Raw genomic sequence first — 71,617 nt, forward strand, 5'->3', positions numbered from 1 at the left:
AAGGGAACGCCGGTCTCATTTACACACCGACCCCCCTGGTTCCATCTGTGGGGGGCTAATGCCCCCCTCCACACTCCCCATTAGGTGGGGGGGGACTGATCTCCCCCTCCCCACTCCCCACTAGGTGGGGGGGGGGCTGATCTTCCCCTCCCCCCTCCCCCGCGAGCGGGTGGGGTGACATCAGCACCCCTCCACCCCCCCCACTCGCCGCTGGCGGCTGCTCAGAGTTAATTATTTATTTATACTAAGCCGTTGTGTCAACAGCCAACGGGCGCTGGACGGCCCTCCCCCACCCACGTGACCCCCCCACCCACGCGCGCGACCACCCACGCGCGTGGGTGCGGGCAACCGTAGTAGGGTAGTTTAATATGCACGCGCTGGGTAAGCAATTAATTAATTAATCTCTGCGCGCTCGCTTGCGGTGAAAGTCAAACGTCCCTCTGTTTAATTATTTATTTACGGGTGCCTATGCTGATTAAAGCCACCCACACACACGCACAGCGTGGTACGCCGATCGCTGTCCCACCGCTCTTCACAAAGATCCCCCATATAGCCTTAACAGACTGTAGGGGCAAGTGCTGTTAGCGAGCAGCACCTATGAAGGCCGTAACCGCTCTTCACACATGCACACACACGCACACCGTCGTACGCCGATCGCTGTCCCACCGCTCTTCACACACACACGCACACACACACACGCACACACATGCGTCACAAAGTCAGTAGTCTGCGCTAAGATTTATTTCCCGTGTATGTCCCCCTCCAGCCAGCGGCAGCCCTTCCTCCTCTCTCACCTACCCGTCTCAGAGTGCGTCCACCGCCTGAGCCCGAGCCGACCGAACTGACCTCCTTTGTCCGTGTCCGCCGCTCACCTCTGCGGCCGCTGCCGCCGCTGCCCAACGGGGCCGAGGGAGATGTTCCCTCTCTCTCCTTGGGGGACTTTGTCTCGTCGATCGCTCTCAGCTCCACCCTGCGGGCGTCCCGAGCGCGGACCCTGAGGACGGCTAACTTGTCTCCCGCCACCGCCGCCGCTCCAGAAGGACTCTGCCACAAATTCTCCCTCCTGCACCACCCTTATATATGTCCCAAGCCCCTTAACTCCGCCCCCTACCCCCCCCCCCCGGGTCATATGACGTCATCCTGTGCATCTAATCGAATCCCCCCCACCCCCTCCCCCGGGTCATGTGACATCATCCTGCGCATCCAATCGAATCCTCTTTGCGGCCGTTAGGAGCGCTCTGGCCGTTGGGGATGGGGGGAGGGGGTGGTCACGTCATCCACCACCCTCCCCATTGTCTCTCTCTCTGTGTGTCTACTTATTATCGGCCTGTTGCTTTAACCCTCCCAGCCCGCTGTTTACTCTGACGCTGGGTGCTGGATGAAGTTCCCACCACCCCCCACGTGTTGTGTATGCTTCATCGCGGCCGGCCTGTAAAGCTCTAAGCTCTATGCCCCCCTTCTTTGTGGGGGGAGGGCGCCACATAATCCTGTCTGGGGGGGCTCGGAAAATTTCCTGGTCCGGGGAAGCCGTGGAACGTCCCCGCTAGTGGGGTCCTCGGATGAAAACCCATCGTACCACGTGATCCCTGCTAGTGGGGTCTTCGGGTGAAAACCCATCGTACCACGTGATCCCTACTAGTGGAGTCCTCGGGTGAAAACCCATCATACCACGTGATCCCTGCTAGTGGGGTCCTCGGGTGAAAGCCCATCGTACCACGTGATCCCTGCTAGCGGAGTCCTCGGGTGAAAACCCATCGTACCACGTGATCCCTGCTAGTGGGGTCTTCGGGTGAAAACCCATCGTACCAAGTGATCCCTCCTCGAGACCCTAGGGGGGTGCATGCGAGTGTTTAGTGGGGGGGGGAGGCCGAGCTGCCCCGCTCCGGTGGCACCACACATCACGTCTTCCAATGCCAAACGAATCTTGTTCAGGGGCCTATAGCTTGGCCCCTGATCTAAGAGAGAATTAGACTGCTACGCGCTGAACTAGATCACGCGGACGAGACACTCTGGAAATCGCACTTAACAATGACGGGGGGGAAATAAAATGTCTACGTCTGATTGGGAACGTGTAGATAACGTGTCAGCTGAATGTAAAGATAACCTGATTTCCAAGTTCAACCTCCTTTCCAAGAAGAAGTCAGATCAACACGTTAAAAAGTTTGACGTTGACGAGGTTGTTATTAATCTTGAGTATTAGCCCTATTTGCAACGGTCTGAAGCTGGCTTTGGCTAACGGTTAAACTTTGTAGTCACCACAAACACAAACCAGCGGATGATATCGTTGCCCAGGTCCATGTCGCTCTTAAGGGTTTGGGGACACGTGGCTGCAGACGCGACAAGATCTGAGATCGCTGCAACCCTCAAGAGCGCTAAGATGCCAGCCAGCAACGTCAGTAAGGATGAGCGTTTTGAATCAGAAAGGGTTTTATTCGCCATGTAAGTTCACACCGACACGGAATTTACTTTGGCAGGATGGTGCATACATTCAACATATAGGAATCTAAAATCTTAAATAAGTTTTAAACAAGTCTTACTATAATAAGGGTTAAAGTCTAACACCAAGGGGCTGAAGTATATAAAATTAAATAAATATCGAATATAAAATAGCTTTAAGATATAATTTAAAAATAAAAAATACAAATAGGGTAACATAGTTAATATCGGTAAGGTGTCGTTCTGTAGATCAAATGTTAAAAACAGTGTTAGCCCTTGGCCTTGTTTAACAGGCCAGCAGCAGATGGGAAGAAACTGTTTTTATGGCGTGAGGTTTTGGTCCTGATGGACCGAATCCTTCTGCCGGAGGGGAGTAGCTGAAACAGAGAGTGTCCAGGGTGGGAGAAATCGGCCATAATCTTCCTCGCTCGCCTCATGGACCTTGTCGTGTGCAGGTCCTCGAGGGTTGGTAGATTGCAGGCAATTACCTTCTCAGCAGTGTGGATGATACGCTGCAGTCTGCTCTTGTCCTTGGCAGTGGCAGCAGCATACCAGACGGTTATGGAGGAGGTGAGGATGGATTCAATGATCGCTGTATAGAATTGCACCATCATTGTCTTTGGCAGGTTGAATTTCTTCAGCTGCCGTAGAAAGTACATCCTCTGTTGAGCTTTCTTGGTGAGGGAGCTGATGTTCAATTCCCACTTAAGGTCCCGGGAGAGAATAGTGCCCAGGAAGCGGAAGGACTCTACAATTTTGACTGGGGAGTTTAACAGGGTGATGGGGGTGAGTGGTGCTGTATTCTTCCTGAAGTCCACAACCATCTCAACTGTCTTTAGAGCATTTAGCTCTAAGTTGTTCTGGCTACACCAGGTCACCAGATTGTCAGCTTCCCACCTATAGTCAGACTCATCCCCACCAGAGATCAGCCCAATGAGGGTGGTGTCATCCGCAAACTTCAATAGTTTGACGGACAAATGATTGGAGGTGCAGCTGTTGGTATACAGGGAGAAGAGCAGAGGGGAAAGGACGCAGCCCTGAGGAGTTCCGGTGCTGATGGACCTGGAGTCAGAGACTTGTGTTCCCAGCTTAACGCACTGCTTCCTGTCAGACAGGAAGTCTGTGATCCATTTACAGGTGGTGTATGGCACGTTCAGCTGGAAGAGCTTGTCCTGAAGCAGGGCAGGGATGATGGTGTTGAAGGCAGAGCTGAAGTCCACAAACAGGATCCTGGCGTAGGATGCTGGGGCGTCCAGATGCTGTAGGGTGAAGTGGAGGGCCATGTTAACTGTATCGTCCACAGACCTGTTGGCTCTGTAGGCAAACTGAAGGGGGTCCAGGAGAGGGTCTGTGATGGCTTTGAGGTGTGCCAGGACCAGGCGCTCAAAAGACTTCATTACCACAGATGTAAGGGCGACCGGTCTGTAATCATTTAGTCCTGTTGGCCTTAGCTTTTTGGGCACAGGGATGATGGTGGAGGACTTGAGACAGGCTGGTACATGGCATGTCTCCAGGGAGGTGTTAAAGATGTTGGTGAACACCGGAGACAGCTGGTCAGCGCAGTGCCTGAGGGTGGCTGGAGAGACAGAGTCTGGCCCGGCTGCTTTGCGTGGATTCTGCCTCTTGAAAAGTCTATTAACTTCTCCCTCTTGAAGGGAGATAGTCGTCTCTGTAGTATTGGTGGGGGATGGGGCCTCTTGGGTCATAAGGGGTGGTTCAGGACAGTCCAATTGTCTTTCAAATCTACAGTAGAACTCGTTCAGGTCGTTGGCTAGGCGGGAGTCGTTAGTGGTGTGGGGGGCTCTGGGTTTGTAGTTGGTGATCTGCCTGAGCCCTCTCCAGACAGAAGCAGCGTCTTTTGTAGAGAACTGGTGTTTTAGTCTCTCTGAGTACAGTCGTTTAGCCTCTCTCACCGCTTTGCTAAACCTGTTCTTCGACTCCTTGAATCTGTCTCTATCTCCACTCCTAAATGCTTCCTCCTTCTCTAACCTCAACCTTCTGAGCTTTGCTGAGAACCAGGGCTTATTGTTGTTAAAGTTCACCCTGGTACGTGTTGGGATACAGCAGTCCTCACAGAAGCTGATGTAGGACGTCACAGCCTCTGTGAGTTCATCCAGACTATTAGTAGCAGTCGTGAACATATCCCAGTCAGTACAATCTAAGCACGCCCGCAAATCTTCCACAGCCTCACTGGTCCACTGTTTAGATGTCCTCACAGCAGGTTTACAGAGTTTTAGTTTCTGCCTGTATGCAGGAATCAGGTGGACCATGGCATGGTCAGAGTGTCCTAGTGCTGCTCGGGGGACGGCGTGGTAGGCTCTACTGACTGTAGTGTAGCAGTGATCCAGAGTGTTCCCTTCTCTGGTTGGGCATTTAATGAATTGTATGTATTTGGGGAGTTCGTGGCTGAGATTACCTTTGTTAAAGTCGCCAAGTAAGATAACCAACGAATCTGGATTTGCTCGCTCCACACTCAGAATCTGATCGGCGAGCATGCGTTGGGCCTCTTTAACCTGAGGACAAGGCGGCAAATAAACTCCGACCAAAATGAGCGACGCGAACTCGCGAGGCGAGTAAAACGGTTTACAGGTTATAAAAATTGATTCAAGGAGTGGAGAACAATGTTGCAGAATCACTGTGACATCTACACACCAGCCACTGTTAATGTAAAAACAAATACCACTGCCTTTCGTCTTGCCGGAGAGTGCTATGTCACGATCCGATCTTACAAGATGGAATCCTGCTAGTTGTAGCGAAGTGTCCGGAATCAAATCACACAGCCATGTTTCCGTGAAGCACAATGTAGAAGCTGAAAGAAAGTCTTTGTTTTTTACCATCAGTAGCTGAAGTTCATCCATTTTGTTGTACAGTGAACGTACATTGGAGAGGAAAAAGCTCGGCAGCACTGTTCGGATTCCGCGTAGCCGTACTAGAGCCCCCGACCGTTTACCCCTTGGGCGGCGTTTCGTTGCTTGAGCAAAGCCTAGCGCGGCATTGACTAGAATGCCTACTAATTCTGCCGCTGGAAGCAGAAAAGTAGGAATTAAATCCACAGGAGTTGTTTCCCTGATATTTAAAAGTTCGTCTCTTGTTAGAGAACTCCGAAAATCTTGGCAAAACACTGAATTGACATACAAAACAAGACAAAACAGGGCGCACCGACCGGCTGAGGCTACCATCATCAGCGCCATCTTCGCACCAGCACGGGTGTGCTGAACAGCACGCCCCTCTCACCAGCACGGGTGTGATGAATAGTAGGCCTCTCTCACCAGCACGGGTGTGTTGAACAGCAGGCCCCTCTCACCAGCACGGGTGTGTTGAACAGCAGGCCCCTCTCACCAGCACGGGTGTGTTGAACAGCAGGCCCCTCTCACCAGCACGGGTGTGTTGAACAGCAGGCCCCTCTCACCAGCACGGGTGTGTTGACCAGCAGGCCCCTCTCACCAGCACGGGTGTGCTGAACAGTAGGCCCCTCTCACCAGCACGGGTGTGTTGAACAGCAGGCCCCTCTCACCAGCACGGGTGTGCTAAACAGTAGGCCCCTCAACACGGGTGTGCTGAACAGCAGGCCTCTCTCACCAGCACGGGTGTGCTGAACAGCAGGCCTCTCTCACCAACACGGGTGTGCTGAACAGTAGGCCCCTCAACAGCAGGCCCCTCTCACCAGCACGGGTGTGCTGAACAGCAGGCCCCTCAACACGGGTGTGCTGAACAGCAGGCCTCTCTCACCAGCACGGGTGTGCTGAACAGTAGGCCCCTCAACAGTAGGCCTCTCTCACCAGCACGGGTGTGCTGAACAGCAGGCCTCTCTCACCAACACGGGTGTGCTGAAAAGCAGGCCCCTCAACACGGGTGTGCTGAACAGCAGGCCTCTCTCACCAGCACGGTTGTGCTGAACAGCAGGCCCCTCTCACCAACACGGATGTGATGAACAGCAGGCCTCTCTCACCAGCACGGGTGTGCTGAACAGCAGGCCCCTCAACACGGGTGTGTTGAACAGCAGGCCCCTCTCACCAGCACGGGTGTGCTGAAAAGCAGGCCCCTCAACAGCAGGCCTCTCTCACCAGCACGGGTGTGCTGAACAGCAGGCCTCTCAACAGCAAGCCTCTCTCACCAGCAAGGGTGTGCTGAACAGCAGGCCCCTCAACACGGGTGTACTGAACAGCAGGCCTCTCTCACCAGCACGGGTGTGATGAACAGCAGGCCTCTCTCACCAGCACGAGTGTGTTGAACAGCAAGCCCCTCTCAAGACAAAACTGGACAAAACAGGGCGCACCAACCGGCCGAGGCTGCCATCATCGGCGCCATCTTGGCAGTAAATAAATACATGTATAATCTCAATTGAAAAAGAGAGATGATATCGTGATCCTCTCAGCCGATAAGGGCAATGCCACGGTCATCATGGACAAAATCACATAGAACAATAACAATTCAGGAGCTACTTAATGATGGTAGCTACACAAAAAATTTAAAGAGATCCCACCAACAGCCTCGTTACAAAAACGAACAGCATCATCACTGATTCAGCTTCATTAATTGAACAGACCAAAACGGTTTTTCTTAAAACCTTCTGCTGCTAGACCACCCAGATTATATGGCTTACCAAAAATCCATAAAGAAGGTACACCACTCCATCCCATCGTCTCCACCATTGGCTCACCCACCTACGAACTGGCCCGATATCTGAGACCTTCAGCCATTCACTGGTAAGACCACCTCTTCTGTACTTAACTCAGCTCACCTGGTATCGTCAATGAAAGACATCTCACTGTTCCCAGGTGACTTACTCGTCAGTTTCGATGTAGTTTCTTTGTTCACCAAAGTTCCTGTGCCCGATACCCATTGCAATCATTGAGGATTTGGTCCAACGAGGATTGAATGCCGATGTACCGGTCCTGGCGAGACACTGCCTCACCAATACTCACCCGGAATGGAACATTCGACAAACAAGTTGAAGGCACCCCTATGGGTTCTCCCTTATTACCGGTTGTGGCCAATGTTTTCATGGAAAATTTTTGAGACGGACGCCATCCAGGCATCCACTCTACGTCCGTCCTTGTGGAAGAGCTATGTGGATGACACGTTTGTCATCTGGCCACATGGCCAACCGGCTCAAAATAAAATTCCTCAACCACATCAATTCCATAAACCCAGCCATCAAATTCACCACGGAGGTAGAAACGGATGGCATGCTACCTTTCTTGTATGTCTCAATCAAAGAGAGACCAGATGGCTCAATGAGCCATTCTGTCTACAGGAGAGTAACCCAGACTGACGGCTACCTAAAACCCGAATCCCAGCACCATCCATCCCGGAAGAATTTCCTCGTCAAAACGCTACACCACAGAGCTCAGTGCATCTCCGGCCACGAACGCCTGACCAGTGAACTCAAAACACGTACACCAAGCCCTCAAGGCGAATGGATTGTCTGACTACACAATCCGCAAAGTAGTGGTACCCCAAACTTTCGCAGTTCTTAAAAATTCTCTTTTCACACCATCAATATGTAAACTCCCCCCCCCCCCCCGCGCCAACCGGCATGTGCACCCGCATGTACACCATTCATCATGCTAAGTCGGCCAATCAAATGCTATTTTTTTACGCTAATTCCTTTGTCAAGGCACCTTGTTTCCTCGCACACAGCTTAAAGGTCGCGGTCTGAGCGTGGCTGTGTTTCACTCCAGCTCTGTCCTCGAGACAGCCCGGTCCCTTCACCTGATGAAGGCCGCTTGTGTTGTGGCCGAAACGTCGTGATTTTTGTTGTTTTATTTTTTTAACCTACGTGACTTTACCGAATAGAACCAAAGAGTACGTGAGGAAGGAGCCATCTGAGGATCCAATAAAAACCATCACCCTGCCATACATAGCAGGGGTAACCAAAAGGATTTCCAAAATCATGAACAAACACAAGATCCAGGTACGATTTAACACAGTACATAAAATTCGCGATCTGATCCCATCTGTGAAAGACAAGATTCCTGACATGCAATATCCCGGCGTCTACAAACTAAGCTGTGTCTGCAGTTACATTGGGGAAACTAAGCGACGTGTCTCAGACCGTGTTCGTGAGCAGAAGGCAGATTTGGTAACACGGTAGGACCAACGCTTCTACCGTGGCTGATGATTATTTTAATACTACGGCTGGCTCACACGAAGTTGATTTCTCTAAGACGATGGCCATCAACAAAGATTCGTTCATGAAGCCATCCATATACACAGCAGACACAATTTCAACCTGTGTATAGTGTAGTGTATGGTGTAGTGTATAGTGTATAGTGTAGTGCAGTGGTTCTTAACCTGGGTTCGATCGAACCCCAGGGGTTCGGTGAGTCGATCTCAGGGGTTCGGCAGAGCCCCCGCCACGGAGGTCCGGACACACTTGAATTATTGTGTAAATTTGTGATGACACACACGGCCCGCTTGGCCATCACTGGCTGCAGATGATCATGCTACACTGCTTGGCCAATCAGCGCTGCGGGGAATTTAGTGCGTACTCAGTAGTCAACGTGTGACTGTTGTTGTCGTACGTCGTGTGATTTCTTTAATATTTTATCCATACTGTCGGGCAAAAGAAGAAAGTGGTCGGACGAATATGTACAACATGGATTCTCATGTATCACGGAACGTGATGGGAGTGAGCGTCCTATCTGCATGATTTGCAACGCCAAGTTGAGCAACTCTAGTCTTGCACCGGCAAAACTAAAGGAACACTTCTTGAAGCTGCATGGAGACGGGGAATACAAGAACACAACACTTGCTGAATTCAGGGTGAAGAGAGCCAGATTCGATGAAAGGGCCACTCTGCCTGCTCTTGGATTTGTACCTGTTAACAAACCGATCCTGACAGCATCGTACGAAGTTGCTTACCTGATCGCAAAGCAGGGCAAGCCACACACCATTGGTGAAACACTTGTGAAACCAGCTGCATTAAAGATGGCGAATCTGATACTCGGAACAGCGGCCGAAGGTAAATTATCACAAATTCCCCTTTCAAATGACACCGTCAGTGACAGAATAGAAGACATGAGTAAAGACATCTTGGCTCAAGTAGTCGCGGATCTGATTTCAAGCCCGGCAAAATTCAGCCTTCAACTCGACGAAACCACAGACGCTCCTGATCTAAGCCAGCTTGCTGTTTTTGTACGCTATGTGAAAGACGACATGATAAAAGAAGTTTTTATTTTGTAAGCCTCTTACAACAACAACGAAGGCAGCCGATGTGAAGAAGCTTGTGGATGACTTCTTCAGAGACAACAATCTTTCATGGGATATGGTTTCTGCAGTTTGTACGGACGGAGCTCCAGTCATGCTGGGAAGAAAGTCTGGTTTTGGTGCGCTAGTAAAGGCCGATGCACCACACATCATTGTGACGCATTGTATTCTGCACAGGCATGCGTTGGCAACAAAAACCTTACCTCCAAAAATGGCAGAAGTATTAAAAACTGTGGTGGAATGTGTGAACTATGTGCGAAAAAGTGCTCTGAGGCACCGCATCTTCAGTGAGCTGTGTAAAGAAATGGGCTCTGAATTTGAGGTACTTCTGCTCCATTCTAATATTCGGTGGTTATCCCGGGGACAGGTGCTGAATCGTGTTTTTGCCATGCGTGTGGAATTAGCCCTGTTTTTGCAAGAGCACCAACACTGCCATGCAGATTGCTTCAAAAATCCTGAGTTCATTCTCATTTTAGCGTACATGGCTGATATATTCGCAGCTCTCAATCATCTCAATCAGCAGATGCAGGGTGGTGGAGTCAATATCATGGAAGCGGAAGAACACCTGAAGGCTTTTCAAAAAAAGCTACCGTTATGGAAACGACGAACAGAGAACAATAACTTCGCAAACTTCCCGCTTCTGGACGACTGTGCAAGTAAGATCGAAGATGTGTCTGGAATCGGAGATATTTCTGTATCCACGGAACTAAAGCAAACAATTGCTACGCACTTAGATGAGCTTGCAAAGTCTCTCGACGGATATTTCCCTACAAGAGAGTCATATCCAGCATGGGTGAGACAGCTGTTCACGTTTGCTGTTGAAACAGATGTCAATGATGAATTCCTCGACGAAATCATTGAAATTCAGCAGAGCCAGGTTCAACAGCAACTCTTCAGAACAACAACGCTCTCAAAGTTTTGGTGTCGACAAATGCACAAGTATCCAGTTATTGCTAAGAAAGCCCTGGATTTTTTTATACCATTTGTTACAACATATCTTTGTGAGCAATCCTTTTCGAGGATGCTGGACATAAAAACGAAGAAAAGGAACAGACTTTGCTGTGAAAATGACATGAGAGTGGCACTTGCCAAGGTGAAGCCACGCATATCTGAACTGATCTCTCAAAGGCAACAGCAGAAGTCACATTGATTTCCAGGTATGTAATTTGTTGTGAGTTTATGCATTGTGTTGGTTTTATTCTTTGAACAAGGTAATGCTCATGCACGGCTCATTTTGTGTACCAGTAAAAAACATATCTATGTCTTGAATTTGAAAAAAAATCACATTTTATTTTTCACTAAAGAGGGGTTCGGTGAATGCGCATATGAAACTGGTGGGGTTCGGTACCTCCAACAAGGTTAAGAACCACTGGTGTAGTGTATAGTGTAGTGTATCGTGTAGTGTATAGTAGTGTATAGTGTAGTGTGTAGTGTACAGTGTATTGTATAGTGTAGTGTATAGTGTAGTGTATAGTGTAATGTATAGTGTAGTGTATAGTGTAGTGTACAGTATAGTGTAGTATATATAGTGTAGTGCATAGTGTAATGCATAGTGTAGTGTGTAGTGTAGTGTAGTACACTAGCACATCACACTGGTGGGTTAGCGAGCCAAGCAACAACATTTGCACTCTGGACACCGTGACATTTCGCCAGCAATCACAACAACCAGCTTCGTCAGGCGACAGCCACATTTGTGCATTTATTCATTCACACAATCTAACCCGGCTGATATCGGCTCGCCGAAAACCAACAGCGTCAAACTACGAAAGTGCCGCGGCATCGTGGGAGCGGCCGATGAAACTGGCCGGGTTCAGGGAGAAATAAAAAAACCGGGACGCTGACGTGGCGCACGAAGGCTCACGGCGTTGTACGCGCCATCGTGACGCCGCTTGTCGCCCCGGTAAAACAATAATATAAACACGCGGAACTCCCTCTCGGTGCCGGACGTCGTGACGGACCGTGCCGATTTCGCCGCTCGTTGACCCCCGGCCACGCGAAGGCGAATTTAAATTCTCCCCCCACCCCCCCACCCCCCTCTCACCTGGCTCCCTGGCACCACGCCCAGTCGCCTCCCGTCCAGCGGCACACCAACGCCGGGGGAAAGCGCTGGGAGGTGAGAGACCGTCGCGAAGACTAAAATAAAATAACAAAAAACTGCGTCCGGTAACAGAGAGCTCGTAAAACAAAATTCCCACCCCCAAAAAAAAGTGAAAAACCAAACTCGGGGCACCGATTGTAACCGGCACGAGGCAAATATCCCCCAATGCTGAAAAACATCGCTCAGTTGGGATCATCTTCTTTGGTTCTTTCGGTAAAGTCACGTAGAATGAGAATAAAATAATAAATTGATAAAATAAAATAACACAATAATATTCTCACGACGTTTCGGCCACAACACAAGCGGCCTTCATCAGGTGAAGGGGCGAGACTGTCTGGTAGGACAGCGCTGGAGTGAAAGAGCCACGTTCAGATCACGGCCTTTAAGCTGTGTGAGAGGAACAAAGCGCCTTGACAAAGGAATTAGCATATAATTTAGCATTGAAATGGCTGAATGATTAGCTTGTGGCTGGTCACAGAAATAGCTATGTTAAAAGTTAAAGCATACACATCCGCAGAGGCACCCATTGTTAAAGGAATTAGCATAGAATTTAGCATTGAAATAGCTAAGTTAAGGCATACACATCCGCAGAGGCACCCCTTGACAATGGAATTAGCATAGAATTTAGCATTGAAATAGCTGAGTGATTAGCTTGTAGCTGCTACAGAAATAGCTACGTTAAAGTCAGAGCATACACATTCACCGAGGCACTTAGTACAAATCAAACAGGAGAATTTAGCATTGAAATAACTAGGCGAATTTAGCATTGAAATAACTGAGTGATTAGCTAGTGACTGGTCACAGAAATGACTACACATCTGAGCTATTCACAGTACTATATAGTGAACCAATAAAAACTAAAATATAAATTACCTTCATGTTATCAATAAACTCTATATTCTCCAATCAGCTAAGCTACCAACAATAAGTCGTTATATATCACAATGCTATATGGCGAAAAAATGGGTGGATTCTTACCCTCAAATTTCAGCACCACGGATAGCTACGGGCCCCGTTCAGACGGACGAGTTCGTCCATGGTCGGAACAGAGGAGGGGGAGAGAGACAGCTGCGAGGCCCTAGTATACTCCATGTTGTAAAACTATACCATTAACCATGGTGTGAGAGGAATTAAGAGGCAATGCTGGCGAAAGAGCTGCGGTCTGAAGGTCATCGTAAAAATACAATTAATTAAGAACAGAAATGATTTAAAACATCTTTCCAGTGGTTACTAAGCCTGAATCCATCTTCTCGGTTGAAATTGTCTCTGTGCTTGTATATGTGAATGGCCTCATGAACGAATCTCTCATGGTAGCCGGTTGGTTTGCAAAGAACCTCCGTCTTGGAGAAGTCAATGTCATGTGAGCCCACTGAATTATAACAGTGATCTGCCACGGCAGAGGAGTTCGTCCTACCGTGTTTCAAGTCTGCTTTATGTTCGCGGATGCGGTCCGAGATATGTCTTTTGGTTTCTCCAATGTAGCTACTACCACAGAGGCACTTTAGTTTGTAAACGCCCGGGTACTGTATGTCTGGAACAGCATCTTTTACAGATGGAACTAAATCACGGATTTTATGTACTGTGTTGAACCATCACCTTACCCTACATTGCAGGGGTCACTAAAAAGATCTCCAAAATCCTGAATAAACACAAGATCCAGGTCCGATGTGTTGTGGCCGAAACGTCGTGAGAATATTATTGTTATTTTATTTTATCAATTTATTATTTTATTCTCATTCTACGTGACTTTACCGAAAGAACCAAACAAGATGAATCATTGCAGTCATGAAAGCTTTAAATCGAAATTCAGTTGGGATCAAACAACAACAACAAATCTTCTTGGTTCTTTCGGGGGGGGTTCACCCGCTCGCGAAGCGACAAGCCCCGGCGTTGCCCCGGCAACCACGGCAAGATGGGGCGCGGCAAGGTGGAGCACGGCAAGGTGGAGCACGGCAAGGTGAAGCACTCTCGCTCCTCCCCCCCCCACCCCGAGCCGCTTCTCAAAAATCTTCCTCCCTCGCCTCGTCGTCATCTTCGTCTTTGAAAACCTGCGGGGGTCGGAATAAATTAGAGAGACGGTGACCGACCCCACCCACCCCCCCCCTGGGGTGGCCAGAAGCGGATCGCTCACTCAGCCTAAGCAGGAGCATCGGTGATGTGGGCGGACACTCGCTCACCGCTCGCTCGCTCACCGCTCACCGCTCGCTCGCTCACCGCTCACCGCTCGCTCACCGCTCACTCACCACCCACCCCTCCTCACCGCGTAGTCGTAGCTTCCAGCTCCGCTGTCTTGGTGCTGAGGCTGCGGTGGCAACTCGTGCAGCCCTTCATCCGCCTTGTTGCCACTCTCTAGCGTTAGCAACTACACACGGAGCATCCCCACAACACGCACAGTGTGTGGTGAATCTGTGGGTCTCTGTGTGTGGTGAGTCTGTGGGTCTCTGTATGGTGAGTCTGTGGGTCTCTGTGTGGTGAATCTATGGGTCTCTGTGTGGTGAGTCTGTGGGTCTCTGTGTGTGGTGAGTCTGTGGGTCTCTGTATGGTGAGTCTGTGGGTCTCTGTGTGGTGAGTCTATGCGTCTCTGTGTGGTGAGTCTGTGGGTCGCTGTGTGGTGAGTCTGTGGGTCTCTGTGTGGTGAGTCTGTGGGTCTCTCTGTGTGGTGAGTCTATGGGTCTCTGTGTGGTGAGTCTGTGGGTCTCTGTGTGGTGAGTCTGTGGGTCTCTGTGTGAGTCTGTGGGTCTCTGTGTGGTGAGTCTATGGGTCTCTGTGTGGTGAGTCTGTGGGTCTCTGTGTGGTGAGTCTATGGGTCTCTGTGTGGTGAGTCTGTGGGTCTCTCTGTGTGGTGAGTCTATGGGTCTCTGTGTGGTGAGTCTGTGGGTCTCTGTGTGGTGAGTCTGTCGGTCTCTGTGTGAGTCTGTGGGTCTCTGTGTGGTGAGTCTATGGGTCTCTGTGCGGTGAGTCTGTGGGTCTCTGTGTGGTGAGTCTATGGGTCTCTGTGTGGTGAGTCTGTGGGTCTCTGTGTGGTGAGTCTATGGGTCTCTGTGTGGTGAGTCTGTGGGTATTATTTTGGCAATCGTCATCAGGAGGAGAAAAGAGGGGGATGAAAGCCGCTGAAGCAGCAGGCTGTTTTAAAGTTTTAAAGTTGGGTGTAGTCCAAGGGTCATAAACAAAGTGGGCACAACTTTACCGAAAGACCCAAAGAAAATGAATTCCTGCAGTCACGAAAGCTTTAGGTCGAGTCTAACTGTGTCTCTGTATATACACTACACTACTATATACTACACTATACACTACACTACTATACACTACACTACTATACACTACACTACACACTACACAGAATACGGAGAGAGACACGGATGGACTGGGCCTCTGTGTCCTGGCGGTGTGCCACTCACGGAGCCACGGTCGCCCGCCGCGTTTCTCTGCGGTGCCTTGGGGAGCGTGGGGGGATCCTCCCTGCACGCATGTGGGTAGTGGGGGGGTGGTGGGGTAGTGGTGGGGGGGGGGCACAGCGGCAGGTCGTCACACAGACGACCCCGCGGGCACCGCCGACGTCCGCCCGACGTCCGAGAGAAGCGAGCGACTCACGAGGGGCCCCAGGGCTCGTGACGACGCTGACCCTGACGGCGGTGGCGGTAGAGCAGCAGCAGCGTGGCCACCAGGGCGAGGGACACGGCGAGGATCGCGGCCGGAGCGGCCCAGCTGGCCCGGCCCGCCGCCGCTGCCGCCGCAGAATTCTCTGCGTGGCCAAACGGTCCCCCGCGTGGCGTCAGCGTGCCGCCGTAGCACGACGACAACAACCGCCGCGATGACCACACGCGCCAGGCTAGGTGCGCTTTGAGGCTCGCGGCGCTCGCACCCGGGCGTTGCGGGTCGAGGGAGCGAGACGGAGGGACGGACGGAGACAAAGTTCCCCCATGAAGGCCCTGGCGGACTGTCAGGGCGGGTGCTGTTAGCGAGTATCAGCAGCTGTGAAGGCCGTGATTGTGACAAACGAGGGGATGGGTGGCCAGAACAGGGACACACACACACGCAATACACACACATGCACATGGACACACACACACACACATGCACACGAACACACACACGGACACACACACACGAACACACACGCACACACGGACACACACGCACACACACACACATGCATGCACACGCACACGGACAGACACGCACACACACACGAACAGACATGCATGCACACACACACGGACACGCACACACGCACCAACACACACACACGTACACACACGCACCAACACACACACACGAACACACACACACGCACACACACGCACACGGACACACACGCACACACACGCACACACACATGCATGCACACGCACACGGACAGACACGCACACGCACACACACACACGAACAGACATGCATGCACACACACACGGACACACACACGGACACGCACACACGCACCAACACACACAAACCAACACACACACACGTCCACGGACACACACACACCCACACACACACACCCACACGTACACGCACACACACACACACACACGTACACGGACACACACACATGCAACATTCAGAGATGCGAACAAACCTGTTCGTGTGTCCAGTTGCCTGTTCGGACCGAAAGTCGTGAGTTCAACCGGCGTGCAACAGACGGCGGTGGTGGCATCTACATCTGTAGAACGTGAAGAACCAGTGGCATTTACATCTGTAGAACGTGAAGAACCAGTGGCATCTACATCTGCAGAGCGTGAAGAACCAGTGGCATCTACATCTGTAGAACGTGAAGAACCAGTGGCATCTACATCTCCAGAAGGTGAAGAACCAGTGGCATCTACATCTCCAAAAGGTGAAGAACCAGTGGCATCTACATCTGCAAAACGAGAAGAACCAGTGACATTAATATCAACAGAATACGAAAAAACAGTGACATGTACATCTGTAGCACGTAAAGAACCAGTGGCATCTACATCTGCTGAACGTGAAGAACCAGTGGCATCTACATCTGCAGAGCGTGAAGAACCAGTGGCATCTACATCTGCAGAGCGTGAAGAACCAGTGGCATCTACATCTGCAGAACGTGAAGAGAACGTCAATAACCAGTGGCATCTCCATCTGCAGAACGTGAAGAACCAGTGGCATCTACATCTGCAGAACGTGAAGAACCAGTGGCATCTACATCTGCAGAGCGTGAAGAACCAGTGGGATCTACATCTGCAGAACGTGAAGAACCAGTGGCATCTACATCTGCAGAACGTGAAGAACCAGTGGCATCTACATCTGTAGCACGTAAAGAACCAGTGGCATCTACATCTGCTGAACGTGAAGAACCAGTGCATCTACATCTGCAGAGCGTGAAGAACCAGTGGCATCTACATCTGCAGAGCGTGAAGAACCAGCGGCATCTACATCTGCAGAACGTGAAGAGAACGTCAATAACCAGTGGCATCTCCATCTGCAGAACGTGAAGAACCAGTGGCATCTACATCTGCAGAACGTGAAGAACCAGTGGCATCTACATCTGCAGAGCGTGAAGAACCAGTGGGATCTACATCTGCAGAACGTGAAGAACCAGTGGCATCTACATCTGCAGAACGTGAAGAACCAGTGGCATCTACATCTGCAGAGCGTGAAGAACCAGTGGCATCTACATCTGCAGAACGTGAAGAATCAGCGGCATCTACATCTGCAGAGCGTGAAGAACCAGCGGCATCTACATCTGTAGAACGTGAAGAACCAGTGGCATCTACATCTCCAGAGCGTGAAGAACCAGTGGCATCTACATCTGCAGAACGTGAAGAACCAGTGGCATCTACATCTGCAGAGCGTGAAGAACCAGTGGCATCTACATCTGCAGAAGATAATGAGCTTTGGGTCTCCATGTGAGTCTATGGGTCTCTGTGTGAGTAGTCTATGGGTCTCGGTGTGATGAGTCTATAGGTCTCTGTGTGAGTCTATGGGTCTCTGTGTGAGTAGTCTATGGGTGGCTGTGTGATGAGTCTATGGGTTTCTGTGTGAGTCTATGGGTCTCTCTGTGAGTAGTCTATGGGTCTCTGTGTGAGTAGTCTATGGGTGTCTGTGTGAGTAGTCTATGGGTGTCTGTGTGATGAGTCTATGGGTCTCTGTGTGAGTAGTCTATGGGTGTCTGTGTGATGAGTCTATGGGTCTCTGTGTGAGTAGTCTATGGGTCTCTGTGTGAGTAGTCTATGGGTGTCTGTGTGAGTAGTCTATGGGTGTCTGTGTGAGTAGTCTATGGGTCTCTGTGTAAGTAGTCTATGGGTCTCTGTGTGAGTAGTCTATGGGTGTCTGTGTGAGTAGTCTATGGGTGTCTGTGTGAGGAGTCTATGGGTCTCTGTGTGAGTAGTCTATGGGTCTCTGTGTGATGAGTCTATGGGTCTCTGTGTGAGTAGTCTATGAGTGTCTGTGTGATGAGTCTATGGGTCTCTGTGTGAGTAGTCTATGGGTGTCTGTGTGATGAGTCTATGGGTCTCTGTGTGAGTAGTCTATGGGTCTCTGAGTGAGTAGTCTATGGTGTCTGTGTGATGAGTCCATGGGTCTCTGTGTGAGTAGTCTATGGGTGTCTGTGTGAGTCTATGGGTCTCTGTGTGAGTAGACTATGGGTCTCTGTGTGAGTCTATGGGTCTCTGTGTGAGTCTATGGGTCTCTGTGTGATGAGTCTATGGGTCTCTGTGTGAGTAGTCTATGGGTGTCTGTGTGATGAGTCTATGGGTCTCTGTGTGAGTAGTCTATGGGTGACTGTGTGAGTAGTCTATGGGTGTCTGTGTGAGTAGTCTATCGGTCTCAGTGTGAGTCTATGGGTCTCTGTGTGATGAGTCTATGGGTCTCTGTGTGAGTAGTCTATGGGTGTCTGTGTGATGAGTCTATGGGTCTCTGTGTGAGTAATCTATGGGTCTCTGTGTGAGTAGTCTATGAGTGTCTGTGTGAGTAGTCTATGGGTCTCTGTGTAAGTAGTCTATGGGTCTCTTTGTGAGTAGTCCATGGGTGTCTGTGTGAGTAGTCTATGGGTGTCTGTGTGAGTAGTCTATGGGTCTCTGTGTAAATATTCTATGGGTGTCTGTGTGAGTAGTCCATGGGTCTCTGTGTGAGTAGTCTATGGGTCTCTGTGTGATGAGTCTATGGGTCTCTGTGTGAGTATTCTATGGGTCTCTGTGTGAGTAGTCTATGGGTCTCTGTGTGAGTCTATGGGTCTCTGAGTGAGTAGTCTATGGGTGTCTGTGTGAGTAGTCTATGGGTCTCTGTGTGAGTCTATGGGGCTCTGTGTGAGTAGTCTATGGGTCTCTGTGTGAGTAGTCTATGGGTGTCTGTGTGAGTAGTCTATGGGTCTCTGTGTGAGTAGTCTATGGGTGTCTGTGTGAGTATTCTATGGGTGTCTGTGTGAGTCTATGGGTCTCTGTGTGAGTAGTCTATGGGTGTCTGTGTGAGTAGTCTATGGGTGTCTGTGTGAGTAGTCTATGGGTCTCTGTGTGAGTAGTCTATGGGTGTCTGTGTGAGTAGTCTATGGGTCTCTGTGTGAGTAGTCTATGGGTGTCTGTGTGAGTAGTCTATGGGTGTCTGTGTGAGTCTATGGGTCTCTGTGTGAGTAGTCTATGGGTGTCTGTGTGAGTAGTCTATGGGTGTCTGTGTGAGTAGTCTATGGGTGTCTGTGTGAGTAGTCTATGGGTGTCTGTGTGAGTAGTCTATGGGTCTCTGTGTAAGTAGTCTATGGGTCTCTGTGTGAGTAGTCTATGGGTGTCTGTGTGAGTAGTCTATGGGTGTCTGTGTGAGGAGTCTATGGGTCTCTGTGTGAGTAGTCTATGGGTCTCTGTGTGATGAGTCTATGGGTCTCTGTGTGAGTAGTCTATGAGTGTCTGTGTGATGAGTCTATGGGTCTCTGTGTGAGTAGTCTATGGGTGTCTGTGTGATGAGTCTATGGGTCTCTGTGTGAGTAGTCTATGGGTCTCTGAGTGAGTAGTCTATGGTGTCTGTGTGATGAGTCCATGGGTCTCTGTGTGAGTAGTCTATGGGTGTCTGTGTGAGTCTATGGGTCTCTGTGTGAGTAGACTATGGGTCTCTGTGTGAGTCTATGGGTCTCTGTGTGAGTCTATGGGTCTCTGTGTGATGAGTCTATGGGTCTCTGTGTGAGTAGTCTATGGGTGTCTGTGTGATGAGTCTATGGGTCTCTGTGTGAGTAGTCTATGGGTGACTGTGTGAGTAGTCTATGGGTGTCTGTGTGAGTAGTCTATCGGTCTCAGTGTGAGTCTATGGGTCTCTGTGTGATGAGTCTATGGGTCTCTGTGTGAGTAGTCTATGGGTGTCTGTGTGATGAGTCTATGGGTCTCTGTGTGAGTAATCTATGGGTCTCTGTGTGAGTAGTCTATGAGTGTCTGTGTGAGTAGTCTATGGGTCTCTGTGTAAGTAGTCTATGGGTCTCTTTGTGAGTAGTCCATGGGTGTCTGTGTGAGTAGTCTATGGGTGTCTGTGTGAGTAGTCTATGGGTCTCTGTGTAAATATTCTATGGGTGTCTGTGTGAGTAGTCCATGGGTCTCTGTGTGAGTAGTCTATGGGTCTCTGTGTGATGAGTCTATGGGTCTCTGTGTGAGTATTCTATGGGTCTCTGTGTGAGTAGTCTATGGGTCTCTGTGTGAGTCTATGGGTCTCTGAGTGAGTAGTCTATGGGTGTCTGTGTGAGTAGTCTATGGGTCTCTGTGTGAGTCTATGGGTCTCTGTGTGAGTAGTCTATGGGTCTCTGTGTGAGTAGTCTATGGGTGTCTGTGTGAGTAGTCTATGGGTCTCTGTGTGAGTAGTCTATGGGTGTCTGTGTGAGTATTCTATGGGTGTCTGTGTGAGTCTATGGGTCTCTGTGTGAGTAGTCTATGGGTGTCTGTGTGAGTAGTCTATGGGTGTCTGTGTGAGTAGTCTATGGGTCTCTGTGTGAGTAGTCTATGGGTGTCTGTGTGAGTAGTCTATGGGTCTCTGTGTGAGTAGTCTATGGGTGTCTGTGTGAGTAGTCTATGGGTGTCTGTGTGAGTCTATGGGTCTCTGTGTGAGTAGTCTATGGGTGTCTGTGTGAGTAGTATATGGGTGTCTGTGTGAGTAGTCTATGGGTCTCTGTGTGAGTAGTCTATGGGTGTCTGTGTGAGTAGTCTATGGATCTCTGTGTGAGTAGTCTATGGGTGTCCGTGTGAGTAGTCTATGGGTGTCTGTGTGAGTAGTCTATGGGTGTCTGTGTGAGTAGTCTATGGGTGTCTGTGTGAGTAGTCTATGGGTTTCTGTGTGAGTAGTCTATGGGTGTCTGCGTGAGTAGTCTATGGGTCTCTGCATGATGAGTCTATGGGTCTCTGCGTGGGGCAGTGTCAATCCTCACCGATGACAGAGAGGTTGACCCTCCCCTCGAAGTTGTCGTGGGGGAAGGTGGCCACGTGGCAGAGGAAGAGGCCCCCGTCGCCAGCCCGCACGTCCAGCAGCTCCAGCGAGACGTCGCCGGGAGGCCCCCCAACGCGGAACCGCAGTCGGCCCGCGAGGGACGAGTTGGAGTACGCCGTGCCGTGCAGCGGGCTGAGTGCGGCCAAATTGGCCCCCGCCCAGACGTTGCCACGGGAGGCCTTCAGCCAGTTGGCCTGCACCACCACCACGGCCGCACCCCACAGAACGCAGCGCAGCAGCGCCACCTTCTGGCCGACCACCGCCGTGACCTGGCCGTCCGTGTCGACACCCACACGAGGGGCTGGGTGGGAAGACAACACAGAGACCCATAGACTACTCATAGAGACCCATAGACTACTCATAGAGACCCATAGACTACTCATAGAGAGCCATAAACTACTCACACAGACACCCATAGACTACTCACAGAGACCCATAGACTACTCATAGAGACCCATAGACTACTCACGCAGAGTCCCATAGACGACTTATAGACCGACAAGACTATTTACGCAGAGATCCATAGAGTACTCATAGAGACCCATAGACTATCTTCTTTGGTAATTTCGATAAAGTCACGTAGAATGAGAATAAAATAATAAATTGATAAAATAACACAATAATATTCTTACGACGTATCGGCCACAACACAAGCGGCCATCATCAGGTGAAGGGACGAGACTGTCTGGAGGACAGCGCTGGTCTGAGCGTGGCTGTGTTCGCTCCAGCGCTGTCCTCGTGTTCGCTCCAGCGCTGTCCTCCAGACAGTCTCGTCCCTTCACCTGATGAAGGCCGCTTGTGTTGTGGCCGAAACGTCGTGAGAATATTATTGTGTTATTTTATTTTATCAATTTATTTTATTCTCATTCTACGTGGTGACTTTACCGAAAGAACCAAAGATGAATCCTTGCAGTCACGAAAGCTTTAAATCGAAATCCATAGACTACTCATAGAAACTCATAGACTACTCACGCAGAGTCCCATAGACCACTCAGAGACCCACAAGACTACTCACACAGAGACCCATAGACCACTCATAGAGATCCACAAGACTACTCACACAGAGACCCACTTCACACGCACAAAAATACCTCTCACTCATTCACCCAGCCACCCACTCACCCACGGTGCTGTGTGGTGGAGGGACGGAGACACACGACAGTGGAGACCACTCCCCTGCCTTCCACCGTGGCAAGTCGGCTACCATTCTCACGCGGACACAGTACTCATCCTCGCGTCCCGGCAGAAGCATCATTCGGTGTTGGTACCGGCATCCGATGAAGCGCTCCTGGCAGTAAGCATCATCATCATCAGTAGTAGCAGCAGTAGTAGTAGCAGCAACAGCATCATCATCAGTAGTAGTAGCATCATCAGTAGTAGTGTCATTGGTAGTATCATCATCATCAGTAGCAGCATCGCCACCCACCCACTCAACCACGCACATCTCCCGCCACAACCTCCCGACCCCCGTCACAACTCCCGCAATCTCTCACCGTGAGTTGAACGCCGCCTCTTGTCGAAATGTCAACCTGATGGTGGAACTTCACGTCGTGCGACACCAGCGCCCTCCACCCCCGCCCGACGGAGACCAACAACGACAGCTTCCGCACCTCCGGCTCTCCGTCGACCACCGCCTCCAACTCCCCAGCCACCCCAGGACCACCGTCATCACGGCGGTCATCGTCACCGCCGTCACGGTCATCGTCATCGCCGTCGTCGTTGTCGCTGTAGCCATCATCGTCGTTGTCTTCATCGTCACCCACAACACCGCACTCCTCATCCTCATCCTCACCACCATCGCCCTCCTCCTCCTCCTCCTCCCCCCGCGTCAGTTTGTCGAGCCTCAGGGTGAACGACGGAGCGCTGAGCACAGCTGAGACACGGGAGAGGGGGGGTCATGGCGAGGGATGTTTGTGTGATCTCTCCCTGTCCTACAGAGTGAGTGAGTGAGTGCAGTTTGTGTGATCTCCCCCTGTCCTACAGAGTGTGTGAGTGGAGTTTGTGTGATCTCCCCCTGTCCTACAGAGTGTGTGGAGTTTGTGTGATCTCCCCCTGTTCTACAGAGTGTGTGAGTGGAGTTTGTGTGATCTCCCCCTGTCCTACAGAGTGAGTGAGTGGAGTTTGTGTGATCTCCCCCTGTCCTACAGAGTGAGTGAGTGGAGTTTGTGTGATCTCCCCCTGTGCTACAGAGTGAGTGAGTGGAGTTTGTGTGATCTCCCCCTGTCCTACAGAGTGAGTGAGTGGAGTTTGTGTGATCTCCCCCTGTGCTACAGAGTGAGTGAGTGGAGTTTGTGTGATCTCCCCCTGTCCTACAGAGTGAGTGGAGTTTGTGTGATCTCCCCTTGTGAGCCGAAGACACACACACAGGCAGAAAGAGTCACAGACATACACAGCGACACACACAGACAAAGATGACAAAGATCCTCCGTGTAGCCTGAAAAATACCGTTGGGGCAAGTGCTGTTAGTGAGCACCAGACAGACACGGACAAAGAGAGACACAGAGAGACACACACACACAGAGACACAGAGAGAGAGAGACACAGAGAGACACACACACAGAGACACAGAGAGAGACACACACACAGAGACACAGAGAGACACACACACAGAGACACAGGCATATGTACAATCTCGTGCCACTCACTTTCCATCAAGGGCAGGACCACAACCGCGACCCAGGGTGAGGATCGTGACGGCGAGGATGAGAAGGAGAATCTCACACGGAGGAGGTAGCGGTCACCGGGATCGTCCAGCGCCGAGGAGACGTCGCACCGTGTCTCCGTTGTTGCAGCGCAGACGGTCTGCCAGCGGGCTCGTCTGAAGCTGCGCAGACAGAGACACAGGGAGGAGTGGTGAGGGTGGTGAGGAGCCAGTGGGTGAGAGAGACGTGTGTGTGTGTGAGTGGGTTGGTGGATGAGTGGGTTGGTGAGTGAGTGGGTGGGTGAGTGGGTTGGTGAGTGAGTGGGTGAGTGGGTAAGTTGGTTGGTGAGTGAGTGGGTGAGTGGGTTGGTGAGTGAGTGGGTGAGTGAGTGGGTTGGTGAGTGAGTGGCTGAGTGAGTGAGTTGGTGAGTGAGTGAGTGGGTTGGTGAGTGGGTGAGTGGGTTGGTGAGTGAGTGGGTAAGTGAGTGGGTTAGTGAGTGGGTGAGTGGGTTGGTGAGTGAGTGGCTGAGTGAGTGAGCATCTCACAGTTTGCTCTGAACTCTGTATGTAACATTCAGGAACGTTGAGTTGGTCGTGGTCGTGGTGGTCGAGTTGATGGTTAAAGGATCAACAAGTGGGGGTCTATCCCCTCCATCCCCACTGGGAGCCGCTTCAACGGGGTCCCAGCAAAGGGTCGCCAGGAGGTCTCGAGACTCCAAACGAACATTCAGTGGGAACAGCGGAGCTGGGCAGATGGAGAAAAAACACTCAAGAGTGCGCTAACCACTGCACCACCACTCCTCACTCACACACAGTGCGTTAACCACTGCACCACCACTCCCCACACACTTACACACACAGTGTGCTAACCACTGCACCACCACTCCACACACACAGTGCGTTAACCACTGCACCACCACTCCCCACTCACACCCACACAGTGCGTTAACCACTGCACCACCACTCCCCACACACACACAGTGCGTTAACCACTGCACCACCACTCCCCACACACAGTGCGCTAACCACTGCACCACCACTCCCCACACACTCACAGTGCGCTAACCACTGCACCACCACTCCCCACACACTCACACACAGTGCGCTAACCACTGCACCACCACTCCCCACACACTCACACACAGTGCGCTAACCACTGCACCACCACTCCCCACTCACACACACACAGTGCGCTATCCACTGCACCACCACTCCCCACACACACACAGTGCGCTAACCACTGCACCACCACTCCACACTCACACAGTGCGCTAACCACTGTACCACCACTCCCCACTCACACTTACACAGTGCGCTAACCACTGCACCACCACTCTCCACACAATCACAACCTGGCACCCGATTTATCGACCACTTCGGGCTCTGCTCACCGTGGCTGCTGCACGTGACAAGGTGGTGGAGGAGGAGAGGCAGGATGAAGGGGAAGAGTAGGCCAAGTTTGTAGAGTTTCGACATCGCCATTAACTCCACACGCAGCCACGCGCCCGCCTCACCCAAGTCACGTGCTGAGGAAATCGATTCAAGGTTAAATTAAAAATTCGGATCGATTCCTATGGGGATAACAAATGCGAATCGATAGTGGTCAAAAATGTAGCCGATGGCATCGATCCCTATTGGGACTGCATTGGAATTGACGTTGGTCGTGAGTGTAAAATGGAATCGAATACATTTTCGATAACATGGGAATTGATTATGGCGATTTGTTCTAATAACATAGGAATCGATCTAGCTAGTGATTTGAAGCGCATAGAATCGAATCCCATTGGGATACCTACAATGAGAATCGATTGTGTTAGAAAAGGAGAGCGTTTAGAATCGATTCCTATTGAGAATGAATCAGAATCAGAAAGGGTATTCGCCATGAAAGTTCACACCGACACGGAAGTTACTTTGGCAGGATGGTGCATACATTCAACATATAGGAATCTAAAATCTTAAATAAGTTTTAAACAAGTCTTACTATAATAATAAGGTTTAAAAGTCTAACTAACACCAAGGGGCTGAAGTATATAAAATTGAATAAATATCGAATATAAAATAGCTTTAAGATATAATTTTAAAAAATACAAATAGGTTAACATAGTTAATATCGGCAAGGTTTCATTATGTAGATAAAATGTTAACAGGCCAGCAGCAGATGGGAAGAAACTGTCTTTATGGCGTGAGGTTTTGGTCCTGATGGACCGAAGCCTTCTGCCGGAGGGGAGTAGCTGAAACAGAGAGTGTCCAGGGTGGGAGGAATCGGCCACAATCTTCCTCGCTCGCCTCATGGACCTTGTTGTGTGCAGGTCCTCGAGGGTTGGTAGATTGCAGGTAATTACCTTCTCAGCAGTGTGGATGATACGCTGCAGTCTGCTCTCGTCCTTGGCAGTGGCAGCAGCGTACCAGATGGTTATGGAGGAGGTGAGGATGGATTCAATGATCGCTGTATAGAATTGCACCATCATTGTCTTTGGCAGGTTGAATTTCTTCAGCTGCCGTAGGAAGTACACCCTCTGTTGAGCTCTCTTGGTGAGGGAGCTGATGTTCAGTTCCCACTTGAGGTCCCGGGAGAGAATAGTGCCCAGGAAGCGGAAGGACTCTACAATTTTGACTGGGGAGTCTAACAGGGTGATGGGGGTGAGGGGGGCTGTATTCTTCCTGAAGTCCACAACCATCTCAACTGTATTTAGAGCATTTAGCTCTAAGTTGTTCTGGCTACACCAGGTCACCAGGTTGTCAGCTTCCCACCTATAGTCAGACTCATCCCCACCAGAGATCAGCCCAATGAGGGTGGTGTCGTCCGCAAACTTCAAGAGTTTGACGGACAGATGATTGGAGGTGCAGCTGTTGGTATACAGGGAGAAGAGCAGAGGGGAAAGGACGCAGCCCTGAGGAGTTCCGGTGCTGAAGGACTTGGAGTCGGAGATTTGTGTTCCCAGCTTAACGCACTGCTTCCTGTCAGACAGGAAGTGTGATCCATTTACAGGTGGTGTAGGGCACGTTCAGCTGGAAGAGCTTGTCCTGAAGCAGGGCAGGGATGATGGTGTTAAAGGCAGAGCTGAAGTCCACAAACAGGATCCTGGCGTAGGATGCTGGGGCGTCCAGATGCTGTAGGGTGAAGTGGAGGGCCATGTTAACTGCGTCGTCCACAGACCTGTTGGCTCTGTAGGAAAACTGAAGGGGGTCCAGGAGAGGGTCTGTGATGGCTTTGAGGTGTGCCAGGACCAGGCGCTCAAAAGACTTCATTACCACAGATGTAAGGGCGACCGGTCTGTAATCATTTAGTCCTGTTGGCCTTAGCTTTTTGGGCACAGGGATGATGGTGGAGGACTTGAGACAGGCTGGTACATGGCATGTCTCCAGGGAGGTGTTAAAGATGTTGGTGAACACCGGAGACAGCTGGTCAGCGCAGTGCCTGAGGGTGGCTGGAGAGACAGAGACCGGCCCGGCTGCTTTGCGTGGATTCTGCCTCTTGAAAAGTCTATTAACTTCTCCCTCCTGAAAGGAGATAGTCGTCTCTGTAGTATTGGTGGGGGATGGGGCCTCTTGGGTTGGAAGGGGTGGTTCAGGACAGTCCAATTGTCTTTCAAATCTACAGTAGAACTCGTTCAGGTCGTTGGCTAGGCGGGAGTCGTTAGTGGTGTGGGGGGCTCTGGGTTTGTAGTTGGTGATCTGCCTGAGCCCTCTCCAGACAGAAGCAGCGTTGTTTGTAGAGAACTGGTGTTTTAGTCTCTCTGAGTACAGTCGTTTAGCCTCTCTCACCGCTTTGCTAAACCTGTTCTTCGACTCCTTGAATCTGTCTCTATCTCCACTCCTAAACGCTTCCTCCTTCTCCAACCTCAACCTTCTGAGCTTTGCTGAGAACCAGGGCTTATTGTTGTTAAAGTTCACCCTGGTACGTGTTGGGATACAGCAGTCCTCACAGAAGCTGATGTAGGACGTCACAGCCGCTGTGAGTTCATCCAGACTATTGGTAGCAGTCGTGAACATATCCCAGTCAGTACAGTCTAAGCACGCCCGCAAATCTTCCACAGCCTCACTGGTCCACTGTTTAGATGTCCTCACAGCAGGTTTACAGAGTTTTAGTTTCTGCCTGTATGCAGGAATCAGGTGGACTATGGCATGGTCAGAGTGTCCTAGTGCTGCTCGGGGGACGGCGTGGTAGGCTCTACTGACTGTAGTGTAGCAGTGATCCAGAGTGTTCCCTTCTTTGGTTGGGCATTTAATGAATTGTATGTATTTGGGGAGTTCGTGGCTGAGATTACTTTTGTTAAAGTCGCCAAGTACGATAACCAACGAATCTGGATTTGCTCGCTCCACACTCAGAATCTGATCGGCGAGCATGCGTTGGGCCTCTTTAACCTGAGGACAAGGCTGCAAATAAACTCCGACCAAAATGAGCGACGCGAACTCGCGAGGCGAGTAAAACGGTTTACAGGTTATAAAAATTGATTCAAGGAGTGGAGAACAATGTTGCAGAATCACTGTGACATCTACACACCAGCCACTATTAATGTAAAAACAAATACCACCGCCTTTCGTCTTGCCGGAGAGTGCTATGTCACGATCCGATCTTACAAGATGGAATCCTGCTAGTTGTAGCGAAGTGTCCGGAATCAAATCACACAGCCATGTTTCCGTGAAGCACAAAGCAGAAGCTGAAAGAAAGTCTTTGTTTTTTACCATCAGTAGCTGAAGTTCATCCATTTTGTTGTACAGTGAACGTACGTTGGAGAGGAAAAAGCTCAGAAGCACTGTTCGGATCCCGCGTCTGCGTAGCCGTACTAGAGCCCCCGACCGTTTACCCCTTGGGCGGCGTTTCGCTGCTTGAGCAAAGCCTAGCGCGGCATTGACAAGAATGCCTACTAATTCTGCCGCTGGAAGCAGAAAAGTAGGAATTAAATCCACAGGAGTTGTTTCCCTGATATTTAAAAGTTCGTCTCTTGTTAAAGAACTCCGAAAATCTTGGCAAAACACTGAATTGACAGACAAAACAAGACAAAACAGGGCGCACCGACCGGCTGAGGCTACTATCATCGGCGCCATCTTCGCACCAGCACGGGTGTATTGAACAGCAGGCCCCTCTCACCAGCACGGGTGTGCTGAACAGTAGGCCCCTCTCACCAGCACGGGTGTGCTGAACAGCAGGCCCCTCTCACCAGCACGGGTGTGTTAAAACAGCAGGCCCCACTCACCAGCACGGGTGTGTTAAACAGCAGGCCCCTCTCACCAGCACGGGTGTGTTGAACAGCAGGCCCGTCTCACCAGCACGGGTGTGCTGAACAGTAGGCCCCTCTCACCAGCACGGGTGTGTTGAACAGCAGGCCCCTCTCACCAGCACGGGTGTACTGAACAGTAGGCCCCTCAACACGGGTGTGCTGAACAGCAGGCCTCTCTCACCAGCACGGGTGTGCTGAACAGCAGGCCCCTCAACAGCAGGCCCCTCTCACCAGCACGGGTGTGCTGAACAGCAGACCCCTCAACACGGGTGTGCTGAACAGCAGGCCTCTCTCACCAGCACGGGTTTGCTGAACAGCAGGCCCCTCTCACCAACACGGATGTGATGAACAGCAGGCCCCTCTCACCAGCACGGGTGTGCTGAACAGCAGGCCCCTCAACAGCAGGCCTCTCTCACCAGCGCAGGTGTGCTGAACAGCAGGCCTCTCAACAGCAGGCCTCTCTCACCAGCAAGGGTGTGCTGAACAGCAGGCCCCTCAACACGGGTGTACTGAACAGCAGGCCTCTCTCACAAGCACGGGTGTGATGAACAGCAGGCCTCTCAACAGCAGGCCTCTCTCACCAGCACGGGTGTGATGAACAGCAGGCCTCTCTCACCAGCACGAGTGTGTTGAACAGCAAGCCCCTCTCAAGACAAAACTGGACAAAACAGGGCGCACCAACCGGCCGAGGCTGCCATCATCGGGGCCATGAACTCTGTCCTAGTGGTCTTCCCCCCATGTGTACTGTCGCCTGCTGACGTATGTACTGCCGTACACTGTATTTATAACTTTCAGTCGGCAGACGGCGCTATTACGCTACATTTGGAATGTGCTAACCCAGCGGCCCCCACCCTTTTTGGCACCAGGGACCGGTTTCGTGGAAGACAATTTTTTTCACGGACCGGGGGAGGGGGGGGGTTCATCATTGGGTCTTTCCCCCTTTTCAAAGAAGCTCTCCAGCGACGTTTGTTTATTACACATTGTGGCTACTAGGGGGTTAGAGCTTGTGGGCTTTATACCAACACTGTGACTGAGACAAGTGCGCAGTGCGGGAAAGAGGCGCGGACGGAAGTGGTAAATAATAAAATAATGGGGGCGGGCCACACGCGGACTCACTGCTCACCTCCTGCTGCTGTGCGGCCCGGTTCCTAACAGGGGGTTGGGGGCCCCTGTGCTAACCCACCAAGCAGGGTAGGTAAGCATTCGTGAGATTCGATATTTCAGAGTCTGTATTTGTGGCGTCCATTGCATTAAGACGGGCAAAGTGCGTGTAATTTGGAGACGGACAAAGGCATCTCGGGGATCACAGATAGCTTGGTGGTGATGGCTATGCTGTATGTAGCCTCTAATCCAGCACCGCAGAGGCAGTGAGGGTGGCTGGACCGCACACGTTTTGCGAAAATCCCTTCCCATGGACGTCGAGGTGCCACTCCCCGGCACGCCGGAAGAAGGCAGTACAGCAAAGTGCAGACTAAATATTGTAGATCCCTTCTGTATGCGTGTATGTTGAACTTCTTTTGCACGGTACGGAGCCAATTGTGCAAATTGGAGGGATCAACACTCATTAACTTAATTTGCAGAGGACTGCAGAGCTTGGCTAATTGTTGGTGTTGGCTCACAGCCTGTATGCCTGAGGTTCCTCAGCGATGGTGAGATGCAATTTGCAATGAATGATGATGCGATATGAAACTAAACATGAGTATTATCAATAGGTGATGTTTTAGTGCGTTAAACGGTGGCTGGATCACACGCACTCAGAGGTTCTGATTTGTAATCATCTTGAAAAGCGTGTTACTAAATTTCTGCCAGTAGATGAAGGCGCTATTTTAGTTAGTATTGGCGATGTAATGCGGGTTAAAGCTTGCGCACAAATTGGAGGCTTTGGAAGATAAGCCTATAGAGGTGTTTCACGATAACATGCCATGTCACTTTCATGCAGTAGAGAAGCAGCAGCTCGCCTGCGTTTAAGTGACTCGGTACAATGGTGAGCACAATGCTTGATAAGTAGGGACGTGCTCACCCAGCCATGGATAGAACTAAATAATGAAGCAATTCTGCTGGAGCTTTTCTTTTGTTGGCGGCAGGCTACCTATCTGTAATACCCAATTCTGACGTGGCATTGTGCTTGCCACTCACCCCTTCATGTGCCATGCCGGCCTGTTAAGGCTATATGGGGGATCTTTGTGTTTGTGGAGAGAGTGAAGAGTTTTCCATACCTGGGCAGTGTGCTCATGACCAGCTCCGGTTTGACAACAGAGGTCTCATTCCGAATCAGTCAAGCGGCATTAACTTTCCATCAGTTGCGTAAAGCTACCTGGTCTGTCACTCCCTATGAAGCTTCGGATCTTCTCGGCCAGTCATGCCCTCCCTTCTCTACGCTTGCAAAATGTAAACCCCCCTAAAGGAAAATCTTCCCTGGTTAGAAACATTTAGGCTGGCCTGCCTAAGATCCATCCTGGGTTTAACCAGGCTGGATTGTGTGAGGAGCTCACAGATCTTTAAAAGATCTGGACAAAATCCCATCGGTGAGCTCCTCTGGCAGGCAAGGTTGCATTAGTTGGGTCATGTAGCCCACATGCCTAAACAGCTTTTGTTCAGCCAGATAGAGGGGGCTAAACGAGAAGAGATGGAGTGATGTGGTACAAGAGGATGTGGAGCTGAGTAGACTGGTACCAGTGGTGTCTAGATCGGCCGAATTGGAGGAGGCTCGTGAATGCTGCTGCTGGGCAATTGGGTGGCTGAAGCACAGCAAGTTGGCACAGTACGGGGCACAGGTGGTGCATCGGCCATTCATTTCAGTCAGTGGACCCCTGGCACCTGGGTCTGCCCCATAACCTCCTACCAGTGGGCCTTCGACACTTCACGTGGCCTCAACATGCACATAGCCTGGCACAAGCGATGTGGTGAGGTCACCGCCACTTAGTGGCGAATGGCGGTTGTTGTGTCGACCTGTATGGGTGGTCTGTGTAATGTAAAGGAAGTGTTTTTGGCGGCCGCAAAGTCCTAAACTTTTTAATGAAAAACAAATGGAACAGGTTCCCTCTTGTGAACAGCACTTACTCCAACACAACATTGAGACATAACGCGCACCACGGTAACTCCTGGGTCGGCCGCAGCGAGATTCTAAACGGCAAACCCCTCTGTGCCGTCACGAGCGCCGCCACCACCGACCTGTCCCCCCTCCCCCGAACGCCAACGACGACACCTGGTAACCTACCCGCTGGAAAAAATTAACGGTGCTCAAGCGGTAAATGTCATGGGTTTACTCTCCAGCACGCAAATCGGCGGGGTCGAAAGCGGGAGCTCATCGGCCACGGTTTATAGCAGCAGCTGTCAGAGTCGGGATCGAACCCACGACCTCCTGTAGACCGGGTGAGGTAGTTAACATCTCATAGCCACTGTGGTGATGATGATGATGATGAGAGAGTGAGAGAGACGCAAGCTCCAAATATACGGCAGCAGCTGTCAGAATTGGGATCGCACCTACAACCTCCTGTAGGGCTGCACGGATTCCTCCAGTATAGACAAAAGTTTCTGATGGATGTGAAAGTGACGTAACCCTGTGAGCCCCACCCGGCACGGCCAATGGGAGACGTTTGTCACGTGAACGGAGTGCGGTCGTTCAGTTACTGCCGCTGGTGGTGATCACCAAGCGGGACGTCAAACTCCACTGTCAACGTTGTGGGTTTGCTCTCCCAGAACACAATTGGTGTGCGCTAAAGTAGTAACGAATTGAAACTATTAAACTCAACAAATTTATTTTTCATTTTACCAGGCCGAGGACCCACCGACCCACGCAGCTATTTTCATAAGCGACCTGGCCATCACAAACGATAGCTCAATGACGCGGCGTTATCGTCGTCGTCGTGCGTGAGAATCTCCAGCGAGCGGCTCTCCGAACACAACTGACGGGGGCGACGAGGCGCGCGCTCGCACGCGTGGACCCCGTGACGCTTGTGCACGACGTGGTTTTTTGTATTTGTTTGTCGCTGTAACGTTTTTACCCCGGGGCCCCCGACCAGAAGTCTGTGGGAAAAGAGCTTCACAGCTTGTCGGATTCCTACCTCCAGCGTAAATAAATATTTCCGATTCGGATTCCGTTTGCGCTCAGAGGAGGCAATCGACTGGCGGTGACGACGAGAGGCTCCTGCCAAGCGCCACAGGGTAGTAGGCAGATGACCTGCGGGCAGCGTTAAGACCACAGGAATCTGATGAGCGGTGAGGCCAGTGGGCGAGGTCCTTTTTGCGTCGTTTTTTTTCCCCACGAGTTTTTTTTTTGGGGAACCCCTTGCGACCGCATTGGAGGGCGAGGAGGCGGGCGCGAAGGGAAGGACTCTCGCGTTGTTACCGGGGGGAGGTCACTTCCTGGCTCCGGTCACCGCGGCTTTGGCGGGGAAGGGGAAGCGGAGGAAGCCGTCGGATTGCGGCGACCTGCCCGGGGGGCTGCCGTCGAAAAACAACGGCCTCGGCGCAAACTCCGTCCCCTCAGGGCGGCAGCACGGAGGCGTCTTCATCATCCAGCTCCACGCGTTTCCCTCCGCGCCTTGCGATGTTCGCGGGGTCGACGTCTCTGCTACAGGGGGGGGGGGGTGGGGGAAAAAATTACATTACGTACAAAACGTCACCGTATGAACCTATCCCCATTTTCCCTGCTTGGTCGGTTCCTAACAAAGTTCAAACATATCATTACCAGAGTTGTTTCTTTTCGTTTGCATTTTTGACTGCTTGTGTTGTGGTTATTGCAAACATGATTCCTTGTATAAAGGTGTCAGTTTTTGTTGTGCCAGCCAAAAGGGTAAAAACCTATTCCTATATCTTGTTACTGGCAAAGGAGGTCTCATAATGTAAAGGTTTACCCCGAGCCCTCAATACTCCCTGATGGTGCGCTGTTTTTGAGTTGTACGCCTTTTGGCGTCTTCTGGTCCAACACCAGTGGAGACTAGGCTCTAAGAAAAGCCGTCTCGGGTGTGGACCAATCAAATTCAAGGACAGTGCATATTATTATCAGAGTTGTCTCTTTTGTTTGCATTTTGACTGCTTGTGTTGTGGTTATTGCAAACATGATGCCTTGAATAAAGGTGTCAGTTTTTGTGCCAGCTAAAAGGGTAAAAACCTATTACTAAAGTTCAAACGGCCCTACCGAATCTCACTATGAATGGCGAGGACGCCGCGCCGTTCAGAGCCTCCTCCTCCTCAGCGCGTCTCCCCTCGTCGATAGCGGAGAATCGCAGGCGGAGGCGATCGTAGGAAACCTGCAGTTTCTTCTGCTCCCGGTCCCTCTCCAGCAGTTTCTCGGCAGCCTCGTTGTACCTCTTCTTGAACTTGGCCAGCTCGCTCTTAGCAAGCGAGAACTGCCGCTTCAGAGTGGCGACCTCCGTGACCTTGTTCTGGATCTCCTGCTTGAAGCGGTCCTCAGACTGCACCCTGAGCCTCTTTGATTTCACGGCCAAGTGTTCCTGATACAGTCTCTCCTGGTGCACCTGCGAGATGGAAAATTTGATTAAACGTATTTTTTATCGGTTAAAGAGCCGTACGCGCAAGGGGACTTACGTGTAGAAGAATAACTCGGTTAGCGAAGCCTCTGGGAATGACGAAGCTCCAAAAAAAATTCGAAAGAATGAAAAACAAATATTCATAATTTTCAATTTAAAGCTTTCGTGACTGCAGGGATTCATCTTCTGGGTTCTTTCGGTAAAGTCACCACGTAGAATTGAGATAAAAAAATAAAACAGAATTTATTCTGTAATAAAAATTAAAATAATAATAACATAATAAATTCTGTTATTATTTTTATTATTTTATCTCCATTCTACGTGACTTTACCGAAAGAACCCAGCAGGAGAAAAATATTCATAAATCACGCAAATTAATTCAAGAGTGACATCTTAAACGCTGTACATGTTCTAAGTAGTGCCACCGATAATAGACGGACTAAATATTAACTGCGTCATTCCAATGGTGCTCGCTAAATAAAGAAATGCCTCCAAGTCTTTTTGTCTCCGAGTTAGTCACTACTTATGTTTGGAGTTTGCACGTTCTCCCAGTGGCCGTGTGGATTTTCTCCAGGTCCTCTGATTTTTCCCTCCCAATGTTTAGAAACGACATCTAACGCGTTTTAGAGTATTTGACTGCTGTAAATTTCCACGTGATGATAACAGCCGCTTGGGTTGGGCTATCATTCGTGATGGCCAGGTCGCTTCTGCAAAAAAAAGAGGTTACGTAGCTCAGTGGGACTTTATCCGCTAAAATATAAAACATTTCAGTTTGTTACTTTTTAAAAATAAATTTTATTTTTATTTTTAAAAAGTCACCGATCCGTCGCCGATACCTGAAAGATCCAGAATGAAAGCGCCCGCGAACATATCTCCTGGATGACGTCCGGCCCTAGGCCCGCCAGCACCATGGACTTGTGCTCCTCGGGGGGGTTCAAGCAGACCCGCACCACGTCCAGGCTGCCGCGCGGCAAGGCGCCGCACGCCGGGCAGGCGGCCGCCCCCGTCTTGAACTCGCGTTCGCCGTCCTCGTCGCAAAAGAGATGCGAGCAGGAGGTGACCCAGGCGAAGTCGCCGACAATGCGCCGGCACTTCCTCAAGTTGCACACCAGAATTTGTTCGTGCGCCGACATTTCCTCCCCGCCTGACCACTGGCCCCGGGGGGTCGCCAGTTCTCCTGTTCCCAGTCGCCGCCGTTCTGGTTGAGGGAAACGAATCGCGGGTGAAACACGTTTTCGCATGGAGCGCGCGAAATGCGTTCGCGTTTTTTTTTTTGCGAGCTCCTGCCGTTTATTGACCGGCTCAGAGCTCCAGAGAGAGCACCGGGGTGCGGTCTCGTTCGTTAAGGGTGGCGAGAGATCTTGGTCAGCGTAATGACGGAAGCAAGTGAGGTAAAGTACGATGGCGAAGCAAACAGAAATCAGTTGGGAGAGCGACGGTTTTAGAGGATAAATTGCTGAGCAGGGGGAGTGTTCTGACCTGCGGTTTGGTGAGTGGGTGGATGAGTTTGTGGGTGAGTGAGCGAACTTGTAAGTGGCTGATGGGCTGGGTGTATGCACGTTGAACTTATTTCACACCGTACAGAGCGAACCTTGCTAATCGGAGGTACGGGTAGAGGACAAGAAACAAAACACAAAGACCAGTGCAAAAGAAATTAGTCTTCAATCTAGATGATTTTAAAATGCACAGTTTCAGTGGATTCCTAATAGCGGAAGGAAAATGGTTCCAGACGGACGCAGAAGCGCATCTGAAAGTGCGCAACGCTTGCCCAAAAACCTCTGCGAGGGTGAGTGTGTTGTGACCTGCAGGGTGGTGGGGTGAGTGGATGGGTTTCTGGGTGAGTGAACTTGTCAGTGGCTGACTGGTTCAGTGAGTGTCTTGTTGTGCCTGCAGTTTGGTGAGTGGGTGGGTGAGTTAGTGGGTGAGTGAGCCTGTGAGTGGCCGACTGGCTTTAGTGTGCTGTCGTGACCTGCAATGTGGTGAGTGGGTAAGTGGATGCGTGCGTGGGTGAGTGAGTGAACTAGTCAGTGGCTGGTTGGCTCAGTGAGTGTCTTGTTGTGCTTGCAGTTTGGTGAGTGGGTGCAAGTGAATTAGTGGGTGAGTGAGCCTGTCAGTGGCTGGCTGGCTTAGCGTGCTGTCGTAACCTTCAATGTGATGAGTGGGTGGTTGGATGAGTGAGTTAGTGGGTGAGGGAGCTTGTCAGTGGCTGACTAGCTGCGCGAATGTGCTGCTGTGACCTGCAGTGTGGTGGGTGAGTGAGTTAATGGGTGAGTGAGCTTGTCAGTGGCTGACTGGCTGTGTTGAGTCCTCACCACTTGAGATTGGGACGAATTGGGGAGGCCTTCGTTCCACAAGTCGATTGACAATGGCAGAGGATAATGACTGCATGCCACACTCAATGTGCCGTCTGTATTCATCCGTATTGTTAATGTATGAATACGCCTGTTGCTCAGGATAGCCCCACTGAGTCTCAACTCTTCTTCAGGAGGGGTCCTGCCAAGTTTGCACAAGAGGGGGCGATGTTGCTGTGATCCCTCCCACTGAGCCATTTCCAGGTAATCTTTTAGCTTTGGGATGTGGTTCTGGCAAGTACCAGTTCCACTGTGTTTGTGGGTTTAGCTATGGGAGGGAAACTCGGAGGAAACCAATGGAGATGACACACATGCCACTCTGTAGTACAGAGAATGATCACACAAACCATTGCCGGACAGCTGGGATCACTCCGTGTAGAGTGCTGTACAGTATCTAAATGTGTAGGGGCCATCCCTTTCGTGCGTACGCAAAAATCTGTCAAAACCTGACCCCGTACGCACGCGGACTTTTTACACACCCCCCCCCCCACCTGCCTACGTACGTTCGCCTGACGCATCACCCCCCCCCCACCCCCTAGAATCCTGTAGAACGGCCGATATGTAATCCACGCAGAAACGATCAATTATTAATATTAACGTGTTTAAGCAAACAGATAGTCCACCGCCGGCTGCATTATTATCGAGGCTTCAACCCCCCCCCCCCATTTCCTATGCGTACATTGTGAGTAGACCCCCCCATATGCAAGCGTACGCATTTTGGGTATCCCCCTCCATGACAACGAACTAAATGGATGGCCCCGTATCGGGAAAAATCGGAGGACCCTGAGACAAATCCACGCAATCAACATGGGGAGAGAGACGCAGACTCCAAATATACAGCAGCAGGAGCAAGCGTGGTCAGGGCCTGGGCGCGAACCGACGATCTCCTGTAGGCCAGGCGAGGATGTTAACATCTAGTCACCGTGATGATAACAGGCGAGGTAGTTAACATCTCCTAGTCACCGTGATGATAACAGGCGAGGTAGTTAACATCTCCTAGTCACCTTGATGACAACAGGCGAGGTAGCTAACATCTCCTAGTCACCGTGATGATAACAGGCGAGGTAGTTAACATCTCCTAGTCACCGTGATGATAACAGGCGAGGTAGTTAACATCTCCTAGTCACCTTGATGACAACAGGCGAGGTAGTTAACATCTCCTAGTCACGGTGATGATGACAGGCGAGGTAGTTAACATCTCCTAGTCACCGTGATGATAACAGGCGAGGTAGTTAACATCTCCTAGTCACCGTGATGATAACAGGCGAGGTAGTTAACATCTCCTAGTCACCGTGATGACGACAGGCGAGGTAGTTAACATCTCCTAGTCACCGTGATGACAACAGGCGAGGTAGATAACATCTCCTAGTCACCATGATGATAACAGGCGAGGTAGTTAACATCTCCTAGTCACCGTGATGACGACAGGCGAGGTAGTTAACATCTCCTAGTCACCTTGATGACAACAGGCGAGGTAGTTAACATCTCCTAGTCACCGTGATGATAACAGGCGAGGTAGTTAACATCTCCTAGTCACCGTGATGACAGGCGAGGTAGTTAACATCTCCTAGTCACCTTGATGACAACAGGTGAGGTAGTTAACATCTCCTAGTTACCGTGATGATAACAGGCGAGGTAGTTAACATCTCCTAGTCACCGTGATTATGACAGGTGAGGTAGTTAACATCTCCTAGTCACCGTGATGACAGGCGAGGTAGTTAACATCTCCTAGTCACCGTGATGATAACAGGCGAGGTAGTTAACATCTCCTAGTCACCGTGATGATGACAGGCGAGGTAGTTAACATCTCCTAGTCACCTTGATGACAACAGGCGAGGTAGTTAACATCTCCTAGTCACCGTGATGATGACAGGCGAGGTAGTTAACATCTCCTAGTCACCGTGATGATGACAGGCGAGGTAGTTAACATCTCCTAGTCACCGTGATGATGACAGGCGAGGTAGTTAACATCTCCTAGTCACCGTGATGATGACAGGCGAGGTAGTTAACATCTCCTAGTCACCGTGATGATAACAGGCGAGGTAGTTAACATCTCCTAGCACATTCCAAACCCTGCACAGCAATCGAATCGCTGGGGATGGGAGGGGGGGGTGTAAAACGTCGTATTTCCAAGCAAAGTAAAATGTTGTGGACCCCATGAGGCTGATGAAAGTTTCGCCCTCACGAAAGCGACGCTGGGTCGTGGCTCACAGGGCGATACCAAATAAAAAATAAAATAAATGAATTAAATCCATCGCCTCACAACTTTTTGAGGGTTTCCCGCGCTTTTTTTATTGTTTGTGTTTAGTGAGACACCACGTCTGAGGGTAACCCTCAGAGGGTAACCCTCAGACGTGGTGTCTCATCACTACTATGAGGCGACTTTTACTGGTAGGAAGGAAGATTGTAAACTGAGTGTACCAGCCTGCAATAGATGAATGTGTCCGTCCGTCCATCCCCTTTCAATACTCTAACGAAGTGAAATCTCGTGTGACTGTCATCCTTTATTTAACCACGTGAGTGACGTCATTGAGAGTCACTCTCTTGTCACTGTCATCCTTTGTTTAACCACGTGAGTGACGTCATTGAGAGTCACTCTCTTGTCACTGACATCCTTTATACTGGTAGTAGCGAAGATTGTAAACTGAGTGTACCAGCCTGCAATAGATTAATGTGTCCGTCCGTCCCCTTTCAATACTTTAACGAAGTGAAATCTCGTGCTGTTTGGGTGTAAAATCAGGAATAGACAGCGCAGAGACTTGACAAAATTCCAATGTTCCTACCAGCCCACCCTGCAGGGACCTGTTAACCCCTCCCCCCCCAGCGTGTAATATTGTTTTTGTTATTTATAAACACTCGGATTCCCGCACTTTTTATCGCTTGTTTCGTGACCTTCAAGGGGTGAGAAAAAATTAAGAACAAAAAACCCCCCTCAGACGTAGCAACTCCGAAGTCTTAAAAAAAAAGACGTGTAAAATTGTATTTATAATCAAACTACTCGGCAACGTAAAATAACAGCCCTCTGCTTGATATGAACCCCGAAGTGTTTAATGTGAGATATAGAAAAAAATATATAGTTTTGTGTTGTTTTTACCTCACAGCAATCCACACGCTCGGTGACGTCACCCTGCAGCTGCGCTCGTGACGTCACGGTGGGGGAGGGGGTTGAGGCACGCGTGACGTCACGGTGCGGGAGAGTGGTTGCGGGCGACCGTGTGACGTCTTTCGGTAAAGTCACCACCACGTAGAATGAGAATAAAATAATAAATTGATAAAATAACACAATAAAATTCTCACGACGTTTCGGCCACAACACAAGCGGCCTTCATCAGGTGAAGGGACAAGACTGTCTGGAGGACAGCGCTGGAGCGAACACAGCCAAGCTCAGACCGCGACCTTTAAGCTGTGTGAGAAGAAACAGAGCGCCTTGACAAAGGAATTAGCATAGAATTTAGCATTGAAATAGCTGAGTGATTAGCTAAATTCAATGCTAATTCCTTTGTCAAGGGGTGCCTCTGCGGATGTGTATGCTTTAACTTTAACATAGCCATTTCTGTGACCAGTCACAAGCTAATCACTCAGCTATTTCAATGCTAAATTATATGCTAATTCCTTTGTCAAGGCGCTTTGTTTCTTCTCACACAGCTTAAAGGTCGTGATCTGAGCGTGGCTGTGTTCGCTCCAGCGCTGTCCTCCAGACAGTCTCGTCCCTTCACCTGATGAAGGCCGCTTATGTTGTGGCCGAAACGTCGTGAGAATTTTATTGTGTTATTTTATTTTATCAAGCCTGTGTGTGTGAGAGTTTGTCAGTCTGTGTGAGTGTGAGATTGTCAGACTGTGTGTGTGTGAGATTGTCTGCCTGTGTGTGTGAGATTGTCAGTCTGTGTGAGTGTGAGATTGTCAGCCTGTGTGTGTGAGAGATTGTCAGTCTGTGTGTGTGAGAGATTGTCAGTCTGTGTGTGTGAGAGATTGTCAGTCTGTGTGAGTGTGAGATTGTCAGACTGTGTGTGTGTGAGATTGTCAGCCTGTGTGTGTGAGATTGTCAGCCTGTGTGTGTGGGTGAGATTGTCTGCCTGTGTGTGTGTTTGAGATTGTCAGTGTGTGTGTGTGAGATTGTCAGCCTGTGTGTGGGTGAGATTGTCTGCCTGTGTGTGTGTGTGAGATTGTCAGTGTGTGTGTGTGAGATTGTCTGCCTGTGTGTGAGATTGTCAGTCTGTGTGTGTGTGTGAGATTGTCAGCATGTGTGTGTGAGATTGTCAGTCTGTGTGTGTGTGAGAATGTCAGTGTGTGTGTGTGTGAGATTGTCAGTCTGTGTGTGTGTGAGATTGTCTGCCTGTGTGTGTGAGATTATCAGTCTGTGTGTGTGAGATTGTATGCCTGTGAGTGTGAGATTATCAGTCTGTGTGTGTGAGATTGTCTGCCTGTGTGTGTGTGTGAGATTGTCTGCCTGTGTGTGTGAGATTGTCTGCCTGTGTGTGTGAGATTGTCTGCCTGTGTGTGTGGGTGAGATTGTCTGCCTGTGTGTGTGTGAGGTTGTCAGTGTGTGTGTGTGTGAGATTGTCTGCCTGTGTGTGTGTGAGGTTGTCTGCCTATGTGTGTGTGAGAGATTGTCAGTGTGTGTGAGATTGTCAGCCTGTGTGAGTGTGAGATTGTCAGCCTGTGTGTGTGTGAGAGATTGTCAGTGTGTGTGTGTGTGAGATTGTCAGCCTGTGTGTGTGTGTGTGTGAGATTGTCAGTCTCTGTGTGTGTGAGATTGTCAGTGTGTGTGTGTGAGATTGTCTGCCTGTGTGTGTGTGAGATTGTCAGTGTGTGTGTGTGTGAGATTGTCTGCCTGTGTGTGTGTGAGATTGTCAGTGTGTGTGAGTGTGAGGTTGTCAGTGTGTGAGTTTGTCAGTGTGTGTGTGAGGTTGTCAGTATGTGAGTGTGAGGTTGTCAGTGTGTGAGTGTGAGATTGTCAGTGTGTGTGAGGTTGTCAGTGTGTGAGTGTGAGGTTGTCAGTGTGTGAGTGTGAGGTCAGTGTGTGAGTGTGAGATTGTCAGTGTGTGTGAGTGTGAGGTTGTCAGTGTGTGAGGTTGTCAGTGTGTGAGTGTGAGGTTGTCAGTGTGTGTGTGTGAGATTGTCAGCCTGTGTGTGTGTGAGGTTGTCAGTGTGTGTGAGTGTGAGGTTGTCAGTGTGTGAGTGTGAGGTTGTCAGTGTGTGTGAGGTTGTCAGTGTGTGTGAGTGTGAGGTTGTCAGTGTGTGTGTGAGTTTGTCAGTGTGTGTGAGGTTGTCAGTGTGTGTGTGTGTGTGAGTGAGGTTGTCAGTGTGTAAGTGTGAGGTTGTCAGTGTATGTGTGTGAGTGTGAGGTTGTCAGTGTGTGTGTGTGAGTGTGAGGTTGTCAGTGTGTGTGTGTGTGAGGTTGTCAGTGTGTGTGTGTGAGTGTGAGGTTGTCAGTGTGTGTGTGAGGTTGTCAGTGTGTGAGTGTGAGGTTGTCAGTGTGTGAGTGTGAGGTTGTCAGTGTGTGTGAGTGTGAGGTTGTCAGTGTGTGTGTGAGTTTGTCAGTGTGTGTGAGGTTGTCAGTGTGTGTGTGTGAGTGAGGTTGTCAATGTGTAAGTGTGAGGTTGTCAGTGTGTGTGTGTGTGTGAGGTTGTCAGTGTGTGAGGTTGTCAGTGTGTGAGTGTGAGGTTGTCAGTGTGTGTGAGTGTGAGGTTGTCAGTGTGTGTGTGAGGTTGTCAGTGTGTGTGTGTGAGGTTGTCAGTGTGTGTGTGTGAGTGTGAGGTTGTCAGTATGTGTGTGTGTGAGGTTGTCAGTGTGTGTGTGTGAGGGTGAGGTTGTCAGTGTGTCAGTGTGTGAGTGTGAGGTTGTCAGTGTGTGAGTGTGAGGTTGTCAGTGTGTGAGTGTGAGGTTGTCAGTGTGTGAGTGTGAGGGTGAGGTTGTCAGTGTGTGTGTGTGAGTGTGAGGTTGTCAGTGTGTGAGTGTGAGGGTGAGGTTGTCAGTGTGTGTGTGTGAGGTTGTCAGTGTGTGAGTGTGAGGTTGTCAGTGTGTGTGTGTGTGAGTGTGAGGTTGTCAGTGTGTGAGTGTGAGGGTGAGGTTGTCAGTGTGTGTGTGAGTTTGTCAGTGTGTGTGAGGTTGTCAGTGTGTGTGTGTGAGTGTGAGGTTGTCAGTGTGTGTGTGTGTGAGGTTGTCAGTGTGTGTGTGTGAGTGTGAGGTTGTCAGTGTGTGTGTGAGGTTGTCAGTGTGTGAGTGTGAGGTTGTCAGTGTGTGAGTGTGAGGTTGTCAGTGTGTGTGTGAGTTTGTCAGTGTGTGTGAGGTTGTCAGTGTGTGAGTGTGAGGTTGTCACAGTGTGTGAGTGTGAGGTTGTCAGTGTGTGAGTGTGAGGTTGTCAGTGTGTGTGAGTGTGAGGTTGTCAGTGTGTGTGTGAGTTTGTCAGTGTGTGTGAGGTTGTCAGTGTGTGTGTGTGAGTGAGGTTGTCAATGTGTAAGTGTGAGGTTGTCAGTGTGTGTGTGTGTGTGAGGTTGTCAGTGTGTGAGGTTGTCAGTGTGTGAGTGTGAGGTTGTCAGTGTGTGTGAGTGTGAGGTTGTCAGTGTGTGTGTGAGGTTGTCAGTGTGTGTGTGTGAGGTTGTCAGTGTGTGTGTGTGAGTGTGAGGTTGTCAGTATGTGTGTGTGTGAGGTTGTCAGTGTGTGTGTGTGAGGGTGAGGTTGTCAGTGTGTCAGTGTGTGAGTGTGAGGTTGTCAGTGTGTGTGTGAGTGTGAGGTTGTCAGTGTGTGTGTGTGAGGGTGAGGTTGTCAGTGTGTGTGTGAGTGTGAGGTTGTCAGTGTGTGAGTGTGAGGGTGAGGTTGTCAGTGTGTGTGTGTGAGGTTGTCAGTGTGTGAGTGTGAGGTTGTCAGTGTGTGTGAGTGTGAGGTTGTCAGTGTGTGAGTGTGAGGTTGTCACAGTGTGTGTGAGTGTGAAGTTGTCACAGTGTGTGTGAGTGTGAGGTTGTCACAGTGTGTGTGTGTGTGAGGTTGTCACAGTGTGTGAGTGTGAGGTTGTCACAGTGTGTGTGTGAGGTTGTCACAGTGTGTGTGTGTGTGAGGTTGTCACAGTGTGTGTGAGTGTGAGGTTGTCACAGTGTGTGTGAGTGTGAGGTTGTCACAGTGTGTGTGAGTGTGAGGTTGTCACAGTGTGAGTGTGAGTTTGTCAGTGTGTGTGTGTGAGTGTGAGGTTGTCAGTGTGTGTGTGAGTGTGAGGTTGTCACAGTGTGTGTGAGTGAGTGTGAGGTTGTCAGTGTGTGTGAGTGTGAGGTTGTCACAGTGTGTGTGAGTGTGAGGTTGTCACAGTGTGTGTGTGAGTGTGAGGTTGTCACTGTGTGTGAGTGTGAGGTTGTCACAGTGTGTGTGTGTGAGTGTGAGGTTTTCAGTGTGTGTGAGGTTGTCACAGTGTGTGTGAGTGTGAGGTTGTCACAGTGTGTGTGTGAGTGTGAGGTTGTCACAGTGTGTGTGTGTGAGGTTGTCACAGTGTGTGTGAGTGTGAGGTTGTCAGTGTGTGTGAGGTTGTCAGTGTGTGTGAGTGTGAGGTTGTCACAGTGTGAGTGTGAGGTTGTCAGTGTGTGTGTGTGTGAGGTTGTCACAGTGTGTGTGAGTGTGAGGTTGTCACAGTGTGAGTGTGAGGTTGTCACTGACCCTGGTGAATCTTCGTCGTTGTCAAGGCCGCAGGCTTCACCTCCCTCACGACTCTCAAAATGGCGGCGAGCCAGGAGGGGGAGGAGCCAGAAAACTCTGCGTCACGTGGGAGGGGAGAAACTGAAACCTGATTGGCTCCAAGGCGGAGAGATTTTTATATTTTTTTACGGGAAAACTTTTTTCTTTTTAACCGTACGATGAATTTACAAAATTCACCATCAACAATAAAAACTCGCGTTGGTATTAGCGCGGTCTGATTAAAAAAATAAAAAAAGTTATTGGTTATGTAAATATTTATAAAACGCGGTAATATCAGAAATCTCATCTGAGTTACAAAAAAAATGACCCAAATGATATTCCGTATTCTTAGCTCTTTCGGTAGTCACGTTGAAGGGAAACAATAAAATAATAAAATATATATAAAACAATAAAAATTCTCACGACGTTTCGACCATAACACAAACGGTCGTCATCAGGTGTGTCGGTCCGCATCAATTTATTTATTTATAAACGGCGTATTTATTTATTTATAAAAAAAAACGTCAGCGCCACGCGCAGCGATTTGGCAGTTTATTTAGAAGGACTAGTCCATCTATGTTCTGAAAAGAGGAGGGGGGAGACGAAAAATTAATGTATGTTGTCTGAAAGCCACCGTAAGCGTGAACAATAAAAAGACCCGAAATGGTTTATCAAATCTTTCCAATGATTGCTAAGCCAGAATCCATCTTCCCGGTTGAAATTGTCTCTATGCTTGTATAAGTGGATAGCCTCATGAACGAATCTCTCATGGTAGCCAGATGGCTTACAAAGAAACTCTATCTTGGAGAAGTCAATGTCATGTGAGCCTACTGAATTATAACAGTGATCTGCCACGGCCGAGGTGTTGGTCCTACCGTGTTTCAGGTCTGCTTTGTGTTCACGAATGCGGTCCGAGACATGGCATTTGGTTTCTCCAATGTAACTACTACCACAGAGGCAACTTAGTTTGTAGACGCCAGGGTACTGTATGTCCGGAATCACATCTTTTACAGACGAAACCAAATCACGGATTTTATGTAATGTGTTGAAACGGACCTGGATCTTGTGTTTATTGTTTCCCTTCAACGTGACTTTACCGAAAGAGTTAAGAATACAGGGACCACGTGATTGTTTAAAAATGTCTTTGATTATAACTATAATTGCCTACAATTCGTCATTTGTAGCTTATTTAGACTATAATTTATTCACTACCCAAAATGTATTTACTTGAAAACATAGAGCTGATATTTATTCTTGTTCTTTCGGTAAAGTCACGTAGAAGGGAAACAATAAAATAACAAAAATATAAAACAATTACATTCTCACGACGTTTCGACTGCAACACAAGCAATCATCATCAGGTGTCACACACAGGCACACACAGAGACACAGGCACACACAGATATACAGGCACACACACAGTGTGTACACACACACTGTACACACACATTGTACACACAGTGTAGACACAGTGTATACACACTGTACACACACACACTGTACACACACACTGTACACACACACAGTCTGTACAGACAGTGTACACACGCGCAGTGTGTACACACAGAAACAGTGTACACACACACAGTCTGTACACACACAGTGTACACACAGAAACAGTGTGTACACACAGAAACATTGTGTACACACAATAATGTCCACGTTGTAGTTGCTGAGCTCACGCACGCAAGGGGTCTCTGTTCAAGAGATGGAGCAATGGAAAATGAATCTAAAACAACTTAAACTCCATTCCCGCTCTGTGACGTCACCACTCAGCATGACGTCGTCGGTCTGAAATGCCAGGGGGAGGTGTGCCTCGCTAGTGACGTCTTGTCACCAAGGTATTCACCCCACCCCCGTCCACCGCGCCCTTGAGAGTGACGTCACCTCTGCTTGGTCACTGCCGATATCTGTTCTGGTACAATCCTTATCTGGGCAAAGCTACGCCCAGTGACTGGCGGCTCATTAACATAATGAGTTCGTGAAAGCCGTCGCGAGTATATTGGGATGGGTTCAGCACCCACGCCCCCATCCCAACAAATGGCCCGGGCTCATTAACATAATTTATTCAGTTACGGAGCCGCTCGTGGGAGGGGAGTGTCTTGTACCCCGGACGTGACGTCATGTCACCTTCTGCTGTTGCGTCACGTCACGAGGTAACAGGAAGCGGTCGCTTCGCTCTTGCACTGAAATCCGAGGTGAGAAATTATTATCGTGTGGGTGGTCGTTGTGGTGGTTGTTGTTGTTTACCAAGGTAGAGCCTCGCTCTCTCTCGTAGGGATGTCAGTTGAGTAGCAGCGAGCATGGGAATCGATGTCCAGGTTGGAACTTTACAACGCGGGGCCTAGCCACGCGGGGCCTTGCCTCCTGCCCTCGCCTGATTGCATTCACTTTAATTATCTCGCTTAAGTTTAATTTGTCTTCACCCGGCTCGCCACTTTGTAACTTTGTTTTATTGTCAATATTCACGCAGTTTTTATTTTCTTTTGTTAGCAGGCCAAGCCCGCTTGAGCTGCTATACCGCTCTTGTTATCAGAAGCGACCTGCCCACAACAACACAAGGTGAGGCTTTGTCAACGTGTGTGAATGTTTTGACTTAAAACTTTGGTGACTGCAGGAATTAATATTCTTGGTTCTTTCGGTAAAGTGACGTAGATAGGAAATAAAATAAAAATATTTTTTTTTAAATAAAGCAAAAAGCCCACGACGTTTCGATCGCAACACAAGTGGTCTTTATCTTATTAAATTTAATCTGTTATTTTTATTTTCTATCTACGTGACTTTACTGAAAGAACCAACAATACGTGTGTCAATGTCTATCGGTCAAAGACGCTAAGCGCATGCCGCTATTGACTCTGAATGTGTGGAGGGGAACACCTTCACCACGGGGAGAGAGAGAGACACAGACACGGATAGCCTCGGCTATGTTGATTGATCCTCGATTCATTACTTGGTGGAGTGAGGAAGAATTAATGCTGAGCAGATGAAGGTGGCCAGGCATGGTGCTGGTCACACCACCACCTGTTTACTCATGGCAGTGTGTGACAGTGTCAAGTTTGTGTTTGAAGTAAAGTCTGTTTACTCTGTTGAACACGGAGGTTATATCAAAACAATAGTTGATTTTTGTTTTCCTCTGGAACTCTTACTAAGAATGGAAACACGATGTGAACACAGCACACACATGCAGCTGAAGTCGGAACTGTTCATCCCCAGCATTCAAGGACATATGAGCCTGGATTCACACCTGAGTTGCGATTGAACATTAATTTATGCATTTCTGCATAACACAAATAGTATTGTTTTCAACACCCTTTGCTATGTCAGCCGAATTTAGCTTTCATAAATATTCCTTTGTAGTCAGACAGCCGAAATTGTGTGCTCGGAGTTTTGGGTTAACATTCATTTTGCAGATATGAAGGCTTCCAGGTATATTTATGACATTTCCCCTGTCATTGTGATGAATTTGGGAAACGTTTTCACTACATCATGAATATAGTAATAAGTATAGATGTGTAAGTCACGTGTTACTGTGTAATATGCATTCCTCTGTGCCTCGAAACTGACTTGTAAATGGCGTGGATATTATTTTTTTCTCTCTGCAGCTGACGCTTCCTCTGCAGAATTGGTTTCATGGAGCAAAGGCAGCAGCTTGGTACGACAAGTCAACAATGCGACCAGCGTGCATACAGCACGGACCGGACTGAAAACTTGACACAGCACCAGAGAACTCACACAGGAGAGAAACCCTTCCAGTGCACTGTGTGTGGGAAGGCATTTTCACGGTCATCTTCTCTTAAAAAACACGAGAAAACACACACAGGAGAGAAACCCTTCAGGTGCATTCTGTGCGGGATTGCGTTTGCACAGTCATCACATCTTAAAGTACACCAGAGAACACACACAGGAGAGAAACCCTTCAGGTGCATTCTGTGCGGGATTGCGTTTGCACAGTCATCACATCTTAAAGTACACCAGAGAACACACACAGGAGAGAAACCCTTCAAGTGCAGTGTGTGCATGAAGGCGTTTGCACATTCATCTGATCTTGTAAAACACCAGAGAACACACACGGGAGAGAAACCCTTCAAGTGTACTCTGTGCGGGAAGCCGTTTGCAGATTCATCAAATCTTCAAGTACACCAGAGAACACAGAAGCATCAGAAGATCCACAAGGAGTGGAGTCTGAAATCAGCTTGTGAAAGTCAAAGTGCCGCAATGAGCCCATCCCTCCTGAAACAAGAACCGGACAAAAATCCCAGCTTGGACACTTTTAAAGGTATCAAGGTGAAATATGGAGAGGTAAAGGTGAAATGTGAAGAAGTGATGAGCGACGAAGTGAAGGTAAAATGTGAAGATGAAGATTCATCTCCAGAATGGGACCTTTACATTGATGAAGGCAACGTGAAGCAGGAGGAGAATTCTGACTGAGGCAGAGTGAGGCAACTCCCAGCAGTTTGTGGAAGTGGAGGTGTGGGTGGACTTGCTCCTAGACCATACAAAGTCAAGTGGAGACCCGGTAGATGTGTAAGCCAGGGACGATGTCGCTACAATAGATGCACCTTTGTCACAGGCCTTTAATGACAGTAATGTGAAGTTGAGCACTTTGTGGGCCCGTGGGTTGGGTAGATCTCTAACCAGGAGCAAGAGCCAATAAGCTCCCAAGCATTCACTATGTTATAACAATTGCTTTTACATGGTGCTTGCTTAATTGCCTCAGCAACTCGGAGTTTTGTGTCGTACCTCTTCTGAAACACTCGAAGAGCATCCCCAAGTAGCAGCTGCCCCTGTGTGGCACAAGGTGGTGGCCCTGCACCGGCCTGCATGTGGACTAGAGCCTGTCAGTAGGGGGCGATGATTAATGTGTCATCTCAGTTGTGTAGTTTGTAGGTAATGTTTAGAATTTGCTACAATTTCACTCAGACGCCAGCATGCAATGGCCTACTCGTTTTGAATGACACAATAGTATGTTTAACATACACTTTGAAGCAGACTGTGCAACTTTTTTTAAAAGCTTCTTGTTAATACGATGTAACGTGATGCAGTATATTTCACTGCAGTAATGGTTAATATGCCTGTCAATAAATTTAGAATGTATACTTGTCTGGTTTTGTGCATACTTGTAACATTTGATCTGTAAGGGTCAAACATTGAATAAGTGATGTTAGGACAAAGTGTGTGTGTGTGTGTTTGAAAGTAACCTGTACAGAGAACTCAGGTGAGACCCGTTGTTCTTGTGATACAGGTCAAAGGGTGTTTTTGTGTTCCACGAAGCATCTGCCTCTGGAGCAACTCATTGTCTTTGAAATAGGTAGCACACTCGGATCATTCATGAGTTACAAGGCATACCACTTGAAAGTTACACGTATAGGAGGAGGTACATTCTCTACAACACGAATTGTAGTTTTGTCTTACGTGTTGACGTAGATTTTGTCTAACTAGGGCTAGAAATGCACCTTGCTGATTGACGTCTGGATGTTCGTTACCTATCGGTTGAAGCAAACCCCACTGCTGTTGTTGAGACGCTGTGCACCAATAAGGGTTCAACACATTGACGGCCTTCAGGCCAGGAAAGTCACAACATTTGCACACGAAGGACGCATTCACGCAAGTACCCCATGCTCCGTTTTGAAGTTGTAAAATGAAACATCTTTGAATTGTGTTGTGTTTTGAATTGGATGATTTTATTTCTTCATTAAAAGCTTGTATCAATTTACATCTGGAAGACTTCATTGAAAAGGAGATTTCGTGTGAATTTTCTCTCGTCATTAAGTAGATGGCCTTGCTGGGGGTTCGGTTCAATGCGGACACAAACAGTGTACACACACACAGTGTACACACACACACAGTGTACACACACAGTGTATACACACAGTGTACACACACATAGTGTACACACACAGTGTACACACAGTGTACACACACACAGTGTACACACACAGTGTACACACACAGTTTACACACACAGTGTATACACAGTGTACACACAGTGAACACATACAGTGTACACACACAGTGTATGTACACTGTAAACACACGTAGTGTACACACACTGTATACACAGTGTACACACAGTGTACACACACACAGTGCACACAGTGTACACACAGGGTACACACACAGTGTACACACACACTGTATACACAGTGTACACACACAGTGTACACACACACAGTGTACACACACACAGTGTACACACACTGTACACACTGTACACGCATACAGTGTACACACAGTGTACACACAGGGTACACAGTGTACACACACACAGTGTACACACACACAGTGACACAGTGTACACACACAGTGTATATACATAGTGTACACACACAGTGTGTGCACACGCAGTATATATACACACGCAGTATATACACACTGACACAGTGACGCACACATAGTGACACACACAGTGACACAGTGACACACACAGTGACACACACAGCGACACACAGTGACACACAGTGTATACACACAGTGTACACACAGTGTATACAAACGGTGTACACACACACTGTATACAAACAGTGTACACACAATTCTAGATTTAAAGCTTTCGTGACTGCTAGGATCCATACTCTTTGGTTCTATTCTATTAACAGACAACGGGACAAGAAGTCGCAACTCATCGAGACGCTGACCTTCCTCAAAAGATGCCGCGATCACAAGCTTAAAGGTCGTGATCTAAGCGTGGCTTCTCTCACTCCAGCGCTGTCCTCCAGGCAGTCTCGTCCCTTCACCTGATGAAGGCCGCTTGTGTTGTGGCCGAAACGTCGTGATTTTTATTTTATTTTCACCTACGTGACTTTACCCAATAGAACCAAAGAGTATAATGTACACACACACAGTGTATACACACAGTGTACACACACACACACAATGTACACACACACGCAGTGTACACACAATGTACACACACAGTACACACACACACAGTGTATACACATAGTACACACACACACAGTGTATACACATAGTGTACACACACACAGTGTACACACACAGTGACACAGTGACACACACAATGTACACAGAGTGACACAATGACGCACACAGTGACACACACACACAGTGTACACACACACAGTGTACACACACAATGTACACACACACAGTGTACACACAGTGTACACACACACAATGTACACACACACAGTGTACACACACACAGTATACACACACACACAGTGTATACACACAGTGTACACACACAGTGTACACACACACAATGTACACACACACGCAGTGTACACACAATGTACACACAGTACACACATACACAATGTACACACACAGTGTACACACACACAGTGTACACACACACAGTGTACACACACAGTGTATACACATAGTGTACACACACACAGTGACACACAGTGTGCACACGCAGTGTACACACACAGTGACACACACACAGTGACATAGTGACACACACAGTGTACACACACACAGTGTATACACAATAATGTCCACGTTGTTGCTGAGCTCACACACCAAAGGGAGGGAGCAATGGAAAATGAATCTAAATCAACTTAAACTCCAACTCTGTGACGTCACCACTCTGCATTACTTCATCGGCGTGAAACGCCAGGGGGAGGTGTACCTCGCTAGTGACGTCATGTCACCACGGTATTCACCCCTCCCCCGTCCACCGCGCTCTTGAGCGTGACGTCACCTCCGTTTGTGTCACTGCCGATATCGTTCCAGTGGCAATCCTTATTTGGGCAAAGCTACGCCCAGTGACTGGTAGCTCATTAACATAATGTTTCTGTTAAAGCCGTCGCGAGTTTATTGCGACGGGTTCAGCGCCCACGCCCCCCATCGCTCGACATATGGGCCGGCCTCATTAACATAATTTATTCAGTTACAGAGCCGCTCGTGGGAGGGAAGTGACGTCATACTACTTCCTGTTGTCGCGAGGCAACAGGAAGCTGCCGTGTGCGCGCTTGCACTGAAATCCGAGGTGAGAAATTCTCATCGTTGTGGTGGTGGTGGTTGTTGTTGTTTACCAAGGTAGAGCCTCTCTCTCGTAGGGATGTCAGTTGAGTAGCAGCGAGCATGGGAATCGATGTCCAGGTTGGAACTTTACAACGCGGGGCCTTGCCTCCTGCCCTCGCCTGATTGCGTTCACTTTAATGATCTCGCTTAAGTTTAATTTGTCTTCACCCGGCTCGCCACTTTGTAACTTTGTTTTATTGTAAATATTCACGCAGTTTTTATTTTCTTTTGTTAGCAGGCCAAGCTCGCTTGAGCTGCTATTCCGCTCTTGTTATCAGAAGCGACCTGCCCACAACAACACCAGGTGAGGCTTTGTCAACGTGTGTGAATGTTTTGACTTAAAACTTTGGTGACTGCAGGAATTCATATTCTTGGTTCTTTCGGTAAAGTCACGTAGATATAAAATTAAATTAAAATAACATTAATAAAATTAAATTAAAAATACAATTTTTCAAATAAAGCAAAAAACCCACGACGTTTCGATCGCAACACAAGTGGTCTTTATCTTATTAAATTTAATCTGTTATTTTCTATCTACGTGACTTTACTGAAAGAACCAACAATATGTGCGTCAATGTATCTATCGGTCAAAGACGCTAAGCGCGTGCCGCTGTTGACTCTGAATGTGTGGAGGGGAACACCTTCACCACGGGGAGAGAGAGACAGAGACACGGATAGCCTCGGCTATGTTGATGATCCTCGATTCATTACTTGGTGGAGTGAGGAAGAATTAATGCTGAGCAGATGAAGGTGGCCAGGCATGGTTCTGGTCACACCACCACCTGTTTACTCATGGCAGTGTGTGACAGTGTCAAATTTGTGTTTGAAGTAAAGTCTATTAACTCTGTTGAACACGAGGATATAGTTTATTTTTGTTTTCCTCTGGATCTCTTTATACGAATGGAAACAGGTGAACACAGCACACACATTCAGCTGAAGTCGGAACTGTTCATCCCCAGCATTCAAGGACATAGCCTGGATTCACACCTGAGTTGCGATTGAACGTTAATTAATGCATTTCTGCACAACAGAAATAGTATTGTTTTCAACACCCTTTGCTATGTCAGCCGAATTTAGCTTTCATAAATATTTCTTTTGTAGTCAGCCGAAATTGTGTGCTTAGAGTTTTGGGTTAACATTCATCTTGAAGATATGAAGGCTTCCAGGCATATTAATGACATTTTCCCTCTCATTGCGTGCCATAACAGCCCGTGGAGAGAAACCCTTCAGGTGCACTCTGTACGTGAAGGCATTTGCACGTTCATCAAATCTGATTAATTTGGGATTTTTTTTCACTACATCATGAATATATTAATAAATATAGACGTGTAAGTCACGTGTGCATTCCTCTGTACCTGACGTGTAGATGGTGTGGATATTCTTTTTTTCTGTCTGCAGCTGACGCTTCCTCTGCAGAATTGTTCTGATGGAGCAAAGGCAGTCAGCGCAGCTCGGTACGACAAGTCAACAATGCGACCAGCGTGCATACAGCACGGACCGAACTGGAAATCTGACACGGCACCAGAGAAGTCACACAGGAGAGAAACCCTTCAAATGTACTGTGTGTGGGAAGGCATTTTCATGGTCATCTGCTCTTAAAAATCACCAGAGAACACACACGGGAGAGAAACCCTTCAAGTGCAGTGTGTGTGGGAAGGCATTTTCAGATTTATCTACTCTTAAAAAACACCAGAGAACACACACAGGAGAGAAACCCTTCAGGTGCACGATGTGCGGGATGGCGTTTGCACAGTCATGTAATCTTGTAACACACCAGAGAACACACACAGGAGAGAAACCCTTCAAGTGCAGTGTGTGTGGGAAGACATTTTCAGATTTATCTACTCTTAAAACACACCAGAGAACACACACAGGAGAGAAACCCTTCAAGTGCAGTGTGTGCGTGAAGGCATTTGCACAGTCATCTGATCTTGTAAAACACCAGAGAACACACACGGGAGAGAAACCCTTCAGGTGCATGATGTGCGGGATGGCGTTTGCACAGTCATGTAATCTTGTAACACACCAGAGAACACACACAGGAGAGAAACCCTTCAATTGTACTGTGTGTGGGAAGACATTTTCATATTCATCTCATCTTCAAAGACACCAGAGAACACACACGGGAGAGAAACCCTTCAAGTGCAGTGTGTGTGGGAAGACATTTGCAGATTCATTTGCTCTTAAAACACACCAGAGAACACACACGGGAGAGAAACCCTTCAAGTGCAGTGTGTGTGGGAAGGCATTTTCACATTTATCTACTCTTAAAAATCACCAGAGAACACACACAGGAGAGAAACCCTTCAAGTGCAGTGTGTGTTGGAAGACATTTTCAGATTTATCTACTCTTAAAAAACACCAGAGAACACACACAGGAGAGAAACCCTTCAAGTGCAGTGTGTGCATGAAGGCATTTGCACAGTCATCTGATCTTGTAAAACACAATAGAACACACACAGGAGAGAAACCCTTCAGGTGCACGATGTGCGGGATGGCGTTTGCACAGTCATGTAATCTTGTAACACACCAGAGAACACACACAGGAGAGAAACCCTTCAATTGCACTGTGTGTGGGAAGACATTTGCATATTCATCTCATCTTCAAAGACACCAGAGAACACACACGGGAGAGAAACCCTTCAAGTGCACTGTGTGTGGGAAGACATTTGTAGATTCATTTGCTCTTAAAACACACCAGAGAACACACACGGGAGAGAACCCCTTCAAGTGCAGTGTGTGGGAAGGCATTTTCACATTTATCTACTCTTAAAAAAACACCAGAGAACACACACAGGAGAGAAACCCTTCAAGTGCAGTGTGTGCGTGAAGGCATTTGCACAGTCATCTGATCTTGTAACACACCAGAGAACACACACAGGAGAGAAACCCTTCAGGTGCACGATGTGCGGGATGGCGTTTGCACAGTCATCTACTCTTGTAACACACCAGAGAACACACAAAGGAGAGAAACCCTTCAATTGCACTGTGTGTGGGAAGACATTTTCAGATTCATCTACTCTTAAAACACACCAGAGAACACACACTGGAGAGAAACCCTTCAGTTGCAGTGTGTGGGAAGACATTTTCACATTCATCTACTCTTAAAAAGCACCAGAGAACACACACGGGAGAGAAACCCTTCAGGTGCAGTGTGTGGGAAGACATTTTCACATTCATCTCTTAAAAAGCACCAGAGAACACACACGGGAGAGAACCCCTTCAGGTGCAGTGTGTGTCGGAAGACATTTTCAGGTTCATTTGCTCTTAAAACACACCAAAGAACACACACAGGAGAGAAACCCTTCAAGTGCAGTGTGTGTGGAAAGGCATTTTCAGATTCATCTCATCTTCAAAGACACCAGAGAACATGCACGGGAGAGAAACCCTTCAAGTGCAGTGTGTGTGGGAAGACATTTTCAGATTCATTTGCTCTTAAAACACACCAGAGAACACACACAGGAGAGAAACCCTTCAAGTGCAGTGTGTGTGGAAAGACATTTTCAGATTCATCTGCTCTTAAAACACACCAGAGAACACACATGGGAGAGAAACCCTTCAAGTGCACTGTGTGTGGAAGGCATTTGCACAGTCATCTGCTCTTTAAAAACACCAGAGAACACACACGGGAGAGAAACCCTTCAAGTGCACTGTGTGTGGGAAGACATTTTCAGATTCATCTGCTCTTTAAACACAACAGAGAACACACACGGGAGAGAAACCCTTCAAGTGCACTGTATGTGGGAAGGCATTTGTACAGTCATTTGCTCTTAAAACACACCAGAGAACACACACGGGAGAGAAACCCTTCAGGTGCAGTGTGTGTGGGAAGACATTTTCACAGTCATCTGCTCTTAATACACACCAGAGTACACACACGGGAGAGAAACCCTTCAAGTGCAGTGTGTGTGGGAAGGCATTTTCACAGTCATCTGCTCTTAAAACACACCAGAGTACACAGAAGCATCAGAAGATCCACAAGGAGTGCAGTCTGAAATCAGCTTGTGAAAGTCAAAGTGCCGCAATGAGCCCATCCCTCATGAAACACGAACCGGAAAAAAATCCCAGCTTGGACACTTTTAAAGGTATCGAGGTGAAATGTGAAGAAGTGATGGTGAAGAGGGAAGAAGTGAAGGTAAAATGTGAAGATGAAGATTCAACTCCAAAATGGGACCTTCACATCGATGGAGGCAACGTAAAGCAGGAGGAGAATTCTGACTGTGAGGCAGAGCGAGGCAACTCCCAGCAGTTTGTGGAAGTGGAGGTGTGGGTGGACTTCCTCCGAGACAATACAAAGTCAAGTGGAGACCCGATAGATGTGTAAGCTTGAGATGATGTCGCTCCAATAGATGCACCTTTGTCAAAGGCCTTTAATGACAAGAACGTGAAGTTGGACACTCAATGGCTAGGTTCAACCTGCAGAGTAAGAGCGGCCCGTCTTTGTAGACCTGTGGGTTGGGTAGATCTTTTACCAGGAGCGAGAGACAATAAGCCCCCAAGCATTCACTATGTTATCATAATTGCATTTACACGCTTGCTTGCCTTATCGCCTCGGCAACTCGGAGTTTTATATCGTACCTCGTCTGTAACACTTGAAGAGCATCCCCAAGTAGCAGCTGCCCCTTTGTGGCACAAGGTGGTGGCCCTGCACCGGCCTGCATGTGGACAAGAGCCTGTCAGTAGGGGGCGATGATTGATGCGTCATCTCAGTTGTGTAGTTTGTAGGCAATCTTGATTCGAAGCTTTCGTGACTGCAGGAATCCACACTGTTGAGTTATTTCGGTAAAGTCACCACGTGGGTAGAAACATAACAGATCACGGCGTTTAGATCACAACACAAGCAATCGTCATCAGGTGGGACAACCACAGCAAGAGAAACTGCTGAAGTAGTAGGCGCCTACTCCAGCAGTTTCTTCTTCTTGCTGCTGTGCTTGTCCCACCTGATGACGATTGCTTGTGTTGCCATCGAAGTGCCGTGATCTATTATTTGTAGCGTGATGTTTAGAATTTGCTACATTTTGACCCAGACGCCAGCATGGAACGGCCTACTCGTTTTGAATGATGCAACAATAGTACGTTGTACATACACTGTTAAGCCGACGGTGCGTATTTGTAAAATAACTTCTTGTTAATACGATGTAACGTGATGCAGTCAATTTCGCTGCAGTAATTCAATTTTGTTAATATGCCCGTCAATAATTTAGAATTAATACTTGTCTGATTGTGCGCGTACATGTAATATTTTGTCTGAGGGTCAAACATTGAATAAGTGATGTTAGGACAAAGTGTGTGTGTGTGTTTGGAAGTAACCTGTACAGAGAACTCAGGTGAGACCCGTTGTTCTTGTGATACAGGTCAAAGGGTACTTTTGTGTTTCACGAAGCGTCTGCCTCTGGAGCAACTCATCGTCTTTGAAATAGGGAGCACGCTCGGATCATTCATCAGTTACAAGGCATACCACTTAAAGGTTACACGTATAGGAGGAGGTACATTCTCTACAACACGAATTGTAGTTTTGTCTTACGTGTTGACCTAGATTTTGTCTAACTGGGACTAGAAATGCACCTTGCTGATTCACGTCTGGATGTTCGTGACCATCGGTTGAAGCAAACCCCACTACTGTTGTTGAGACGCTGTGCACCAATAAGGGTCCAACACATTGACGGCCTTCAGGCCAGGAAAGTCACAACATTTGAACACGAAAGACACATTCACGCAAGTACCCCATGCTCCGTTTTGAAGTTTTAAAATGAAACATCTTGGAATTGTGTTGTGTTTTGAATTAGATGATTTTATTTCCTCATTAAAAGCTTGTATCAATTTACATCTGGAAGACTTCATTGAAAAGGACATTTTGTGTGAATTTTCTCTCGTCATTAAGTAAATGGCCTTGCCGGGGGTTCGGTTCAATGCGGACACAAACAGTGTACACACACACACAGTGTACAAACACACAGTGTACACACAGAGTCTATACACACAGTGTACACACAGAGTCTATACACACAGTGTACACTGTGTGTGTGTACACACACACAGTGTACACATACACACTGTACACACAGTTTATACAGTGTACACACAGTGTACACACAGTATACACTGTGTGTACACAAACAGTGTACACAGTGTACACATAGACAGTGTACACACACAGTGTACACACAGTGTACACACACACAGTGTACACACAGTGTATACACAGTGTACACACACAATGTACACACACACTGTACACACACAGTGTACACACACAGTGTATACACACAGTGTACACACAGAGTGTACACAGTGTACACAGTGTACACATAGTGTACACACACACAGTGTACACACACAGTGTATACACTGTACACAAACACAGTGTACACACACAGTGTACACACAGTGTACACACAGTGTACATACAGTGCACACACAGTGTACACACACACAGTGACACACAGTGACACAGTGATACAGTGTACACACACAGTGTACACACACACAGTGTACACACACAGTGTACACGCACAGTGACACAACAACAATCGCCATTCGCCACTAAGTGGTGGTGACGTCACCACAAAGCTTGTGCCAACAACAACAACCGCCATTCGCCACTAAGTGGCGGTGACGTCACCACGACGCTTGTGCCAGGCTATGTGCACCGTGAGGCCACGTGAAGTGTCGAACGCCCGCTGGCAGGAGGTCACTGGGCAGACCCAGGTGCCACGGGTCGACTGACTGAGATGACTGGCTGATGCACCACCTGTGCCCCCTACTGTGCCAACCTGCTGTGCTTTAGCCACCCGGCGCTCCGCTCGTTGTGAGCGTCGCTCCTCCGCCCTCCATTGTTGTTGGAGGGCGACTGCCTCCAACTGCCCAGTAGCATCCTTCACGAGCCTCCTCCACAGAGGCCGATCTTGACACCGCTGGTACCAGTCATCGGCAAGTCCACTCAGCTCCACGTCCTCCTGTACCACATCACTCCATCTCTTCTCTAGCCCGTGCCGCGCCCGCTTAGCCCCCTCAATCCGGCCAACAAAAGCTGTTTCGGCATGCGGTGGCTGGGCATGCGGGCTACATGACCCAGCCATCGCAGCCTTGCCTGCCGGAGGAGCTCACCGATGGGACCCTGCCCAGATCTTTCAAGGATTTGTGAGCTCCTCACACAATCCAGTCTGGTTAAACCCAGGATGGATCGTAAGCAGGCCAGCCTAAATATTTCTAACCGGCGAAGATGTTCCATTAGGGGGGTCCACGTTTCGCAAGCGTAGAGAAGGGAGGGAATGACCGTGGCCGAGAAGACCTGAAGCTTAGTGCGGAGCGACAGACCAGGTAGCTTCCACACAGCGTTACGCAACCGATGAAAAGATATTGCCGCTCGACTGATTCGGAGTGAGACCTCTGCTGTTAAACTGGAGCCAGTCATAAGCACACTGCCCAGGTATGGGAAACTCTCCACTCTCTCCACAACTGCCCCACCGATTGGGAGTTTTGGGGGTGGAGTGTCCGATGGTACAAAATACCCAGGCAGGTGCTTAGTTTTGGTGGGGCTGATGGTAAGGCCCCACCTCTTAGTGGCACGCTCCAGTCTCAGCAGCAGCGTCTCCAACTCCTCCTCTGACTGAGCAGCTATTACCAACTCATCAGCATACATAACGTGGTTGAGCAATAGGGAGCCATCCCTTGACCGCACCCGGGCATCGATTAGCCTCCCATTATATCTGTACCATATGGAGATTCCCCCGGTACAGCTATTGAAGGCTTCACGAACTACGTGGTCAAAATAGATGTTAAATAATGTGGGAGCCAGAGGACATCCCTGTCGCACCCCAAGGTGTACAGGGAATGGCTCTGACTTCCGGCCACGTAGTTTTACCCGGGCCCGCTCACCATCATGAAGGTCCTTAATGATCGTGAGCAGAGGGTCAGGTACTCCAAAAGCACGAAGAACGACCCAGAGGCCAGGCCTACTGATGGTATCATAGGCCTTGACCAGGTCAATAAAGCAGAGATGTAGGTCTTGTTGGAATTCCCTACACCTCTGCTGTAGCAGACGGACAGAAAATATGGCATCTGTGCAGGACCGCCCTTTCCTGAAATTGCATTGGGGCTCCGCAAGCCTCTCCTCAGCGTGCCTGGCAAGGCGATACTGAATAATCCTTGCCAGGACCTTTCTCGGCACACTGAGGAGTGAGATGCCCCTGTAGTTGTTACAGTCTGTGCGGTCCCCCTTCTTAAAAAGGGGGACCACCAGGGCATCCTTCCAATCCTGCGGAACCCGTCCAGTGGTCCAGACTGTTGTTATGATGTCATATAGGGCAGTCTGTGCACAAACGCCACCCTCCCTCAGCATTTCGCTTGGGAGATCATCTCTGCCCGCTGCCTTTCCTGGTCTAAGACTCCGGATTGCCTTCAATACTTCCTCAGCAGATGGCACCTCAGCCAGCCACTCACAGGGGGTGACTTCTTCCAATATTTGAGGCACCGCAGCCTCAGCAGGGTCATCCTCACTTTGTGCCACGATGTTTTCCTGGCTGAGGGATTTTCCCTCCCCCAGGACCTCACAGAAATGCTCAGCAAATCTGCGAACCTGTTCCTGGGGGTTGGAAATTGGATCACCGTTTTTTCCCCTAATGATGGTAATAGGTGTGGCGCTGCAGGTTACTTTTTTGATGGAGTTAAATAGAGATTTGTGATCACGGGCCACTGAGGCAGACTCCATCTCCTCAGCAACCTGCGACCACCACCCATCCTTGCAGCGCCTCACGGCTCTCCGAACCTCCGAGCGAAGGCTGCGGTAAGCCTCCTCATTCTCTGACGTGGGATTCTGTAGCCGATGACAGTGGGCCTGTCGCTTTTTCTCAACCATCCTGAACACCTCCTCTGTCAGCCAGGGTCTCTGGGGAGGTCTGGACCGCGTACCCAAAGCAGCCATTGCAGCTGCATGAGTCACAGTCCTAAACCTCGCCCATTTACCCTCGACATCAGGAGGAGTCGGGGACGATGCCAATCCCAGCCGCAAGCGATGATGAAATTCTCACTTGCAACTTTCATCAGATAACTGAGACCAGGCCACTTTACGTTGGAATGGGGTCCTGGGTGTACACCCACCACCAAGCTTGTGCCAGGCACAGTGACACACACACAGTGACACACAGTGACACACACAGTGTATACACATAGTGTACATACACACAGTGTACACACACAGTTTATACACATAGTGTACACACACACAGTGTACACACACACAGTGTACATACACACACAGTGACACACAGTGTATACACATAGTGTACACACACACAGTGTACACACACACTGTACACACACAGTGTACACACACACAGTGTACACACACACAGTGACACACACACAGTGTATACACACAGTGTACACACACATTGTACACACACACAGTGTATACACAATAATGTCCACGTTGTTGCTGAGCTCACACACCCAAGGGAGGGAGCAATGGAAAATGAATCTAAATCAACTTAAACTTCAACTCTGTGACGTCACCGCTCTGCATTACCTCGGCGTGAAACGCTAGGGTGACGTGTACCTCGCTAGTGACGTCATGTCAGCAAAGTATTCATCCCTCCCCCGTCCACCGCGCTCTTGAGCGTGACGTCACCTCCGCTCGGGTCACTGCCTATATCGTTCCAGTGGCAATCCTTATTTGGGCAAAGCTACGCCCAGTGACTGGTGGATCATTAACATAATGTGTCCGTTAAAGCCGTCGCGAGTTTATTGCGACGGGTTCAGCGCCCACGCCCCCATCCCTCGACATATGGGCCGGCCTCATTAACATAATTTATTCAGTTAGAGAGCCGCTCGTGGGAGGGAAGTGACGTCATGCTACTTCCTGCTGTCGCGAGGCAACAGGAAGCTGCCGTGTGCGCGCTTGCACTGAAATCCGAGGTGAGAAATTCTCATCGTTGTGGTGGTTGTGGTGGTGGTTGTTGTTGTTGTTTACCAAGGTAGAGCCTCTCTCTCTCTCGTAGGGATGTCAGTTGAGTAGCAGCGAGCATGGGAATCGATGTCCAGGTTGGAACTTTACAACGCGGGGCCTAGCCACGCGGGGCCTTGCCTCCTGCCCTCGCCTGATTGCGTTCACTTTAATTATCTCGCTTAAGTTTAATTTGTCTTCACCCGGCTCGCCACTTTGTAACTTTGTGTTATTGTAAATATTCACGCAGTTTTTATTTTCTTTTGTTAGCAGGCCAAGCCCGCTTGAGCTGCTATACCGCTCTTGTTATCAGAAGCGACCTGCCCACAACAACACAAGGTGAGGCTTTGTCAACGTGTGTGAATGTTTTGACTTAAAACTTTGGTGACTGCAGGAATCAATATTCTTGGTTCTTTCGGTAAAGTCACGTAGATAGAAAATAAAATAACAGATAATAATTTTTCTTTTTTTAAATGAAGCAAAAAACCCCACAACGTTTCTATGGCAACATTAATGTTGAAGATGCGAGGACTTACAGGAATATTTATGACATTTGCCCTCTCATTGCGTGCCATGACAGTGCTGTTTGCACAGTCACACGTAGTCACTGTAAGATGATTTTCTTGGTCGTGTTTTTGTTTTGTTGCTTGTTGTGGTTGCACCCGATTCAAGAGCCGAATGGCTCACAGGACTATAACCAAAATAAATCAAACTGAAAATCAAAAAACTGAAACCGCGTGATGAATTTGGGAAAGTTTTTCACTGCATCTCCAAATATATATAAAAGGCAAAGTTGTAATTGTGTGTGTCCGTTCAAAATGTTTAGCGTACTTCCCGACATGCAACAAACTGGAAATTTGCCATGTGGGTACTTTCCAGACTGTACACCGTGCAAACATTATACAAATACACTTTTGTGTTTTTAGGGGGGGAGGGGAGCTCAATAATGTATAGATTTTTTGGACGGCAAGTGAGCTGTGACGTCAAATCTGTCACGTGACCCTCGCATGTGGAAGCGTCACGCATTGTAGTGTAGCGGTTAGCGTTGTCTGTGTATGTGTGTCTGTGTGTGTGTCTGTGTGTGTGTCTGTGTCTATGTGTGTCTGTGTGTGTGTGGAAGCGTAACGCATTGTAGTGTAGCGGTTAGCGCTACGCCGCGCTACGAACCCGGTGACCCGAGTTCGATTCCCCCTCACGGCCACCACCGGTGACGATTATTTGAACCGCTTCTGGGCCTCCCCTAGGTCGACTCAGCCTCAAACGAGTAACTGTTGTGGTGTGAACATCGCCACTGGGGAGACAAAGGCGGCCGGACGTGGTGGATCCAAGTCCCGGGCGAAGCCGGGTAGTACAGCTAGTCGTGAATACATGAATGAATATAGACGTGTAAGTCACGTGTGACTGTATATATTCATTCCTCCATGGCTCGATACTGACGTGTAGATGGTGTGGATATTCTTATTTTCTGTCTGCAGCTGACGCTGGTCTGATGGAGCAAATGCACTCAGCACAGCTCGGTACGACAAGTCAACAATGTGACCAGCGTGCATACAGCACGGATTGGACTGGAAATTTGACACAGCACCAGAGAACTCGCACAGGAGAGAAACCCTTCAAGTGCACTGTGTGTGACAAGGCATTTGCATGGCCATCAGCTCTTGAGACCCACCAGAGAACACACACAGGAGAGAAACCCTTCAAGTGCACTGTGTGTGGGAAGGCATTTTCACAGTTATCTGCTCTTAAAACACATCAGAGAACACACACGGGAGAGAAACCCTTCAGGTGTACTGTGTGTGGGAAGGCATTTTCACAGTCATCTGCTCTTAAAACACACCAGAGAACACATACGGGAGAGAAACCCTTCAAGTGCAGTGTGTGTGGGAAGGCATTTTCAGATTCATCTCATCTTCAAAGACACCAGAGAACACACACGGGCGAGAAACCCTTCAAGTGCAGTGTGTGTGGGAAGACATTTTCAGATTAATTTGCTCTTAAAACACACCAGAGAACACACACGGGAGAGAAACCCTTCAAGTGCAGTGTGTGTGGGAAGGCATTTTCAGATTCATCTCATCTTCAAAGACACCATAGAACACACATGGGCGAGAAACCCTTCAAGTGCAGTGTGTGTGGGAAGACATTTTCAGATTCATTTGCTCTTAAAACACACCAGAGAACACACACGGGAGAGAAACACTTCAGGTGCAGTATGTGTGGGAAGACATTTTCAGATTCATCTGCTCTTAAAACACACCAGAGAACACACACGGGAGAGAAACCCTTCAAGTGAACTGTGTGTGGGAAGACATTTTCAGATTCATCTCTTAAAAAACACCAGAGAACACACACGGGAGAGAAACCCTTCGAGTGCAGTGTGTGTGGGAAGGCGTTTTCAGATTCATCTCATCTTCAAAGACACCAGAGAACACACACGGGAGAGAAACCCTTCAAGTGCAGTGTGTGTGGGAAGACATTTTCAGATTCATTTGCTCTTAAAACACACCAGAGAATAGACACCGGAGAGAAACCCTTCAAGTGCAGTGTGTGTGGAAAGGCATTTTCACAGTCATTTGCTCTTAAAAAACACCAGAGAATACACACGGGAGAGAAACCCTTCAAATGCACTGTGTGTGGGAAGACTTTTTCAGATTCATCTCTTAAAACACACCAGAGAACACACACGGGAGAGAAACCCTTCAGGTGCAGTGTGTGTGGGAGGACATTTTCAAATTCATCTACTCTTAAAAAAACACCAGAGAACACACACGGGAGAGAAACCCTTCAAGTGCAGTGTGTCTGGGAAGGCATTTGCAGATTCATCAAATCTTCAAGTACACCAAAGAACACAGAAGCATCAGAAGATCCACACGGAGTGCAGTCTGAAATAGCTTGTGAAAGTCAAAGTGCCGCAATGAGCCCATCCCTCATGAAACACGAACCGGAAGAAAATCCCAGCTTGGACTCTTTTAAAGGTATCGAGGTGAAATATGAAGAGGTGAACGTGAAATGTGAAGAAGTGATGGTGAAGAGCGAAGAAGTGAAGGTAAAATGTGAAGATGAAGATTCAACTCCAAAATGGGACCTTCACATCGATGGAGGCAACGTGAAGCAGGAGGAGAATTCTGACTGAGGCAGAGCGAGGCAACTCCCAGCAGTTTGTGGAAGTGGAGGTGTGGGTGGACTTGCTCCTAGACAATACAAAGTCAAGTGGAGACCCGGTAGATGTGTAAGCTTGAGATGATGTCGCTCCAATAGATGCACCTTTGTCATAGGCCTTTAATGACAAGAACGTGAAGTTGGACACTTTGTGGGCCCGTGGGTTGGGTAGATCTCTAACCAGGAGCGAGAGACAATAAGCTCCCAAGCATTCACTATGTTATGATAATAATTGCATTTACACGGTGCTTGCTTAACCGCCTCAGCAACTCGGAGTTTTGTGTCGTACCTCGTTTGAAACACTCGAGCATCCCCAAGTAGCAGCTGCCCCTGTGTGGCACAAGGTGGTGGCCCTGCACCAGCCTGCATGTCGACAAGAACCTATCAGTAGGGGGCGATGATTGATGCGTCATCTCAGTTGTGTAGTTTGTAGGCAATCTTGATTCGAAGCTTTCGTGACTGCAGGAATCCACACTGTTGAGTTATTTCAGTAAAGTCACCACGTGGGTAGAAACATAGCAGATCACGGCGTTTAGATCACAACACAAGCAATCGTCATCAGATGGGACAACCACAGCAAGAGAAACTGCTGAAGTAGTAGGCGCCTACTCCAGCAGTTTCCTCTTATTGCTGCTGTGCTTGTCCCACCTGATGACGATTGCTTGTGTTGCCATCGAAGTGCCGTGATCTATTATTTGTAGCGTAATGTTTAAAATTTGCTACATTTTGACCCAGGCGCCAGCATGCAACGACCTACTCGTTTTGAATGACGCAACAAAAGTACGGTGTACATACACTGTTAAGCAGACGGTGCGTATTTGTAAAATAACTTCTTGTTAATATGATGTAACGTGATGCAGTCAATTTCGCTGCAGTAATTCAATGTTGTTAATATGCCCGTCAATGATTTAGAATGAATACTTGTGAAAGTCAAGTGGAGACCCGGTAGATGTGTAAGCCAGAGACGATGTCGCTACAATAGATGCACCTTTGTCACAGGCCTTTAATGACAGTAATGTGAAGTTGAGCACTTTGTGGGCCCGTGAGTTGGGTAGATCTCTAACCAGGAGCAAGAGCCAATAAGCTCCCAAGCATTCACTATGTTATAACAATTGCTTTTACATGGTGCTTGCTTAATTGCCTCAGCAACTCGGAGTTTTGTGTCGTACCTCTTCTGAAACACTCGAAGAGCATCCCCAAGTAGCAGCTGCCCCTGTGTGGCACAAGGTAGTGGCCCTGCACCGGCCTGCATGTGGACTAGAGCCTGTCAGTAGGGGGCGATGATTGATGTGTCATCTCAGTTGTGTAGTTTGTAGGTAATGTTTAGAATTTGCTACAATTTCACTCAGACGCCAGCATGCAATGGCCTACTCGTTTTGAATGACACAATAGTATGTTTAACATACACTTTGAAGCAGACTGTGCAACTTTTTTTAAAAGCTTGTTAATATGATGTAACGTGATGCAGTATATTTCACTGCAGTAATGGTTAATATGCCTGTCAATAAATTTAGAATGTATACTTGTCTGGTTTTGTGCATACTTGTAACATTTGATCTGTAAGGGTCAAACATTGAATAAGTGATGTTAGGACAAAGTGTGTGTGTGTGTGTTTGAAAGTAACCTGTACAGAGAACTCAGGTGAGACCCGTTGTTCTTGTGATACAGGTCAAAGGGTGTGTTTGTGTTCCACGAAGCATCTGCCTCTGGAGCAACTCATTGTCTTTGAAATAGGTAGCACACTCGGATCATTCATGAGTCACAAGGCATACCACTTGAAAGTTACACGTATAGGAGGAGGTACATTCTCTACAACACGAATTGTAGTTTTGTGTTACGTGTTGACGTAGATTTTGTCTAACTGGGACTAGAAATGCTCCTTGCTGATTAACGTCTGGATGTTCGTTACCTATTGGTTGAAGCAAACCCCACTGCTGTTGTTGAGACGCTGTGCACCATTTAATGGTCCAACACATTGACGGCCTTCAGGCCAGGAAAGTCACAACATTTGCACACGAAGGACGCATTCACGCAAGTACCCCTTGCTTCGTTTTGAAGTTTTAAAATGAAACATCTTTGAATTGTGTTGTGTTTTGAATGAGATCATTTTATTTCTTCATTAAAAGCTTGTATCAATTTACATCTGGAAGACTTCATTGAAAAGGACATTTCGTGTGAATTTTCTCTCGTCATTAAGTAGATGGCCTTGCCGGGGGTTCGGTTGGATGCAGACACACTGTGTACACACACACAGTATACATAGTGTACACACACAGTGTACACACAATGTATGCACACATAGTGTACACACACAGTGTACACACACACAGTGTACACACACACAGTATACACAGTGTACACACACAGTGTACACACACAGTGTATACACTGTACACACACACACACATTGTACACACACAGTATACACACAGTGTACACACACACAGTGTACACACACAGTGTATACACAATAATGTCCACCTTGTAGCTGAGCCCACGCACCCAAGGGAGGGAGCAATGGAAAATGAATCTAAATCAACTTAAACTCCAACCCCGCTCTGTGACGTCACCAAACAGCATCACTTCATCGGTGTGAAACGCCAGGGGGAGGTGTACCTCGCAGGTGACGTCATGTCACCAAGTTATTCCACCGCGCTCTTGAACGTGACGTCACGTACACTAGGGTCACTGCCGATATCGTTCCATTGCCAATCCTTATTTGGGCAAAGCCACGCCCAGTGACTGGCGGCTCATTAACATAATGAATTCGTTACAGCCGTCGTGAGTTTATTGCGACGGGTTCAGCACTCACGACATATGGTCGGAACATTAACATAATTTATTCATTCTCTAATTTATTTAGTTACAGAGACTCTCATTGTGGGAGGAGCGGGTCTCGTACCCCGGATGTGACATCACGGCACCTGCTGCTGCGTGACGTCACGAGGTAACAGGAAGCTATCGGTACTGCACTGGAATCCGAGGTGAGAAATTCTCATTGCGATTGTGGTGGTGGTCGTTGTGGTGGTGGTGGTTGTTGTTGTTGTTTACCAAGGTAGAGCCTCTCTCTCTCGTAGGGATGTCAGTTGAGTAGCAGCGAGCATTGGAATCGATGTCCAGGTTGGAACTTTACAACGCGGGGCCTAGCCACGCGGGGCCTTGCCTCCTGCCCTCGCCTGATTGCGTTTACTTTAATTATCTCGCTTAAGTTTAATTTGTCTTCACCCGGCTCGCCACTTTGTAACTTTGTTTTATTGTAAATATTCACGCAGTTTTTATTTTCGTTCTTTTGTTACCAGGCCAAGCCCGCTTGAGCTGCTATACCGCTCTTGTTATCAGAAGCGACCTGCCCACAACAACACAAGGTGAGGCTTTGTCAACGTGTGTGAATGTTTTGACTTAAAACTTTGGTGACTGCAGGAATTAATAATCTTGGTTCTTTCGGTAAAGTCACGTAGATAGAAAATAAAATTAAAATAACAATAAAATTAAATGAAAATAAAAAAATTGAAAATAAAGCAAAAAACCCACGACGTTTCGATCGCAACACAAGTGGTCTTTATCTTATTGAATTTAATCTGTTATTTTATTTTCTATCTACGTGACTTTACTGAAAGAACAAACAATACGTGCGTCAATGTATCTATCGGTCAAAGACACTAAGCGCGTGCCGCTGTTGACTCTGAATGTGTGGAGGGGAACACCTTCACCACGGGGAGAGAGAGACAGAGACACGGATAGCCTCGGCTATGTTGATGATCCTCGATTCATTACTTGGTGGAGTGAGGAAGAATTAATGCTGAGCAGATGAAGGTGGCCAGGCATGGTTCTGGTCACACCACCACCTGTTTACCCATGGCAGTGTGTGACAGTGTCAAGTTTGTATTTGCAGTAAAGTCTATTAACTCTGTTGAACACGGAGGTTATATCAAAACAATAGTTTATTTTTGTTTTCCTCTGGAACTCTTTATAAGAATGGAAACAGGAGGTGAAGACAGCACACACATGCAGCTGAAGTCGGAACTGTTCATCCCCAGCATTCAAGGACATCTGAGCCTGGATTCACACCTGACTTGCGATTGAACGTTAATTAATGCATTCCTGCATAACAGAAATAGTATTGTTTTCAACACCCTTTGCTATGTCAGCCGAATTTAGCTTTCATAAATATTTCTTTTGTAGTCAGCCGAAATTGTGTGCATAGAGTTTTGGGTTAACATTCATCTTGATATGAAGGCTTCCAGGCATATTAATGACATTTTCCCTCTCACTGTGTGCCATAGCACCCCGTGGAGAAAAACCCTTCAGGTGCACTCTGTACGTGAAGGCGTTTGCACGTTCATCAAATCTGATGAATTTGGGAAACTTTTTCACTACATCATGAATATATTAATAAGTATAGACGTGTAAGTCACGTGTGCATTCCTCTGTGCCTGACGTGTAGATGGTGTGGATATTCTTTTTTTCTGTCTGCAGCTGACGCTTCCTCTGCAGAATTGGTCTGATGGAGCAAATGCACTCAGCGCAGCTCGGTACGACAAGTCAACAATGCGACCAGCGTGCATACAGCACGGACCGGACTGGAAATTTGACACGGCACCAGATGAGTCACACAGGAGAGAAACCCTTCAAATGTACTGTGTGTAACAAGGCATTTGCATGGCCATCAGTTCTTCAGACCCACCAGAGAACACACACGGGAGAGAAACCCTTCAGGTGCAGTGTGTGTGGCAAGGCGTTTGCACAGTCATGTAATCTTGTAAAACACCAAAGAACACACACGGGAGAGAAACCCTTCAAGTGCAGTGTTTGTGGGAAGGCATTTGCACAGTCATCTGATCTTGTAAAACACCAGAGAACACACACAGGAGAGAAACCCTTCAAGTGTGCTCTGTGCGGGAAGCCGTTTGCAGATTCATCAACTCTTCGAAGACACCAGAGAACAAAAAGGCATCACAAGGAGCGGAGTCGGAGTCTGAAATCAGCTTGTGAAAGTCAAAGTGCCGCAATGAGCCCATCCCTCATGAAACAAGAACCAGACGAAAATCCCAGCTTGGACACTTTTAAAGGTATCAAGGTCAAATATGAAGAGGTGAAGGTGAAATGTAAAGAAGTGATAAGCGAAGAAGTGAAGGTAAAATGTGAAGATGAAGATTCATCTCCAGAATGGGACCTTTACATTGATGAAGGCAACGTGAAGCAGGAGGATAATTCTGACTGAGGCAGATTGAGGCAACTCCCAGCAGTTTGTGGAAGTGGAGGTGTGGGTGGACTTGCTCCTAGACAATACAAAGTCAAGTGGAGACCCGGTAGATGTGTAAGCCAGAGACGATGTCGCTACAATAGATGCACCTTTGTCACAGGCCTTTAATGACAGTAATGTGAAGTTGAGCACTTTGTGGGCCCGTGAGTTGGGTAGATCTCTAACCAGGAGCAAGAGCCAATAAGCTCCCAAGCATTCACTATGTTATAACAATTGCTTTTACATGGTGCTTGCTTAATTGCCTCAGCAACTCGGAGTTTTGTGTCGTACCTCTTCTGAAACACTCGAAGAGCATCCCCAAGTAGCAGCTGCCCCTGTGTGGCACAAGGTGGTGGCCCTGCACCGGCCTGCATGTGGACTAGAGCCTGTCAGTAGGGGGCGATGATTGATGTGTCATCTCAGTTGTGTAGTTTGTAGGTAATGTTTAGAATTTGCTACAATTTCACTCAGACGCCAGCATGCAATGGCCTACTCGTTTTGAATGACACAATAGTATGTTTAACATACACTTTGAAGCAGACTGTGCAACTTTTTTTAAAAGCTTCTTGTTAATATGATGTAACGTGATGCAGTATATTTCACTGCAGTAATGGTTAATATGCCTGTCAATAAATTTAGAATGTATACTTGTCTGGTTTTGTGCATACTTGTAACATTTGATCTGTAAGGGTCAAACATTGAATAAGTGATGTTAGGACAAAGTGTGTGTGTGCGTTTGAAAGTAACCTGTACAGAGAA

The 71,617-nt window shown here is 48.5% G+C and overlaps 2 protein-coding genes across 4 annotated transcripts; both read right to left on the reverse strand.

Annotated features, from left to right (window-relative positions):
• Window positions 1–11,322: 11,322 nt before the first annotated feature.
• LOC116937320 (uncharacterized) lies at window positions 11,323–25,331 on the reverse strand. 3 transcript variants are annotated; one of them, XM_076060178.1, is made up of 11 exons: window positions 25,190–25,331; window positions 24,345–24,543; window positions 23,803–23,981; window positions 22,651–23,030; window positions 22,280–22,445; window positions 21,099–21,458; window positions 16,326–16,409; window positions 15,338–15,683; window positions 15,145–15,205; window positions 14,007–14,108; window positions 11,323–13,794 (listed from the first exon to the last, which is right to left on the reverse strand). In XM_076060178.1, exons 1-11 carry the CDS (start codon window positions 25,278–25,280, stop codon window positions 13,747–13,749), a joined length of 2,016 nt encoding a protein of 671 aa, XP_075916293.1. In that variant the 5' UTR covers window positions 25,281–25,331; the 3' UTR covers window positions 11,323–13,746. The 3 variants fall into 3 exon arrangements, with proteins under 3 accessions (XP_075916293.1, XP_075916292.1, XP_075916291.1); XM_076060177.1 differs by having other exon boundaries at window positions 15,338–15,488; window positions 16,326–16,607; XM_076060176.1 differs by having other exon boundaries at window positions 16,326–16,607.
• Window positions 25,332–32,016: 6,685 nt separating this feature from the next.
• LOC142911114 (E3 ubiquitin-protein ligase CCNB1IP1-like) lies at window positions 32,017–44,594 on the reverse strand. The gene is made up of 4 exons (XM_076060179.1): window positions 44,505–44,594; window positions 35,349–35,710; window positions 34,161–34,500; window positions 32,017–33,593 (listed from the first exon to the last, which is right to left on the reverse strand). The coding sequence occupies exons 2-4, from the start codon at window positions 35,643–35,645 to the stop codon at window positions 33,379–33,381; spliced, it is 852 nt and encodes a 283-aa protein (XP_075916294.1). The 5' UTR covers window positions 35,646–35,710; window positions 44,505–44,594; the 3' UTR covers window positions 32,017–33,378.
• Between the last annotated feature and the right edge of the window lie 27,023 nt (window positions 44,595–71,617).

Source organism: Petromyzon marinus, unplaced genomic scaffold, assembly GCF_048934315.1.
Source record: "Petromyzon marinus isolate PM22_M1 ecotype Great Lakes invasive population unplaced genomic scaffold, UKy_Petmar_22M1.pri1.0 PM_G_Scaffold_167, whole genome shotgun sequence".
Lineage (NCBI taxonomy): Eukaryota > Metazoa > Chordata > Hyperoartia > Petromyzontiformes > Petromyzontidae > Petromyzon > Petromyzon marinus.

Excerpts from the sequence above, each read along its gene's own strand:
- LOC142911114 (XM_076060179.1), bottom strand. The coding sequence starts at position 35,645 with ATGTCGGCGCACGAACAAATTCTGGTGTGCAACTTGAGGAAGTGCCGG. Across the intron at positions 34,501-35,348 it reads TTTCATTCTGGATCTTTCAG|GTGCACCAGGAGAGACTGTA; the intron begins GTATCGGCGACG and ends TCCATCTCGCAG. Across the intron at positions 33,594-34,160 it reads GCCATTCATAGTGAGATTCG|CAGAGACGTCGACCCCGCGA; the intron begins GTAGGGCCGTTT and ends CCCCCCCTGTAG.
- LOC116937320 (XM_076060176.1), bottom strand. The coding sequence starts at position 25,280 with ATGGCGATGTCGAAACTCTACAAACTTGGCCTACTCTTCCCCTTCATC. Across the intron at positions 16,608-21,098 it reads GGTCAACCTCTCTGTCATCG|ATGTAGATGCCACTGGTTCT; the intron begins GTGAGGATTGAC and ends CTCGTTTTGCAG. Across the intron at positions 15,684-16,325 it reads GCAACTGGACACACGAACAG|TCCGCCAGGGCCTTCATGGG; the intron begins GTTTGTTCGCAT and ends CCGCCCTGACAG.